This window comes from Phaethon aethereus, assembly GCF_964289735.1.
Source record: "Phaethon aethereus genome assembly, chromosome: 1".
In the NCBI taxonomy this organism is placed as follows: domain Eukaryota; kingdom Metazoa; phylum Chordata; class Aves; order Phaethontiformes; family Phaethontidae; genus Phaethon; species Phaethon aethereus.
Window position 1 is genome coordinate 13,668,147 of NC_138575.1, and position 72,089 is coordinate 13,740,235.

The window sequence follows — 72,089 nt, forward strand, 5'->3', positions numbered from 1 at the left end:
GAAAATAAAAAGGACAAATCTTTCTGCAGCATGACCTTATTTCCTACTCCAGATAATAAACTCATACAAACTTGTACCGGAAAAATCGAATCTGACCAGCAATCAGTGCTGTTTATTTTATCACAGGTCCTTGTGTCCATCCTGAAGGTTGTAGCTTCATCTCTAAAGAGCTAGAAAGGAAATGACAAGCTCTCTTATTTCTCTCTCCAGAGAATTCCGTTAGTGGTAGCAGGAGACATGGCATTGGTTACAGCCCAGAGAATTGGGTTTTTTTCATGAAACCCAATCTGCAGCAATTTCAGATTTCTGAAATTCTGTTTAAAGATGGCAAGTGTCAGCTCAAGTGTAAAATGACTAAGGAGTGGAAAAGAATAGGGAAGGAAAAGCTAAAAATATGATTTTTAAAAATTAGTTTAATATTATTTCGTAACACCACTTTGGGAGAGTTATTTTTAACACCTTGAGGTTACATACTGACTCTCCAACATTTAATCTAAACTAACACTACATGGTTATTTTACACGTGCATAATTAAGACATTCTACAAGGACGTGTACCACAGCTAACAGTGGGAAGCTCTCAAATGACGAGCTCATACCGGCAACCTGCCGGTTAATGCAGCCGGCATCAACCAAATGATTTTCTTTGCCCTTTCCCATCTATTCCTATTGCCCCACTGCAAACTTCCCCTGGTGAAACCAAGATGGGACTTAGATTCTGGCCTGAGCTTTTACATTAATATATGACAATGAAATTCCATGGTCTTATATACCTGCTTAGGTAAAACTCCATTGCGTCTTTGGTATGAGAGCGCTAAAGCAGGACCTTCTGACACCTCATTGCCAGAAAGTCCTATCTGCCTTAAACCTGGTATTATATCAGCTGAAGCGCAGAACAGCTGGCAAAGCGTGCAGGCTGCTGTGGTGGTGGCAGCGTGCTCCACCACCGGCCCCAAGCAGAGCCCTCTGCAAGGGGCTGGTCTCAGGCTGGAAAAGCAGATCCAACTACTGACACAGCCCGAAGAGGGCTGACAGATTTTCCTTCACATGGAACATCCCCTATCACACCGAACATCATGTTAAGCAATAGTCTACAGCATCCTCAAGATGACTGTAGCTGCCCACACCTATTGAAGTCTGTGGGGCACAGTATTCATGAGGATCAAAACGACCAAAGAGGACAAACACCCGGTGGCAGTAGCTGGCCAGCTTTAAGACAGGTTGCAGGATATGGGGACCTTTTACATTTAGAACCAGTCTCTCCACATGAGTTAGCCTCCCCAAGATGACTTGGGTAAGCCATAGTCTGAGGTAAGGCGGCAGCATTTGAGAGGAAATCCACAGTGCAAGTGAAGACCGTTGTGCTTTGGTTTCGTTTTTTTCTTAAACAAAACAAACAACATGGGCACCTTCTCAAGATTATTTCCTCTGCCACCTTGCAAGCAATGACATTAGGAGGAAAGACGACTGCTTTCCCCATACAGTTAGTCAGCTGGTATTTATGACTAAAAGGATTGCTTCCCCATCTCCCATACCAATACAGATATATTTTGTGCAGTCACGCAATAAAAATGAGATTGCTCTGTGAACTAACAAAAAAAAAAAAAAAAGTCATGCATTCCTTCTCCTCCAAAGTTCGTTCTTATGTTGCAGCAAATCCACTACTGAGAAACTGGTAAAAGTCTACCTAAGGCAGCAGCAGTGGGTATACCAGAAGTACCAATAGCCTTTTGCCTCCTTTTCCCTCCAACAGACAAGTTGAATGGCTTTGAATTTGAAGTATCCAGTAAAGAGAGCAGCAGCCCACACTCACCATCTGTAGAAAACAGAAATAAGTCCTTCTACTGTATACTGTTGGATGTCAAAAATGGATCTTTAAAATCTGAACCAGTAATATTCTTAAGCATTACCTGTAATGAATCATAAAATCATAGAACAGTTTGGGTTGGAAGGGGCCTTTAAAGGTCACCTAGTCCAACCCCCCTGCAGTGAGCAGGGACAACTTCAACTACATCAGGTTGCTCAGAGCCCTGTCCAACCTGACCTGGAATGTTGCCAGGGATGGGGCATCTACCACCTCTCTGGGCAACCTGTGCCAGGGTTTCACCACCCTCATTGTGAAAAATTCCTTCCTTATATCTAGTCTGAATCTACCCTCTTTTAGTTTAAAACCATTACCCCCGGTCCTATTTCAACAGGCCCAGCTAAAAAGTCTGTCCTCATCTTTCTTACAAGACCCCTTTAAGTACTGAAAGAGCTGGTTTGCTCTTCATTTGGCTTCAAATCATTCTGTCTTTCAAGAGTCAAAGTCCAGGACTGTGATTAGCTCCTAACTAGACCACTGAAATGAACATCTTCCAAATGCATGGATACGGGAAGTTAAGCAAGAGCCAGGCTTCCAGGATACGGTTTTGTCATTTCGATGCCTCTCCCAATTCTGCTCGCCTGTCTGTACATGAAGGCTGACACAGCTGTGCTCAAAGCACAATCGAGATGCAGGCGCCTCCATTACAACCTCACAGTTTTTAACTTGAAAAAGTCTTTTAGAGATTTGGAGAAATTCTTAGAAGTTATGTCAAAGGTGCTCACCTGTTTCTGTATCTGATTCCCATAGCTGTTGACATAGAATGAAATGTGTTCACAATCCAGGGAAGCTTTTGCAAGTTACTAAATTTTGTATCTACCAAAGGGCTTTAAAGGTCCCATGCATAGAAGATAATATGAAGGACTAATCAAACTATTAAAGTATCTTTCTGCATTTCATTTGTACTTTGTTTTAACTTGCGCTGTTACCAGGCTGAGGTAGCATTGTAACTTTGCAAGAAAAGGGTTGCAGAATTATTTTTTTATTTTTGCAATATATCTAATCTACACACTGGCTGGCTCACTGGAGCCTACCAGAGACAGGTTTACAGATAGGTTTGCAGTCATATATTAAGCAAGCAGCCCACAGATAAAACCTCTTAAAACTAATTTCTGTGGTTTCCTGAAAGGTCTTGCATCCCTTCAGATTCCAAATGTGGCACTCTGGAGGATACAGGTACATTCAGCTCCATGCTATGAACTGCAGAAATACACTCTCTCTTTAGGAGGTACCAGGATTTCCCAATCCTAACCACCAGTGTAAGACAGGACATACTCAGCATATGCTGAATTCATGCCCAACACCGACAGCTGCTCCAATTCCATGCCGGATTTGCTATCGGATGGGACGGTTTTAAGAAGGTCAGGGTTGACAGGACAGGACCTGAACCAAGCCAGTGAGCAACACTGCATCCATCAGTTCCTATCATCTTCAGCTCCGTAACTGTTTTGGAAGGTACTTAGACACAGATGGGGTCCGGACTAAGGGAACATGCGCTATGCACAACAATTTCTGGCAATATCTGAGAATTCTGGCACACTAAGGTGTCACCTAGAGATGGATGTTAAAAAGAATTGCTCTCAGAAGATGTTAATTTCTCAATATGTGTAGTGTCTTTCATGACCATCAAAAGACATTTTAAACTGTAAATAGCCTATGTTTGGAGTAAGTTTAGAAAGTGAGCAAGTGAACGCAAATGTGGAGTGTAACCTACTGCCCAGTAACCGGTGATCATGAGGATACCACCAGCAGAACGTGTTTAAAGTCCAAATACGAAGCTCTGGAAGAGCCAAAATGAAGCTAATAAAAATGGGTGTCTGAAAGCTGTTAATAGAACAGTTTTCTGTTAGAAAATATTTCACTAATCAGTAAACAATAAATAAAATACAGAAGTTATCACACATTAATTGTGTCCAAATATTCCATAACATCTTACTGAAACATTTCACTTTGATTTCAAGAAATACTTTAGTGACATAACTAAACAGTCAAAATGGTGATTGAAATTAATCCCTTAAACCCTGGTGAAATAGGACTGAATTCTGTTCCAGTATTTTACAATAGAATCCGTTATTTGAAGCTGCATGTCCACTAGTCTTAATAAAATTAAACTACATTGCATAACTAAAGTTTGCGTTCTTGCAATAAAGTGCAATTTTGACAACCATCATTTGCATTCCCTGTGCAGGATTTCTCTCTCAAATATGCTTCAATTTAAATAGAATATATGGATTTAAATCAAAACAGGCAGACTCAGAAATATGCTGGATATTACTAAAAGATATAGCTCACCACATTGTTTTTTTTCTTTTTTACCATCAACCATAGAAAGCTTTATTCCAAGCCTGATCACACTTTCAGTTACAAAACATGTGGCAAAAAATAACAGTTAACACGCAAGATCTGCCATATTTCTACTTGCCTCTATTCTCATACTGGATTTTCCATATCGAGGGATGGAGAATAAACCTCTCCCATTTTTAACATAATGAGTATGTCTAATGGTAGCAAATAAAGGTTTTTATTCTTTTAATTTCATTTCACAAATCTTTTACTCTCCCCAAGCCACCATTTGTTAGTGCAACAATCCAGCACAGTGCTAGTTGCTGAGGTATACATGGTTAACTAATTTCACCTTCAACCAAAACCGCAATGTTTTCCCTCCCTTTTTTTTTTTTAAATGTAATGAAAGCCGTATATTCATTTTACATTTCTAAAAATAATTCCAGAGTAAAGAATGGTTTTGTAATAGTGACAGGCTGTAAAAAACAATAGCCTTATCTTTTATCACCCATAGAACTCCTGCTGTACTTTTTTTTCTTAAAATATATTTTGTGCAAAATTAAGTTCTGTGTAGGTTTGTACCATAATTTGGAAAAAACTGTGTATAAAATGTACTTAATTTTTAAAAACAATCCCAACATCAAACAACAGAGAAAGAAGAAACAGATCAGATGCAGCTGAAGTTTTCACATGAGAAACTAAAATATAGTATGTTCTTAAAGCTCCAGTAATACATTCTTTCAAAAACCAGAATGCACTTTGGTCATTATTAAACATTAGTACAGAGGCAAATAAAATACAAAATGCTTGTTTGTGTTGCTTTATATATAAAAATATTTGTATACCACATAAGTTTAAGATACATTACTTCAATTTTTTTCAAGATTCTGAAGATTAGCAAACATAGTGCAATGTCCAGACTCTTGTCACCTACTTACTTGTCACTTTTGAAAATGAAGCCACTATTTTAGAAACATCAAACGTAGGAATACTTGCGCCTGGTGGTATTAATCCTCCCCAAATAATTTGTAGATGGGAAGTTGGTTCCAAGTAACTTAATTCTCCACAGATGAACATCTATTTTTGTCACACTGAAGAACCACCAGTCAGTACAACTGGTCCATGTGGGAGGCAGGGAGAGAAGGCAGAGGGAGAGGTGGGAAACCCGAGGCTGGGAAACCTCTGCCGGGAAAGCACTAGGCAATGACCCCTGCTGGGGAGGAGTAGGGGAAAGGAGGTTATTTGAAGACACAAATCTGCTGAATACCAGGCTTCATGAGCTCTGCTGCTCGCCAGAGGAACTTGTTTTCTATGTTTAATTGTTCTTAAACTTCAATGTGGTATGAATGGCATATACTATAGTGTACAAGAGGAGAGCATCTATCTATCTTACACTCAGTCATTCATAGCATTCCTTTCACCAGCAAATCTTTCGCTTGTTTAAATATTCAACTTCAACATATAATATATACTGCTCCACAGTTCACCATAATATATTCCAATTAATATACATTTATATGTATATATAAAGTTTCTCATTAAAAGTAACAATAAAAAGTGCACATATCGAGCATGCACAGTCAGAGCTGCGCAGAACAGCCCAGTATTTCAAATAAATACAATATTTAATTATATCAAAATATCATACAGCATGGTAACCATTTACAATTATTGCTCTAATAAAAGTGTTATCAAAGAGCACTTGTTGACTTGTTATATAATACCTTATTAATATCCCAGGATATTTAAACTGCAGCCTATATGAGTTTAGATCCTGGAATTACTCAAGACATTAAAAATTCCCACTTGCTTCTAATAGTAATAGAAAATATTTCTGCTACCTGTCATACTGTATTGTCAGTATTTTATTTTTTGTGTACGTCTCACTTCTCTACTGCAACCAAACATCTATTGATGTTCTGTTGTCCTCATAAATGATTGGTGCAAATGACATATTCTAAGCAATTTTACCACACTATCAAAAATCAAATTACTTGCATACAGTGTTACTGTAACTAAAAACGTTCAACATTGGCTTCAGCTTTAACAACATATATAGTAATTTAGTGTAATCAATTTCCAGGATTTCAAGTTCTCAGACACACAGCTTTTGACCTTTCCCAAATCTGACCTTTCCAAAACTAAACAAGTAAGTTTGAAAATAAAATATAAATGTCAACTAAAATGAACATAAAACAATGAGAAGATGAAATAAATACAAAGATTGCACAAGACAGTCAGATGTAAACACTTCAATTTTCCAAACGACATCCTTGAAGAGGTTGTAGCATCTGAAATACAAATTCAGTGGCTGCTTTGAGGCAGTTTTGTCAATCAATGAGTTTTTCTATAACACTGTGTTATCTCATCTTCTTTATATATTGTCAAGATTTGATCTTCCAGAGCTGTAAAAGTTAGAGCAGTAAATCATTATTTCTCATCTCAGTTTTCTGTTTACCAGAACTGCAATACCTCATTTTTTTTCTTATTGCATTTGCTGCATATTCTATGATACACAAAATAAATTTTACATTTGTTTACTTCTAACAGAAAAAAATATGAATAGACATAAGCAAACTCAATGGCCAGTGAAGGGCTTTGTGCTACAAGCTTGTGGAAAGTAACGTTGCCTCATAACTTGAATCTTGAAATAGTTTCCAGAGTTTGCAGCTCAGAAGGGGACAGAGAGTAGGACCTGACAAGATAGTCCTTCAGCCGTGACTAAATGACACTGAGTAAGATGGGTCATGGTAATACTGTATCCGCAGTGCAAGACAAGGATAGTTTGCATCTTTCTGCATCCCTTAAAGAGCTACAAAGTCAACAGTAAGGAATTCAAGAGAGAAATTAGATCTGGGATATGAAGAAAAGTTAAACAAGGTCTTGTACTTATGTGTATGAATATCTCCTAAGAATTCTTGGTAATTATGTGTCCTAAATCAAGTTAGAAAGCCACAAAAATGCAAAAAAAAAAAAGTTAAAAGTGCTGCTTTGACAAATACATCACTATTCTTCTGATAAAGGTTAAGTTTCATAATAATTTTCAAACAATAAATCTTTCAGTTAATACAGTTAAGAATTCGTTAGGCTACAATGTATGATCCATCTATCATAACATTCTGAACGCCATGGTGAAAAAAAAGATGCTTCTCAAGTCGTTACCTTTAGATTAAATCCAAGCAAGTCACTGATGACACCCGAAACAGCTGACAGGATGACAACCTGGGTGATATTATAAAGCAGTGGATTCATTGTAAGCCCATATAACCTAAAGGGACTGTCCAGTTCCTAGTAATGTAAAACAATGACATTGTTAAAAAGCAAAAATTACACAGAGGGGGTTTTTTCCACATATGTATTGAGCAATATTAGATAGTTTAGGAAGTCTTCAAGTAACAGTGGAGCAAAACGTTCTCCTATTCTTCTGCATACAAAAAACAATGTGCAAGAAAATACCCATCACATTAACTGACTGTTGACTGATGGTGCCTAAATAACCCTTCAAAAAATTGGACGCTACACATCTAGAGCATCTACCAATTTGCTCATGGAGTCAGGAAAACAGAGACCTAGTATTCCTGGCACCAAGGTGAAGTGCTTATCATTTTCCAGAAATCATCTTCATTGTTAAAATAGCTGACAGACAGCACAACCACAAAAAAACAAGAAAAGAGAGATTCTCCACAGTAACTGAAGGCTATCTCACTACCATGAAAAATTAACAAAAACATCCTTCCTAATGCAATTTCCTTCCTTTTCCATTAATTTTGAGAACAATTACTGATGAACATAGCCAGAAAAGGAAGATAAAGGAAAAAAAAAATACTAATAGCCATTTAACTGCCAGGATTTTACTTTTCTTTTTAAATTGGAAGGATCAAAAAATTAGCCAAAATTAATCTGCAACAGAACTTGAACAGAGGCTATTTCACCAATTTTCAGTTATTGGTGTGTGAATAAAGTCACTCAAACTTTTCTGGCCTAGAAATATGTCAAACAAAGGAAGAAAAAAAGTTTTAAAATATAATAGTGCATTATATGAAGTATAACAATTATCACAGCTTTGGTCATTTATCTCTTCTAGCTTTAAATTCATCTTCATCCCTCTCCTGCATTACATCCTGGGCCTTGAACAAAGAAAGCCTTTTTTAATAAAGAAGAATTTCAGAGCTCTGATTCTTCTTTAAAGAAGTGAAATAAGAATGAACAACATTTCATTTAGATGCAATGTGGTATAAAACTTTGCCGCAAATACAAAAAGATATGAAGGACATGATTCTGAGAAGAACAGCAGAGAAATCCTTCAAGGAGAAGGTTTTTAGATTTTGCATTCATCTTACCAATTCCGTGAGTAAGAAAAGAGTAAGAATAATCAACATAATACAGTCTTCAGTAAAAGCTTAAGGATCAAAAACATCCAAAACCAAATTTAAAAAAAAAAAAAACCCTAAAACCTCCATTTAGCTACTGGACATGAAATACGTGATTGCGTTGATCACTAACTACCAAGAATTCATATAAAGTTCATACTAGGTGGCTTGGAAATCCCATCTCACTTTTGGGCATGCTCTCACAGTAACTAAATGATGGCCTGGGTCTGGGATTTGTGCCACAAAAGCCAAGTCCCCTGCTGGAAAGGCCATGTCAGTTGATACCTTTCTGGAAAGAGTAAAACATGAACATTTTTTTGAAAACACTGAGAAAAGCATGAAAAAGACTGAAGTGAATCAGATCAAGCATTGATTGGCATCCTGCCACCAACAGTAGCTACTTCTCACAGCACACAAACATTTCAACTTGCGAGATACTCTGAATCTATTGTGCTTCGTCTAGTCTATTTGTCCAGTCTCTCCTTGAATCCAGAAGACCTTTCTGCATCCACAGTGTCCTTTGACCAACAGTTGCACATGCCTGCCACCTGATGCACAGAGAATACTTTCTTTGTTCTAAAACCAGGTCCCAAAAGCTTTGCGGTCCCTTATTCTTATACAAAGAGATACAGTCACAGTCAATAACTGACTTCGCCAGGCTCTCCATATTGCTCTACCATAACTCTCAAGTTGTTGCTTTGTCAACTTTCAGTCCTTGATGACTCCATCAGCCCTCTCATGGAACGTGCTGCGTAATTCTTTTGAGATGAAGGGACCACACACACTGTTAAAGGTGTGCTGGTGGGGAGAATTACTCAGCTGACTAGAAGAAATATTCCATCATCTCAGCTACTAGCTGGCTTGATTAAACAGAATTTAAACTTCATTTTAAGAACTGCTCCTTGGCACACAGGAATCAACAGGGTGGGTGACCAGAATTCAATATGTGCTAGAATGGAGGCACCAAGGTCTTAAAGCACCATTATATGCAAAAAAACCCAACTGTTTCTCTTAATAGGCTTTAATTTTCCTGACTGCAGAGGCATTGAAAGATATGGTTCAGGTTTACTGTATGATAATCCAGCCATTCCCTCTGCTGATGAGGATCTCTGCACATGGAATCAGTATCAGTTCTGCTATACTCAGACGCAGTGGGAGGGGTGTGTGGTTTGACGGAAATTTATCTGAGGGGGAGGAAAATACTTTTACATTTGCCAGTCATTCCTGGGAAACTGTTCTACATGACCACTCTATCTTGGACTAAATGAAGAAGTTGATTCCCTGAAGGAGAAATCACAATACTGTTGTTACTTTACTTCTGAACTGAAGAATAACAAAACTGGCAGCATCTCATTAACAACTTTACCATAACAGCAGAATGTATAACAAGATTCAAATACTGAAAGCTGCAGCTATTTTAAAAATGTTTACACAACAGTAGAAGTGATTAAGCACTGAAACACCATGGCGAGAGAGGTGGGGAGGCAAGCCATGAATTTGCTTTTTATAGTGTCAGGTCTGGCTTCCTCTCTGAAAGCCCACTTCAGTCAATTATAAGTTATATACTGTTAAGTTTAGTGTAAAAACACATAAGGAGTATTAGACCTAATTGATTGGTTTTGTTCATTAAAGACAAACCTAAAATAAAAAAAGTTTTTCAAGTGTTAAATTCATCACTTTTATTTGGCATTCAGGTAGACCTTTAAATAAGTTTTGGATTAGGGAAATGTTTAGTCTGAAAAAGAATGAGACATTTTTGGAGCAAGAATTAAGCTCCCAGACAAGTGAAAGAACAAAACAGCTTGCTTCCCAAATTATGAGAGATCTGAGAGTTTGAAAGAACTGAGGAACTCGGCAGAGGCAATGTAGGATCAAATGTGTCTTCCTGAGAACCTCAACCACTGCTTTGTTAAGAATAACAACATCAATACAAGTTTAAAAAAGCCCTAAGTGTGTCCATGCTCTAGCTCCATATGACTGAAAGATGTTTTTTCTTCTGCAGAATTCTAGAAATGGGAAGTAATAAAAAAATTCATGTTCTCTCATCATGAAGAAATATCTTCTACTCACAAAATATAGTTAGCTGGACAACAGGATAATATCGCATAATCAAAAGACTTTTCTACTAATCAGCAAAATTCCATGCAAAAAAAATTGCCAAATAGTTCAAGGGCACAGTTGACAAATATCTGAATTACCATCCATACCTTTAATTCACTTACAAATGGACCTATGTAACAATTTATCTCTGTCTTTCAAAAGGATTCTTCTATGGCAGTAAGTGAAGAAGACATCAAGTATAATCTAGTTTTAATTTGAAACGCTAACCACTGACAGTTGTTAAGAGGAATTATTTTTGTGGAAGAATACAAATCCTCCAGCAGCTTATGATTAGAAACAGATACTGACACTCAAAACAGACAACAAAATTGCAAAACTTATTTCCGAAGAGTTTATCATCCTGTCCATCCCAAAGCACCTCATCTCGCACTGCTCATGTACTGTGTTTAAGAATAAAACTTATTGTATATAATAATAATTTGTAATCCACAAAGATAGCAACATAACAGGACTATAGTGTATGAACAAGTAGCATCGCCATGAAAAAGTTACAGAGCAGATTTAAACCAAAGCATACTGTACTGCCTGCAGAAGTAACACCAGTGACTCATTAAGCAATCTGTTCTGCTTCTTAGTTATGTATAATACAGTAATACTATTTTAATTCTTACCTTCAATAACTTAGTAGCAAGTTTTAAAACATTGTTCACTAGTGTCAGTTCCTCCTTCTTATTAGGCTTTTTCTCCATTTTCAAGTACAAGTTTATCTGATTTAAATAAAATAAGAGTATCACTGCTTATTCAGTATTTAAAGGAATTCATTTGGAAATATTTAAAAATAAAATTAAGTGATTACTCATCAGCCATATGATACAACAGCAATGACATTTCTGCAAGCAAGCTAATTTTTTGGTTCCTTTTTAATGTTTAAGAACAAATACTGGCTCAGTACCAGGAAGATACAATGTTCTATGGTAACAAAATACATTTGACATTATTATAGCAACAACTTTAAAGTTTAGTGTAATTTACAATAATGCAAGGAAAAACACCACATCTGTAAGGTCTGCATGATTTCTTTTTCCTTCTTCAATAATTGCCTGAGGTTTGTCAATTAATTTCCAGAATGCTTTTATACTAGTATGCAGGCCTTACAAGGCTTAATATCCCCAAAAGTTATTGAATAGACTGAAATGCTAAAACATAATTCTGCTGAAGTGTCATTTCTTTTTAAAAGATTTTAGTATAACTGAGTACTTCATGAGCACCTTGAGTGCAGAAAATCAATCTTTCCAGTGCCTTGAAATATTTGAAAAAATATTAAACTCTTCATTGCTGTAGAAGAACACTATATTAATCATTTCAACACTTCTGTGATCCAGACTTTCTTAGGTCATTGTCTGAATCTAGGAAGGTTCAAATCTCTTTTGACAGCTACTATGATTTCATTAATTTATGAAAAAAAAAATCAACATTCAATAAAAAACTTTGAATCAGGAGGGCAGTTTGAATGCAGTTTGAATGCATTGCCACCTACCACACCTATTCTGAGACTTGAAACTGGCACGACGACAACTTTGATCAGAGCATGTGTTGTGTTTTACTCTAAAAGGAACTACTGAGGCACTTAATTTACAAGACCAATTAAAAACATTTTCAGGAGGACTTGAAAAATTACAGGCAAACAGCATACAGCCAAAAAATCCCTTGATGTAAGATGATTGATCTTTTAGTTTCCCATCATGACTCCTAATCATAAAATTCATAAGTTTAATATAAAGCACACAGAAGTGGCTGGAACTTTGCTGACAAAGTAGAATTTGCAATTTCATCCTATCCATGAAGAATTTAAATTGAAACTGGGGGTTGAGGCTTATTTGTCCTTTTTTTTTTTTTTTTGTAGTTTTTTGTTTGTTTTAAAGCTTCATTCTCTTCTCAGTAAGCCTAATAACACTAGTGTGCGATTGTCAAGGACAGTTCCGATGTGCTTTTTTAGATCAAGTGTCAGTCAATTGTTTGGACTTGACCTCTCATGAAAGGCTAAAATGTCAGACTTTCATGAGTCTTTCTCAAGAACACTGTAAATATGCTGTGGTATCCAGCTATTATCTGAAATCAGTCTAAAATGAGGGTGATGTTTATCCTTTTTATTTTCTGAGAAATAATTGTAAATTCTGCTTTGGTTTTCATTTCATAAAGCGCTCAGGCATTTCTGACTTAACAGGATAAGCTGGATTCAATAGAAAGCTAAGTGTCTGATGACACAGCACCTTCTGTATTTTTTTTTAAGTTCTTGGGACATAAGAGTGCTTCCTTCAATGTCCATGCTGGCTTAAAATGTTCAAACACTGACTGATGAAGAGCATAGTATAGAAACCTATGAAAGCAAAACAAAGGCTTGATATGGTCTGTCTCTCTCTCTCGCCTTGCGCTCTGCACTTTTTCCAAATCTTATTCCAAACATTCCCCTCCATTTTCATTCCAGAAATAGAGGACATAAACTTCACTGGCACATTAGGCTATTCGTACTCGGAGGATCAACAGAACAATGCAAAGCTCTCTGGTTCAGGAACGCTGAGAGGTTTCACACTGGTACAAAACACAGCAGTCAGGACAAGGTAAATTCTATCGTAAGCTTAACATACTGACTGGGAGACTCAGCTTGAAAGATTTTATTCTCCAACCTGAACACATTTCCCATAGGCAGCTTAAGATATCTTCACAGGTTTCCTCGTTACTTTATCCTGAATGCTGTGTTTTGCACCAGTGTGAAACCTCGTTGAGCAGATTACTTCTTACCTAACACTAACTGAACATGCTTAGGTCGGAAAACTATCAGCAGTACCAGGCAGAGCAGAGGGGAGTTTGCAATACAAACGCCGACTAGAATATTCCTGAGAAGAAAAGTGCGTAGACCCAAAGGCAAGCTTCACAGAAGACTGAAAGAAAAAGTTTCCAAAGAGTCTAGAGGAAACTGTATGTAATCCACACAACCTAGCAGTCAAAATTAGCAGCCCAGTGACCCACTTTGTAGAGGGTAAGTTTAATTTCAAATCTTTTACTCTCCCATCCAACACTTTGAGAGTTCAGGTTTCTTTTTCCTGTTTAAAAGCTACTTTTTATGTTTGTGTTCTGTTAGATCTTTAATTATATCAAATGATATATACTGATGTCTCTAAGCCCGCTCACTTAAAGAGAAATTGGGATGTGGCCATCTCAATGTTCCATACAACTTTTAAACAAAGTCACACACTGAGAGAAACTGAACTTCAGGTTGTAGAAGTGTTGTTTCACTACACCATAATTAACTCCCTAATCCAGACTATTTTAATTCATCTAAAATGCACCTGACACATACTAGGTGAATGACTTGTTTAGATATAAAAATGTAGGTCTATACAAATTCTCACCTGCTCAGTAAGTAATATTGAGGTATTGCTATACTTTTTGCTGGTCTCAGATCCAAGAGTAACAAATCTTAAGAGAAAAAGAGTTAGTGAAATGCACCAAATTACAAGTTCCCAGTTGTAGTGACAATCAAGGAAGATCTCATGCATGTGAAGCAGCTAGAAACAAAACAGAAAAAAATTAATTCAAAGTAATAATTACATTACAACATAAGAAAACAACTACCTATCTCCCCAACTCCAAAAAATATTTCCCAGTAATAAGTATATGGGGTTTTTTTAGGCATAAAAGATATTTGAATAATAATTCAAAATCAACACTGTGCCAAATATATGAGGTTTGAGAAAAGATAGGCTTTGAAAGGCTCAATGACAATTTAGACAAATCTTTTTTTCATGTCCCTAAAGCAAAAGAAAAAAAAAGAACACTCTAAGACAACTTTAAACTTGCGAAGACAGTATATGGGATAAAAACTAGAATATATTCTCAAATGTACTGAATTATATAGAAAATTGAATCCAAGCAGAGTTTATTAAAATATTTATAATTAGCTACCAGGAGAACACATTAGTGACAACTAGGGAAGAAAGTGGGGGGAAAAATACAACCATCAGCCATTCAGAAGCTTCCCTGTATTCTGAAACAGAAGCTCAAGGAAAAATAATCTTTAAAACACATATTTGCTTACTAAAAGATATTCCACTAGAGGGCAGGCTAATATAGCCAACAATCTTGTTTCTCACAAAAATCATCAATTAAGGTCAATCTCAGCATCTTTGCAAAAGTGTCTTTTAATGCAAAATGTTAGGAAAAAACCCACCACCTGTGTTCCATAATCCATGATGGAAAATGAAAGAGGACGCAGATTTAAAAAATAATAATATCATGTTAGGAATTACATCAATTATATAACTATCAATAAGTTTCTTTAGTTCTTACAGAATAATATTCTGAAGTAGATAAAATTAACAATACAAAATAGAGTTTAATCTTCTGACAAGCTACAACAGCTGTTACTGATTTTTCACTGATTTTAATAGGAACCACCATACAAAAGGCAATCAAAATTATTTTTAGAACTATTTAAATCATGATTGTTTCTATACAAGTAATATTTCCTCACCTGTGCACAACAGATAAACACAACTGAGATAGTTAGTAGGAAGGCAGATGAAACTATTACATCAACTGAACGTTGAGGACCACGACGCTGAAAATAAAGGATACACATATCTGAGTGAAAACCTACCCAACCAGCGTTGATATTTAGCAAATCCAGTTAGATTCACACCTTGAACCTACATTTCGTCATGGCTCACAATTTGGGAATCTACGTTCCCAACATCATATTAGATCCTAATAATACCACTATATTTGATACCCCGAAAGGCATATCCGAATTACTCTCACATAAGCATTTGAAGATAACTATGAGAAAAGAAAATTGTCACCACTTGTCCAGTCAGCTCATTCATGATGTGAAGTAACTTTCATTTAGGCAGCATTTCCCAACATAACGAATCTGATACGGCCCTGGGCTTTAACCCCAAGTATCAAACCAGTGCTAACAAAAGATTTTTGGACACAACAGGATATCAAGGTATGATTTCACATGGTTGGTATTTTCCATTACTTACCTCTTTTTGACACACAAAAATTGTAGCTGTAAATCACTGTCCCATTGTGGTAGATGCAATATCATCATTCTCTTCCCCAGAGCAAAAAGGAAAACTGGGGAACACACACACTTGTCTTGAAAGGTGCAACCTCACTGTTTTCAACCATGTTTTCCTTGCTTACTGGTACAATGAAATGTTTCTACCCACTGAGCTTTTTCCTCGGGTTTTTTTTTTGGTTTTTTTTCAATTAAAGAATTAAACATCCTGTGCTGCATTGAAACATGTACAAGTTATAACAGACACTATTTCTCAACTTTGTTCTCCAGACACACTACTAATTGTATAAACGTGGGAAGAATGGGAGGTGTACATATGCAAGCTATGACCCTGAAACTTTGAGGAAGAGATAGGAAGCTTAACTACTAAAAAAAAATGACGTGCAAATTACTACTGCAGGTATAGATACACTACTTCTAAAGAAGGCAGCCCTGCTCTGTAGCTGCTTGTCTCCATTCCTTTCCTTGTGCTAGCACAAGCATTACAGAGCTGCCCAGTGAACCAAGTAAAGCAACAGATGGAGGTGAAAATTACTGTTCTTGACTGGTTATTTTTCAGTTGGGTCAGTTCCTTATGCACCTGCCTCTAACCACTGATGGCTTTTTTCTTAGCCATATAATTATACAAATGGTTCTGGTGGCATAAGAAAAGGTGGAATATACAGATGTGGTTGTGAGGAAAGAACGCAAGACACTCCATAACAATGCTACCATCAAAACTACATTCTATTGTCCAAGTGATGTTATTCTCCTTTCCTCCCACCCAGCAACACATAACAGACTACAAGTAAAAAGACAGAAGTCTCACAAATGTAAAGTTTAACGGGTACCTCTTTTTTACAACCCCCCCAACAGATACTTCCATAACACAAGGGGTGTTGTAAATGAATCGCCTCAGTTCCTCTTAAAATGATGCACCTTTCAAATTTAAGATTGTGCTTTATGTTAAAAATTTTGCCTGCTTGTAGTTCCTGCTTTCCACACTCCTCAGCCTCCACACCATAACTTCTTTGTGTTTTCATAATCCTTTACATACTTCTAAATTGATAGCAGATTTCATCTAAACTTTCTTAATTGCTATTGCATATTGCTGAAGCATAGATAAAAGTAAGGGGATTACCACTACTAACAAGAGATTGTCAGTTGCTGTTCACCAAAAAACCGGTCCTACAGAAACCGAATAGGGAAAAACCTAGCTTCATCTGAGTCAAATTACCTAATGCAGAGAGAAAAATGGAAAAAAACTTGGGAGTGGGGGAGGAACCAACAAACCAAACCTGAGTTAGATAATATGGATCCTTTCACAAAGAATCGTCAAAATGCTCTGGCTTGAAAAGATCATTAGAGAGATATAAGGAGATTACTCAAGTATGAGCTGAACATACAATATAGGGATTGGAATGTCTTAGACATAATACTTGTGCATAATTTCTAGCTTCATCTGGCACATATACACTCACAGCACAAATACACACATAAATTCCATCTGCGTTAATGACACTAACTGGTGGGGCTCTTACAATAAGGTATTGTCTGTACTATACTACAAGTGGTCATTTTTAACCAACACATTTACCTGAGATACTTTTCTGCTAGCATTAGTAAGAAAAGACTCCAACTCTGAACACACTCCTACTTCACTCCAAGGTAAAAAATAGATATTTACTACTTTCTCACAATCTGTCTGCCTGCAGACACTGCTGGCCCAGAGTCACTAAAATGAAATGTATAAGGCACATGTGCACGAAGAAGGGTAAGTGCACAGGAGGAAAAATTCAGACGAGAATACCAACCTTCCATCAACAGAATATGAGATACTTTATATTAAAATGGTAGCAAAAAATATACATTATTTTACCTTCAGATAGGATCTGAGAGAAAGCCACATTTTTATATTCTGTACTTTCTTCAAGCGGAAGTGAGGAACCTCTGACTTTCTTGCCCTTCTGGCAGATGTTAGATGACCAAAAAGTTTGGCAAAAAGTAGCCTCTGCAGAGAAGGAAAAAAAAATAAATTAACTGTTCATTAATTTTTTCTAGAAAGAAAATGGAGAAAAGGCTTCATTTAATATGTCAAAGTAATGTACAATGTATCAGTGTAAATTAAAATATGTTAATATAGTGCAGAAATAAGAGTAGTATGTTACTAAAAAGAGGAGGTACACTAAAAAGTTTAGAAGTCTTTGTATTATAATGATAAAATTTAGCCACACTAAGTTCCTTTCTTCAAATTTCAGACAACAGATCTGCTATGCTCTTAGAATTTGGGAGAAAAATTAAACCTGCCAATCATTTGCATTAGAGGGTTCTTGTATCAAAGAAGTTCTTTCCAACAGAATTGATTATTAGAAGCAGGTTAATTCTATTCTACTGTATTAAATCACACATACTGGCTACAACTTAAGAGAGTAATTTTTTTTCTTCTGCAAACCAGTAAGTATCTATACTCTGCAGCTAGTAAGGGATATTGATACTCTCTTCAAAGTTTAAATTGCAATAACAAGCAACAAATTAACAGGTGTATTTACTTCAGACAGCAGCTTGCACAGTCTCCATCCATAGGACTGATCTACCAGCAAAGCAGGCAGGTCTCTTGGCTACGGTCTGGACTGAACTGTTTTGAATTAAACTGAAGGTTTTGAATGAAACACACTAGTAGAACAAACTGGAAAATTATGAAGTTCTTTTACTGAAACTCCTTCCCCTCGGGGAACACTGAGACATGACTAAAGAGCTGGGTTAATGCATTGAGCCAGAAATCTGAAATGAAAGATTAAAAAGTTTTCCCTCAGAAATGCTCTCCAGGAAAAAAGGTTTAGCTACAGAGACTGTACAGAGACTTCAGTCCATTGCAACTGAGTCATCTCCTAAACTCTAAGTCCACTGAAGTATTTGTCATCATTCATCTATGAATCATAGTGCACTGGAGAAAACAAGTTTAAAATAGCCACAAAGTCAAAAAAACACAAACATTAAACCTTGGTTTGCTTTGGATGCAGCCTCTTAGTTTGCTGTTCGTACCTGTTTATATGTCCTCTCTGCTACACACAGCAGAAAAAAGAAAATCCACACTAGAGACACACGAACCACAAAACTTATAATAACCATTGAGAGAACCAGAATGTCTCCATTTGACCCAAATGCAGTCATACAAAGTTCAGTGGCAGAATGTGTAGCTAGTTGTTCCAAATCTTTAGCTTGGGAAAGTCGAAAGACAAATGGCATTAAACCCAAGATTAAAGATATGACGTTTCCAAAAATCTGATAACCAATTCCTGGTATATAGCTGTTCACCTAAAAACAAAAGAAAACAAGGTATATTTTTAATTTTAGAATTAATTTATAATTAAGTCAATAAATATATTGTTAATGTTACTGTCATACTATCACAAAGAGCACTTTATAACCTAGTAAGTCATATGAAACCTTCAATCAAGCATCTTCACAATTTACTATTAAGAAAAAGGAAGTCCTCAAAGAGCACTTAATGCACAGGAACCAAATACAACAGATAATTTACAAACCCAACAACATAACATTGCAGTTAGAAGACTCCAGTGCATACTCTTATATTAAAAATTCATTCAACGGTGAATTAGCAAAGTGCACCAGTCAGATCACGTTGCGTACATCCTGTATGTTGCTCCTATTTGTGTTTTGCTTTTAGGTTGTATTTTTTTAAAAGGAATCAATGTGTTCACAGTGCAGACAGGACTGGAGCTCTATTGTGCTGGCTATGGCTTTGTTAAGTTTACTTCTACTGTGGACTGCACCCAAAACCGTATCATCTCTGAGTCAGGTACAGAGATCTGAACTAAATTTGTGAATACATTGCTTGTTAACAAGTTGGAGATTGTAAGTATCAGCTTGTCAGAATTAGTGAGAGTTTTCTTAAGCTATGGTAGCATTTTATGTTCAACTCTACAAAGTGCCTATGTTGCCTATATTGAAAAAAATTATGTTGTCAAATAAATGCTCTTCCAGCTGTTTCCTGACGATGACTACTAAGGAAAAACAAGGGAGGACTAGTGAAACATCCCACTCATCCTCTTAGATGTCTGTTTCCTAAAGACGAAAGCTTTCTTTTCCAATCTTAACTTAGCATCCAAATACTCAGATCTGTATATTCCTATACCTAACCCAACATATTAGTTATTTATGTCCTTCATTCCAATGAACAAGAACATTCACAGCATACTTCACTTTGGAACAGTAAAACAGAGGTTGGCTATGTTAGTATGCACTTAACAGTGCAAACACATTTTAGTGTCCCAATACTTAAGATTTGATAGCTCTTTTATCTGTTAGTAACAAGTAGATGAGAGTGATGTAAGCCATGGAACAACAATGTCAATAACAGATATTTAAAAAAAAAAAAACAAACAAAAAAGAAAAACCAAACACACCCCATCGTAAAACAAGCTTATTTTTGGTAGTACATAGATTCCTAAATACAATATTTGCATAAAGTAAAAAGTATACTCACTCTGTTCATTATCATACCACTGATTTCAAGTACAGACATATCTGCTTTCTTGCAGTCATTACCCTCCCATACAATTGCACTTATTTTTTCTAGTCCTGGATTCAAACTGTGGATCCAAGGCAAATGACTCTGGGGAAGACAAGGAATATATTCCATCAGAGATAATAATCTATTGTCATGTCAATAGGACTTTGTCAGCAATATACTGACAAAAAAACACTTTAGGCTGACACAAATATTGTTATATAGCATTTACTTCTAATATATGTTACTGTATGTTAACCACACTCCTCCAAATCATCCACTTCTTTTCCAAGGAACAGCTGTGAGTACAGAGATCTCTCCTTCCCTGTACTTCATTTTCTAATAGTGCTGCATTATTGTGATCGAGGATTCATTGGCTTAAAGCAGACAGAGTTATAAAAACAAAGGTCAACTTATAAGCAATCTTTAATTTTGCCACATGTTTAATGGAATATTTTATTTTTCTGATTATTATTTTTTCCCCTAACATTCTGAAAAATACTCTTCTCACATTGAGCCTAAGGCCAACAAGGTGTTTTTTTAATTTGCTTTTAACGATATTTGTGTACTGCACAATCCTTGCTATAGATAAAGGCACCCTTATGTTAACTGTATCTGGCAAGACTCAGAATCACAGCATCTTTGGGTTGGAAGGGACCTTTAAAGGTCATCTAGTCCAAGCCCCCTGCAGTGAGCAGGGACACCTTCAACTAGATCAGGTTGCTCAGAGCCCCGTCCAGCCTGACCTTGAGTGCTTCCAGGGATGGGGCATCTACCACCACTCTGGGCAACCTGGGCCAGGGTTTCACCACCCTCATTGTGAAAAACATCTTCCTTAAATCTAGCCTAAATCTGCCCTCTTTTAGTTTAAAACCATTACCTCTTGTCCTATGCAGCAAGCCCTGCTAAAAAGTCTGTCCCCATCTTTCTTACAAGCCCCCTTTACATAGTAGAAGGCTGCCATAAGGTCTCCCTGGAGCCTTCTCTTCTCCAGGCTGAACAACCCCAGCTCTCTCAGCCTGTTCGCAGAGGAGAGGTGCTCTATCCTTGTGAGCATTTCTGTGGCCCTCCTCCGGACCCCCTCCAACAGGTCCATGTCCTTCCTGTGCTAACGGAAGAGCTGGATGCAGGACTCCAGGTGGGCTCTCATCAGAGTGGAGTAGAGGGGCAGAATCACCTCCCTCGACCTGCTGGCCACGCTGCTTTGGGTGCAGGCCAGGATATGGTTGGCCTTGTGGGCTACGAGCACACGCTGCCAGCTCCTGTCCAGCTTTTCATCCACCAGTACCCCCAACTCCTTCTCAGCAGGGCTACTCCAAATTCCTTCATCCTCCAGCCTGTATTGGTATTGGGGGTTGCCTTGACCCAGGAGCAGGACCCTGCACTTGGCCTTGCTGAATCTCATGAGATTGCAGATGACACCAAATTGGGTGGGAGTGTTGATCTACTGGAGGGTAGGAGGGCTCTGCAAAGGGATCTGGACAGGCTGGATCAATGGGCCGAGGTCAACTGTATGAGCTTTAATAAGGCCAAGTTCCAGGTCCTGCACTTGGGTCACAACAACCCCATGCAATGCTACAGGCTTGGGGAGGAGTGGCTGGAGAGCTGCCCAGCAGAAAAGCACCTGAGGGTGCTGGTTGACAGCCAGCTGAGTATGAGCCAGCAGTGTATCCAGGTGGCCAAGAGGCCAACAGCATCCTGGCCTGTATCAGCAATAATGTGGCCAGCAGGAGTAGGGAAGTGATCGTGCCCCTGTACTTGGCACGGGTGAGGCCGCGCCTCGAATCCTGTGCTCAGTTTTGGGCCCCTCACTACAAGAAGGACATTGAGGTGCTGGAGCATGTCCAAAGAAGGGCAACAAAGCTGGTGAAGGGTCTGGAGAACAAGTCTAATGAGGATCAGCTGAGGGAACTGGGGTGGTTTAGTCTGGAGGAGATGAGCCTGAAGGGAGACGTTATTGCTCTCTACAACTACCTGAAAGGGGGTTGTGGTGATGTGGGTGTTGGTCTCTTCTCCCAAGTAACTAGCAACAGAATGAGAAGTGGCCTCCATTTGCACCAGGGCAGGTTTAGACTGGATATTATATATATTATTAATATATATATTATATTTGAACAGGCTGCCCAGGGAGGTGGTGGAGTTACCATCACTGGAAGTGTTCAAAAAACGCATAGATGTGGCATTTCAGGATATGGTTCAGTGGGCATGGTGGTGTTGGGTTAAGAGTTGGACTCGATGATCTTAAAAGGTCTTTTCCAACCTTAATGATTCTGTGAATCACACGGTCCCATTCCTGGAGCTTGTCCAGGTCCCTCCGGATGGCATCCCATTCCTCAGGCGTGTCAACTGCACCACTCAGCTTGGTGTCATCTGCAAACTTGCTGAAGTTGCACTCGAACCCACTATGCCACTGATGAAGATATTAAACAGCCCTGGTCCCAGTATGGACCCCTGAGGGACACCACTCATCTCCGATCTCCATCTGGACACTGAGCCGTTGACCACTACCCTCTGGATACAATCATGCAACCAATTCCTCGTCCACCAAACAGTCCACCCATCAAATCCATCTCTCCCCAATTTAGAGAGAAGGATGTTGTAGGAGTCTAATAAATACATGCTGCTCCAAGAGCCAAGCAATCCCAGTCTAGTCTCCTGAATGCACTTTTGGCTGAGGCACTTTTACTCTAAACAGAGAGCCAAGTGAGGAACTGAAGGATCTCTAAAAATGTTGAGGCAACAAGTTCTGCTACGGTCATTTCTTGACTTCCTTCAGCCCTGGCTCACTCCTCTCCCATTCATGTGATTAAAATTGCTCTGCCTGGTCACCTAGTACTATATGTATTAAACTACTGGAAGTGGTGATGGCGGGGGGGGCAGAGGGAGGGTGTGATATTATTTGTAAAATTTCATTTATCATTGATTAAAAGTAAAGCTTTTTATTTTTTTACTTGCCTTATTAGTATTTATCTGAAATCTTTGTATTCTGCTAAGTACTCAATTATCTCTCTTATTTCCATTGGATGAAAAAAATTAATTTATATTATTAAAACAATGCAAGTATTAGTTGCAGGACTTTCTTAATCACAGATTCCCAAGGTCTCCCTCTAGAGGGAGTATCAACACCAGAAACTGAAACTCAAAAATTCACAATCTACAATCAAACAGAAAATCATTAAACTGCAGAACAAAAAACTCAGAACCATCTACCACAGAGGAAACTTAAATCAATCAGTACTTGTCCTGAACTAGAACTAAGATTGAAACACTCAAATATTCTGTAGGCTATTTTGGTATATTGTCATATCCTCTTCATTTGACAAATTAATGACTGAGTAGCAGAAATCAAATTGTTTTAATTCTGTCAAATCACTTTGGCTTTGTCACTTTCATTTAATATAGAGTTCTTTCCCCCAGGCCTCCTGACATACGATAAAGTTGATAATACTGAATTTGCACATAGTATAAAAAAGAATCAAAACTGGTAGATATCAACCTGATGAAATGGGTCATCTCTATATTCTTTCTTCACACATGGATTCACTTGAGGGCTTTCTACATCTGTCTCACTGGTACAGGAAGAGTGGCACTCTGCACAGTGTAAGAGGTCCTCCCACAGCACATCTTCGGTTTCAGATTCCGGCCTCGCACTCTCAGAATCTTGTCTGGAGCTTGAACACCGAGAACTGCAGCTAGTACCTGATTTAGGTGTATCCTGAAATTAAAATATGCATTGGAATTAATGTAGATTTTTAATTGTACATTGTTTCCTAACAGAACAGTTACAAAGTTCAAATTAGTGAATCCGTGTTTATCTGTTTTTTATGTTCCAATCCATTAGCTTTCTCATCAGAAAGAATTACATGTTTATTGAAGGAGTGTCTAAGAGGTTGCACATTTTTAGACACGGTACAAACAAGTAACAGCCCATGGGGAGGGGGTCACATAATGAAGAATCAAATCATATTAACTATTAAAAGGAAATAACTATTTTACAGATTTTTAGAACTGATTAACTGACTGCAATAAAAGAGGAACTGACTCTCAAAGTCCCCTACAAATCACATTCCCCCATTGTTACTACTAACTACCTTCTCAAAGGCAGAGTGAGCTTGTTTAAGACAGTTATGCATCAGGTGTAGAGAGGAAAAATCACAGAATAATTAAGGTTGGAAAAGTACCTTCACTACCGGGTACCATTGAGTACTGAAGTTAATAAAGTAAGAGCATTAAAAAAGCTTGCTCAAGCAACAATTAAGCTGACAAGTAAACACGAAGATAAAAGAAAACACAGGACAGAAGTTGAGAGTATATCCACTGACTTCACTCATTTATTTTTTTTTTAAATACAAAGAAAGCTTTCACAGATTTGAAAACTATTGTTTCATTTCCTTTGTAATGATGTGGGGGAGGCGAGTTGGTAACAACAAAGAAAGGCTTCCTCTTTCATCACATCAGTCAGATAAGTAAACGGGAAACAAGTGTAAAATATTACTGCCAAAGCTACACATGGAGCAAATTTAGTCTCTTCAGTTTCTGAAGATATCTAAATAGTCTTCCCTAGCTCTGAAGCACCCTATGCAAGAGAAAATATATTTAAGCTAAAAGCACATTGACTGTAATCATGTCTTTCTGCTTCCTCTTGTCAAGCACCACCAGCTGCGCAAGCATAGAGTCAAGAGACATCTTCTGGAATATGAAACAAACAGTTCCAAGTATCGATCTGTTCAGTTATCCTAAACCAAAGGTTTAATGCGTAAGGCATTAAACACTCAAATCAATTAGCCTTCTGCATCTTTTTAAGCAAAGTCTGTGAGAAACAAATTAAAGAATAGAAGAGAAAATTATCTAATAATGGTTTTAGGCAAAGCATCAACTTCAAGGCTTTGCAATTGTTGTCAGAGAAAGCAGTATCTGAACCCTTCTAAGAAGACATTTCTTAAATGAAGTAGAAAGCTTACTTATGAGGCTCCGCCTATTAAACCCATCTGTAAGTGGTCAGAACTGAAATTACTCTTCACACTCTTTTCTTAGTCCTAGTGAAAAAAATGGCAATACAGCCTTAAAAAAAAAAAAAAAAAAAAAAAAAAAGAGTTCCATATATCTGCTAAGTTGCATAACATTAGGAAAAAAAAGAGCATAATGTCACTAAAATTATAAACAAATGCACAATAATATATCCCTTTCTCTTTCAATGTCTGAGTCCTTACAATTAAGGACCCTGCTAATATGGAATCTGTGAATTCCCCTCTTCTAAGCTACGATGTCATCAAGTCTCTTAAAATGTCAATATTTTTATTCATTAATATTTTTTTGAGTTTTCATGACAATAATTTAAATGATTCTTTCAATAAACATGAAGGAATAAAACCTCAGATGTAGATTCAATCAGACTTCTCCACAGGAAGGCTACTGAATCCGAAATACTAACTAAATGAAGAGAAACAGCAGCACTAGCATGATGAAAATTTGCATATCACCAATTACTACTGTTTCTCTAAAAAAACATGTTTCCAGAGAAGATAACTGGTGTCAAAAGAGGGCAACAGAGCTGGCCATAACCTGCTGCAAGATCTACAGAACATATTCTAGGCTCCTTACAACAAAGTGAAAAATAGAATGAAGCTCAAACCAATTACACAAAAACCTCTTAATTTCAAAACACTGTCACAAAAAAAAAATCTCTGCCCCCCACTCACATGACTTCCAATTAACAGACTTAAAAATCTTAAAACCCAATATAGGAGAAAAAAGGTTTGAGGAAAATGTATCTATTCAATAAGAAGCCAAGAGGTTTTAACAAATTACAGAAAAGAAGCAATGGAAAAGAACATACCTCTAGAGGATAGTGTTTCTTATAATGGTGAGATTTCCTGTTTCGAAGTGTGCAATCACTAGAAGTGCGTTCTACATTGCGACGTAAAGAATATCCAGTTTCAGGCCCTTCCTCACTAGAAACTTCATCTGATAAATTTGTCACAGTCCTGTGAATATCCTAGTGAAAGACATTAGTATTAGTAAGACATACACTCATACTTAATAGGTCTTGTTCTCAACTACTGAAATCAAATTTCTTTCTGCAACTTTATTATCTATGATCAGTTAAAGCAGATAATCACATATTAATGCATTTCCAATTGTCAAAATTAAGTGGTATAGCAGGAATTATAAAACAGAAATTGTATTATCAAAATAAATATTTCTCAGATGATGAAGGGCTCATTCATATTATACTAAAGAACAATTCTGACATTGTTATTTTAAATGTGATTTTATCTAAACTGAACCTACCAAGAAAGGTTTAGAGGCAATATATCCAGAAGATGGGGGGAGGAGGGACAGTGAGAAAAACACACCACCAAAATTGTGATAGCAGACACCATAACATTGAATTATCAACACATACAGTACAAAGTTAACACTTACCTCTTCTTCCAACAATAAAATGCAACAGATTGCATGCAGAATACTCAGATCATTAATTTATTCCTCTTTCCACTTCCCTGATTTTAAACTAAAAGTTAAAATAGCCATTACAGAACAGAAAGGAAAAAAGGCAGCAAAGGATCATTCAGCTGTTCAAAAACTTAATTTTGTGTATTTGTATTTATTACAAGATCACCAGATAGGACCCTGTAAAGTTTCCTTTGGAGTCTTCCTGTCATCAATGAAATGCTAAAAGGACAAAAATAGTGAAGCTATTCTCTATGAAGACAACAAATCTTTTTCCACTCCTGCAGCTCAGACACCATTCTCTATTCCATGATGAACTCTTGTTTTCTAAGGTGCTTCAAGGACAGGTTACTTCACTTTTTTAACAGCTGAGTTGCACAGAGAAAGGACAGACAGAACAATCCGGGGTGTCTTATCTACTACATTTTGCAGTGGCAACGAAATGTAATAATTGTCTTTGGAGGAAGAGATGAGAAGGAGACAACAGAGGAGCCTATTCTAGCCTTTGACAACTTCTCTTTAATGTGGATGCATACTCACCAAGCAAGTTAAACATAGACAACATCTCATCCATTCTATCAAAGAAACTTAAAACTCTTTAAAATTACTTTTTCTTAAAAATCCTTGATTTATTGAATTTCATCAAAAATGCAGAATGCTTGGAATTGATAAAGACAACTGAACCCCAGTTGCTATCACTGCTGAGAAAGCACCTCCTGCAGAGCAAGAGTGAAGTTTTTGCCCAGAGACGAACCTTCATCACCTTCATTCTGACTTAATTGTAAGAATCTTTAAGGGGTTGTTAAATAATTTGGCTATGAAATCCACAAAGAATGCCTTTCCTTCACAAAATGTGTACTTGTAGTCTTCCAGTAGAGTAACTTTTCCCTTTGATATCGTCATGGAAAAACCCTTGCTATGACCGATCATTGATGGTAAATACTAGTGAGACAGAGTCAAGTGTAAGAGCTGTAATGGCAGTCAATATATGCTCAAATGCCAATGATAAGAGAGCCAGGAAAAACATTTTGGAAAAGCCATTCCATAGAACAATAAGATGAAAATAGTATATTGAGGAGATAATCAGACCCAGGAAAACTACAAGTTCTGCTTTCTTTCATGACCACTTCCTACACTTCCATCTCGTTCCTACTCCTCAGTATAGAGAATCCTGCCTACTTCATTACAGAGGAATTGTGATTTCCTCATCTTCTACAGTGATCAATAAAAAAAAAAAAAACCAGAAATGAAAAGGAAGATTTTTCACAGGCAAATACTCAGAATTACCTCAAAATTACAAATTGTCAGTAATCCAAAATTTGTTCCATTTTGGCATACAGACATGTGCCCAGAGTATCAAAGAGGCAGGAAAAGGTACAGTGTGTTTAGCTGGTCTGAATAAACACACAGATAAAATACAGCACACAAATTTGTGCACTGAAATACAGAATGGCAAAGAATATTTCTGATGTCAGTAAGGATCCTCCTACAAGAAAAAGCAAAGGCTAGGAATATAAGGATAAAATAAGAAGACTTAACATAGTTTTTGGCCCCAGGACCGGAAGCCTACTTTCATTTAAAAAACATTTTTAAGGATAAAGTGGGTAGGAATGTATCAAAAGCATCATAAAAATACACGTCACATATCATTTGACAAATTAATAATCCTGCTTTGAAAGCAACAAAGAACACTTACTTTGTGATGACTGTGATTGTTGAAGGCATCTCTCACTGTTGCAGTGCTCCAGCCTGACTCTTCTGGCTTAATCACTTCACATCGACGTTCATGGGCCTGCATACATTCTTCACTGCTTTTACCCGTCTTTTTCCCATCAAGGGACACGTAGCCATTATCAGTCTCAGTGGATTTATCTATTGAGTTTTTCACTTTCTTAGATCTATATTTGAAACAAATATAAGTATTAAATCACTGATTCTCTCAATTGTTTTCCCAGCCTAAATCAACCCATGTTTTAGTTTTACTACTAAGATGACCACAAACTAATAATACTAACACTTGATGCAATACTTGTAAATATTTCATCTTGTAAATACCCATTATCCTTTCCTAAAATTGTTACAGAAGAAACCCTCAGTGTCTGAAAGAAAATTATATCATTAGCTACTGAAAGAAAAGAAAATCTATTTTCAAACAGAAACTTCACAGCAACTTTGGCAACAGAAGAACCACAAGCCTCAAACAAAACAAGAGGTATGCTGCAAGTTTCTTTGAGTACTATTAATTCAAAGCAAGTATGCCATTTCCTGAAGCTGCAAACAAACATGCTGTTTAGTACTCTGTACACAGATTTGTTGTTGTTTTAAATACACTCTGCTTATGGACAACTCTACTAAACTATGGACAACTCTACGTTATCTAGTAACACCGCTGGCAACATATTTCGATATGTCTTACAAATACACTAATTAAGCCTGTTTTCAAATCACAAAATAAGTTTATGAATTATGCTTCAGTATTATTATTAAGACTACTAATATTGATTAATAGTCTTCCATAACATTCTCTAGATGTCAAGGGCCTTATCTAGCAAGAAAAAGGCTTTCTCAAAGCAAACATTTGGACGGTTACACTTCCAAATTAGAAAGTGCAGTCGATGAAGGAATGAAAAGGAATAGCAGCTTGCTACCTTATCGATAGAGACTACTTTAAGTCTTTACTTAAACTTCTCTATTCTCAAAGTATATTACATGGAAAAAAAAAAATCAGAAGAGCAATTAATATCTTGTATTTATTGGATTTCATTTGTTAGATTCCCAGAACACTTGTGAAAAAACCCTAAAGTGTTATAAATCAAGTTTTCCAGATTTTTGTATTTTTATTAAAACACTGGACAGAGGTCATAAAACTATTAAGAATCTGTTCAACTGATCTTGTGCTCCTATGAGGGAATATGCATTGCCTTTCTCTTTAAGGAGTGTGGCATTCTGTGAGAGCTTGGATTACAGAGCAGAAGATTAAATTCCTCTCTAATACGTACATCAAATGAATTGGGAGAATTGGAATAGTGGCCTTCACATTCCTCCCAAGATAAGGTATTCCACATATACAAGAGAGACCTGAACACAAAAAATGGCTAGGGAGAGCTGGATAAAATGAAAAAAAAATTTTAAAAAGGAACAATTCATCTGTTGGAATGCAGACAAAATAATAAAGAGAAGAGACAATGTTACTGAGGCGTTCCATTCTCCTTTCCCATCTTTAATCTCATTCCACCTTCCCTCACCCCTTCCTGGAAAAAAGCTAACAGGATTTTTAATTTTTTTTAAACCAAAGCTAACTGCTGCTCCACTTCTCTTAGAGGAAGCTAGAGAACTCACCTACTATGCCCTGACCTACTCCCAAAATTCTTAGTCAACTTTATTTCTAAATGAGTACAAAACCAGCAGAAACACTTTCTGTAGTTATTAAGTATTCACATGGATTAATTTTTATTATAAACTTAGAAAAGTAAAGAGACAGCAAGATGCTTTAGCATGTGTTTTGTGGTAGAGAAGCAGTTAGTAAGCCTCCTGTTCGCAGATTACCAGTGTGCTAGCTCACACACAGAGTTTTAATTTTCTAGGCCCATTAGGAAGATCATCTAAAATATTATTGAGGCTTTTAACAAAGAGGTCAAACTATCAACAGTGAACATGTCAGAAAATTATTTCTGTGCCGTTCCATAATGTCACTGTTTAGCTAAGTTAATGAAGATAAGACAACTGATGAAAGAGAAAGCTTAGCTTATTATTTAATAGGAAAAATTGCTGTTCCATATCTGGAATAAAGCAAGTATCAGCCTTTCAGTGGCAAGTCATTGTAAAACAGTAAGTTTCAGTAAGCTCAGTTGTGAGCACTAAAGGAAGTACCACTAATACTAAATTATCTGCAATAAGCAGCAACCCAGAGAGGCTAATTTTTAATGCATTAAATATACTTTTGGCACTTTTAAAAAATTTCTTTTTAACAGTGCAAAAGGGAATGCAGTTCTCATCACAGTCAGAAAGACTTACTCCACAAGTTACTAAGCTGTATCGGTGGAGTAACAGGACAACTCTTCCATGATTGACTTGAGAAGTTTTTACACATTTCACATCAAACTTGAAAGCTACTAGGAAGAAGTAGCCTCAAACAGTTGAGTAGGAATAGATAAGAGAAAAAGAGTATGTATGTATGTATAATTTGACAGGACTCCACTACTCAAGCAATGTTTAAGTGCTAAAACTGCACACAAATACTAGTCTGATATCAACTAAGGCTCATTTTGAAAAACAGACAACTTGACTGAGTCCTTCATTTGTTTCTAATGTAGAAATCAAAGTTATTTTTTGTAAGAATCCCTAAATTTAAGTGTAAGCCTCCAGCCAGAAAAGGGTACATTTGGGCTTAAAGTTAGGCTTTGATGCACTATACTGTGATAAAAGAAAAAACAACAATAACGAACACGCACAATACTTCCCTAGCTGATAGAAATGTATCATTTCCTAGAATTGATAGAGATAGATGTACATCATATATACTTTTAATTCTAGCACGAAATTTTAAAAGTTGATTACAGAGCAAAACAGGACACCACCATGAATAAATCCAAGGCCTTAAAAAGCTTGAACATATGCAAAAGCTAAGTCAAGAATGACTTTGAGTCTCAGTCATGCATTAGCTAGAGAAAATATTAAAAAAGATTTAAACCAAGTTTCTGGAAGACTGTAGATTTTTTTTTACTGTCAAGTATTCTATTCCCACATATTTTCACTGAGGTTGGTCAAAAAAAACCTCTCCTCCCTGTTCACACTGCGAAACTTTTAAATAAGGTACAATTCTAAGATTTCCATAATTGGAGTAAGGACACACACACAGAGAGCAAAGTCCCAAATCAGTACTACATTCTGAATAAATTACCTATATGAATATTGCCCTCCTTTCCAGTGAAACTAATAATTAGCATTTTCTAAATTGCCCCTGTGCTGGATTAAAGTTTAGAAATATAATTTATTAGTCAGACTGAGTTCTGCCATTTATTGAGTATACAGTTCCAGATCGCCAATGACCTGAGTGCAGGCAAATGGTCTAGCTACACAGGGTCCTGCCCTAAAGAACATAATTCCTGAGATTAATTTTGAAAACATGTGTTTAAGACCTATATTTAAAACCCCAGAAAATGGTATCTCAAAGTTTAATATATTTAAAAGCTGCTGTAAATAAACACTAATGAGACATTCTAATGTGCTTATCTAAAGAGCTTCAAAATATGTCTTAAGAAACAGGAGAGGGGTCACTGTACAGCTCCTTTGCATTGAGGTTTCCTAAGATTTTCTTCAGCAACAGTAGATTTTCTTCACCAAGTAGTCAATGTACTCAACGCTGCACTCCTGCTTACTCATTCCTAGCCCCGTTCTGCCTTCCCATTGTGATAGCAAAACTGTTTGCATTACCACAAAAAAAATTACATGAGGAAACTGATCTGCGTGATCTCCTGGGAAAAAAGGTTACTTTTCAGCTGGATGAGTTCCTGATAGGGTTTATATGGCTCCAGACATACAAACAACTGTGCTTCTGCAATTGAAGAGATAACAAATGACTAAGGGCTACTTACAGCATTCTCAGTAACTCTGTGCTCTTTATCCTTTGAAGATACTGTATATACTATGTAGTCATCATTGAGCATTAACATCTATATATATACACTACCTCTCATTAAATGGTTTAAACAAGTCCTTAGAGTAAGTCCCACACAGCATTTCTCAACTGAAAACACTGAGCCCAGTACGAGGGAAGGGAAGGGAAAAAATGAATCTTCCAACACTTGTTATTGCAGATCAGTATCTTCAATGAATAGAAAACATTCAAAAGTTTACAAGATTACACTCCAAACATACCAGAAAGTAATGCATACAGACCCAAGGAATAGCAGTGTCTATTACCATGACTCACAGTTTGTCAAAGCTAGCTTAATCTACACAGGAAAAAGTCACATGAACTCTCCTCTTGCATATTTTTAAACGTTTTTAAAACTGCTCCAGAGTTTCAACTAAATATTCCCAGAATGTAACATAAGACAAGCTTTACCAGTGGTTAAGAGCACACATCACAAGTATGACAGACATGTTAGTGTTGCCATATTTAAGATGCAGCATGCACAACAACACATAAATGTAATAACTTGCAGTATCCCTTTTCTCAATTTCATACTATTTTACAAGCATATTTTCTCTTGTTAATAGATGCTGATACGTAGCACTCACAATGCTGTGTGTATAGCATATCTTTAACCCAGACTGCTTCAGAATGTTTTTTTAAAAAACTTTTTAATTGCACAGAGCACTGCATTAGCAGATGGATCATTTGCAAAACACCTCTGGAATGTAACAGGCTTAGATATTTCTTCCAATCATTAGAAAATGCATCTTCAATGTTGATTTATAAACTAAACGCTGTGCCTATTTGAATCCTGAAGGCTTCTCCTTCAGAAAAACTGTGTGATTTGATGACAGTGATAAAGTTCAATAAGCATTCTCTTGGAGTAATAAGCAGCTAATGTAATAAAGTTAGAGTTTAATTTTCTCACTGGATCAAAACCGAGAAACTGAGTTGGTTCGTTCCTGAAAGCCCACAAAGAGCACTCCTACATCAAAATATAATTTAACTAAATGTTAATTCAGTATCTTTTCAAAATTATTGCATTAGTATTTGCAAGTCAAGAAACAACACATTAGTACATGTTCAAATACTGAGGTGAGTTTACTATTAAGAACAAAAACTAGATCAACAAAAGTTTAATGATTACATCAATGTTTACCTATTTAGAAAAGGGATAGTGCATCTCTAACACATACATAGCCTTGAATAAATACAAACCCTGATAAAAAGAAAGCAGCATGCCAGATATCTCTGAAGACAGCGCCAATACTGCAAGAGGTGCTTGTACCGTAGCTCTGCACTGTTCCCTCCTGTGTGTTATCTGTGGTACTAGAGCCATCTCCTTCCCTATGTACTTCCAAATGTGCTGCTTTCCTTAATTTCCTTCATCAGAAGAGATTAAAATTGGAAGGTAGCTTTATAAGTGCAATCTACTACTTCTATAACGTGTTCAGCAGTTTATGCATGCACAAACAAGCAAGATTTCAAAATATTTTGCTAAAGCTTTACCATGTCAATTTAATAAACTCCATTTAATAAAATTAAGTATAACACTCGTTATAACACTTAAACCCAAAATACATTTCATTTCATCATCAGAGGCTTAGACCTGGAAACTTCACTACTACTCCCATTTTAATGGGACAATTCACTGTAGAATACCATACACTGGTATTCTATGAAGTGCTGGAAGGCTTAAGTTCCACATTTTCAGTAGCATCTCCTTTAATGTATGTTTCCCACAGAGATCATCAGTCAGTATTGCACAGAGTTCTAAAACAAAATTTTCAGTAATATATACTGTCACTCCACCACTATTCAGGTACACACTGTTTTGAGGCAAAATATCATTCAGTGCACTAACATTCAAATAAAATAATGCATAAATTAGTCAATGCATAAAAGTTAAAGAGCACTGCTTAGGCACCCATTTTTGAAGTTTCAGATAAAAAAAGCACGAATTACTCATCTCTTGCAAAGCAGAGACTGTAAACCCCTACATTTTTTCATGCATGTTCTTAAGAATAGTTTAACAATCCTAAATGATAAGTACTTTAACATAGACTATACCTTCTTCTTTTACCCCCTGTGCTGGGAGGTGGCTTAGGAGTTCGTGTTGAAACAATCTGACAATGCACAGTTCCAAGTAGCAACATTAGCCATATTGGCCCAATTACTTCAGTCAGAGGTATATTATGTGGGCTTTGGGCTGTATAGAATAACACTACAGCAGCAACTGGAAAAGAAGTGAAATGAAGTTGAGTTCAATATTTGAAATGTCTGAGATGGCCAACTCGTTTATAAGGCTTTTGTTAAAAAGAGCAGCAGTCAGATGTAGTCCTTTACCTGCATTTTAAACCAACCCATGTAATTCTGAGAGGAAGGAATAATTGCAATGAAATAGACAGTAACAAAGACTTAAACAGTTGCCTACTGTCTTAATATCCTTCTCTTCTTTTACACTTGTGGTATTATAGCTATTCCTCAAACAAAAAAAGGCAGAATGAAGTAAGGGAGGGGAAAAAAGCATTCGGAAAGCAAGATCTGTCATGAAACAACTTTAAATTAAGGTGAAACTTCAGTAGGAGACAAACAAAATGCAAATGTCATCCTTAAAGAAGCGCAAATAACTTTAATTCTCTATCACCTATAATGATGCAGCACAATCCAACAAGCTAGGTGAGAGTAGGACTCATCAAACCAGGAGCAGGTTATCCAGACAGGTTGAAGTCTCTCCATCCTTGAAGATATTCAAACCCTGACTGGACATGGTCCTGATCAACCTGTTCTAGTTGACCTCCTGCTTCAAGCAAGGTTTCAGACTAGACAGTCTCTAGAGGTCCCTGCCAACCTCAACTAGCCTGTGATTCTGTGGAACCATACATCTATTTCAAAACTGTAAGGACCAACAGACTTCAGACTGGAAACTTTATATTCTCTAGCAGAATGCATTTTGAACTCCATCTTCTAGTCTAAGGACAAAATTGCCCATATGGATAGACAAACATAAGTGCAACCCTGTCTACATTTCATATATACTTGTGTGTCTATTTTCCAGTAACGAGGAAAGATCAAGACTAACCATGTAACCTGTGAGGTAGTCCAGCTGAAGCGACCAGGACTCCAACTAGCACTTGGGGCTGGAAAAGGGGCAGTTTCCAATTCCATAGTTGACTTTTGTAACCCTATAACCAGCTTTTCATATAGCCAACACCCACGCAGCTCTCCTTGCTCCTGTACCCAGAGCCCAACCACTTCTACAACTTAGAAATGTCTTTACAGGCTTCAGGTAAATATAAACACATTCAACAGGCATGGGGCCAACAGAAGAGGCAATCCCTCTCTTTTTCTCTGCTTATTGTATGTTCTTGTTGCTCTGCCTCTATGGCTTAAAGTGCTGTGTTCTGTAACTCAGCTGAGGGAAGCTATCAAAGGAAAAAAAACAGGAACTCCAATAAACAATTCAGAAACAGAACCGGGGAATAATTCTCTGTACCTAACATCCACACATCCCATGAGAACTTGGTTTTGTTCTTGTACTACCAAGAAGTGAAAATCCCATAATGTAGACCTACTCCTAGCACAAGAAATACATAGTACACATTCAACAGCTTTCACCAGTTCTCTACTAAAATTAATTGAAAACAGTACAGCCACATATAAATTTAATGTGATGCATTCAAACACCTAAAATATACCACATGAAGCCATGCTCAACACAGCAGATACTTAGATGCAATGTCTTCCACTGAAAAGAGATTAGACATGTTTTTCACAAAATAATCTTTAGCAAGGTAACCAGTATTAGAAACATGATGAATGTACAAAACAATGGAATCATTTTTGATTGTGATAATCTATTTCTAATTTCCCATCAGTCTTTTTCCTAAATTAAAGCACAGAACGTTATGTAAAACACATAGGGTGTCTTTTATTACTATGTGTGGACTAAGTTTTTGCCATACGAGGTTTCTCAGAAAGACAGTATGCAATCAGAAACCTAACTTATTAAAAAACAAACAAAAAAGGTACAGATAGTAAAAGGCACAGATAATACTACCTCTTTGTAAATGAGCTTATCCAAGTTTCTCACATATACGATTACTTTCATAAGGTATAAAGTGTAAATAAGTTGCCAATTTTGACTGCTACCATACAATTTGGATAAACAGGTACTTCTGAGAACACACAGCTCCACAGATCCATGTGAAATGATTTGTAGGAGTAGGCTTCCACAAAATAATTCAAACTTCACTACAAGATTTCTTCTGCTACTTAAAAAACATTTAACAAAGCAGACTAATCTAGAAGAAATCATCTTCTCCCAGAAGATACAAATCTGTAGACTGCAGACTCCCACCGTGAAGTCTCACACAGATTTAAGAAAATGTTACCAATCTCCTGATCTTTTCAGTAGGATGGGAGGGAAATCCAAGAATTTCTTTCTGCATAGTGTGTCCATATGCTGTAGTGCAGATGATCCTAGAACTGCTCCTACCAACAGCTAGGTCTTGGAACAGAATTTCTCACACCACTTTTAACTATTTCTTTACTTATAGTTATTTGGACTTGTACTTTCCTTAATTACAATGGTTTATTTTGTGAAACAGACACAAACAATTTAATATCACATAAACCAAAAAGCTGTATCAAAGAAAGCAACTATACATTTCAAAGACCAACAAGCATTTATTTTTATAGCAGTTAAAGCTTTGAAATATCGAGTTTAAAAACACATACATACATATATATATCTCACCACAATAAACAATCATTATATAACTATTAAAGTTTCTTGTTTCATACTTAAGAAATACACAATAGACATACACACTATAATTTCACACTTCATTTTCCTATTAGAATATAGAAACATTTTTAAAGTAAAAAATGAGGTAATGCTATATACAAAATGGATAAGGAGTCAAAAGAAAAAGGTTTTACTTCTACCTTAATTCATCGGTCTGTTCCATGACCTTGGACAAAAAACATTTCTCTATAGTTCTCTTATCACTCATTTTGCTAATCATACTTTATACTAAAGGAAACCAATGCAAATAAAATCTGGAGTTTAAATCTACAGCCAAGCAAAGAATTCTTTTCTGTAGACTTACATAAATTCTAGCAAGTATCCTGCTAAAGCTAATCAATTTCAGAGTAATAATTCCAAGTAATGCAGTCCATAAATCTAAAGAAAATACTTCATAATTAAATAAAATCATTTAGCTAAACATTTATAAAGAAAATAGAGTCAGACCATTTTAAAGCAGTGACAGTGAGAATATGTCATAATGACAGAAAGTCCAAGCCACAATACAAAATTCAGATTCAGGGCAGAAATATGGCCACTGGAGTTGAAGTGTTTTGTTGTTAAGTTTTCCTAATAGATTTTTGACTTTTTGTTGCTGCCTTACTGATTTTGTACAAAACAAATAACCCAGCACACCTTCTGAGTAGAATATAAGCAAAATTTATACAGAAGCACTAGATGGAGAGGCTTGAGAGGGCTTGTTTTAAATGGTTTCCAATAAAAAAGTCGATTTAATTTCACTTACATGTCCATTATAATCTCTATTTCAAAAACCATCAAAAACTCTGCAGTTAATTCAGCACATTTTAAATGATAAGCATTTCATATAGTTGGATTATAGCATAATATGGAATACTATTAAGTCTTTTCCAGCATTTGTTAATTCACAGCCTCAGAAATATCACAAATATTTTGTCACATTACAGACTATATGGATTAAGGAAATTATGCATTCCAACCATAACTTTAGCAAATCATAGATCCCAAGAAATCTGATGGGGGAAAAAAGTTAATTACAAGATAGGTCTGTAATTAATGTCCTAAAAAACTTGCTTGCATTCAGAATTTGCATTGTCTTACTATTTTGCTGCTTTCAGAGTCTTATGAAGGCTCCACAAATTAAGTGTGGGTATATTTTTTAACATAAATTTAAGAATGGGAACAGAAAAAACTGCTATAATGGTATTTCTCAGAATAAGCCATCTATGAACAAATGAACTATAACTTATGTATTCTACTACCTATCAGCAGACTGACTAAAGCATAAGCTAGAAGTTCACTGCCTCTAATGTGACAAAATAACATATGGAAGGACAACTGGAAACTGGTCAAAGAGATCATCCTACCAGGCTGCACAATCTGCACACACCTTGGCAAGTTTGGCCTTGCTTGCTTCTTGATCAGAGCTCTTGATCTGCATGAGTACCAGAAAGACCAAAAGGCAAAGACAAAATACACTGCCTAAGCCAAAGGTTTCTTTGATATTACTCAGTCCTGAACTAAATTAGATAGTTCTGGAAACCTAAATTATATACAGAGATGACAAACTAACATATATGCTAAATAAAGAAAGCCTGTAAGGAAATCCTCCAATTTTCAGCATGCCTCCTTTATATATGTAAAAGAAATACTAACCGAAATGTGACTGTGCCATTCCAGTATTTCAGAAAACACTGGAATGATCCTTAACAGCATAAAGTGAACCAAGTAACATACAGCAGTTTCCATATGGTTAAAATAAGACATTCAGTTGAAGCTGATCCTGTAATCCAACTCTACCTTGAAGAAGGTAAAGAACAAGCAGCCAGAAAAAGATGACCCTCGATGTCACTTGTAGCCACCACCTGTAGAAGAATGGAAAGAAAACAACTCTCACGATTCCTTTGCGGGTCAGAGATGTCCAAGGACTTTCAGGTTTTGCTTTAGCAAAAGCAGATCCTTTAAAAAAAGAAAAGAAATTTTGATATATTTCATTGTTATGGCTAATAATAACTTAGTTGTTCATCAGCAAAGTAGTTAAGATATTTATTTAAATGAGCAATTACTAAACATAATTATTTGAATAAATCTAGTATTTCCACCATCTCACTATCTCCTCAATCCAAAATCTGCATAAATTGTTGGTGCCATCTTGACTGACATCTTTAGGAACTTCTACAAAAACCTAGATTTTGGAATATATGAATAACAAAACATTGCCATTTCCTACTACGTAAAAATGATTTTAAAATTAATGATTAAAAATTATTCTGTTTCACTGAGGTATCAGAAACTTGATATGCAGCAACAGGAAGCCATATGAAAACTCCACATGCCTGTGCAGGCGCAGCAGAGCCCTTTCCCAATGCGGCAAAGGAATCTAAACATCAACATCTGTAAATTGCTCCAGTCATGTCATTCAGGAAAACACAATAAGGTTGAGAAGTCTAGAGGAGTTATCTATCCAACTGAGGACTAGCCCCAGGAGCAGGGAAGCCACCCAAAGAATAATTTATCTTTGTTTCTCCTTCTACACCATTTTTCATCTCACTCATTCAAACATCCTCTCTCATATCCCTCCATTTCTTTTTCTTCCTGCAAACTCCCACTTCTCTGGCAGCTAGAAAACTGTGTAACATTTACTTTATGGGGGTATGACTTAAATTATGCCAAGGTTACTGCTTGCAAAGGGCAACTATTGTGTGCTGCTACGCCATCTCCACCTTGTTTACAAGCAAAACTGACATCAGTGAGCTCTGTGCTGGCACAGGTAAAACATCGCCAATACTGGAACTATTTTAATGCCAACTTAGACATCCATGCAGAGCAGTCAATTAAATGCTATTCATGTATATCACTATATTGAAGTGGTCTACTGCTGTTCCTTAATTCCTGCAAACATTCAGTTTTCCGTTCTGTTTCTTTAAAGTTCAAATGTTATTTGATTTTGTTTCTTTCTCTCACATTCCCATTTTTTAAGTGTTACACTGTTAGGTGATGTGATAAAAGCTCGTCTGCACACCCACAAAGGAGCTCACAGAGACAATGCAGGAGGGGGAGCCCAAATAATACCCAGCCCGGGTTCTTCTAGACCCACCACTGGAGCCGTCAGCCCATCGAAGGCCCATCTCCACAAGCCCGGGGAAGGACAGAGGCACGAGGGCAGGCGGGAATCCAAATCAAGGAAGGAGCACCTTGAGCACGCCCCTCCCAGGGCTGTCCCAGCAGAGCCATCAGCCCCTTCCAGGGGTGAAGCTGTTACCAGGAGCCATGGGGCGCAGCCACCCCAGACCCCTGCCCAGGGTGCGGGACGCACTGTGGGGCACGGGGAAAAGGAGCCCAGACTGCACAGGACTTACTATCGGATATTCAGAGAAAAAACAAGCGTGGGAGAAAGGTGGGGTTTAGGCGATTTGGGGAAGAACAAGAGCGGGGAGCTTGAGGGGTAAGGGGATAAAAAGGACTGGTCACGCGTAAATAGCTGCCGCTCGGTACGCTGCTTGTCTGGCCATGCCACGCGCCTGATCAGCGCAGTCTGTACCGTCTTTTACCAAATGCCCCTAACCCTCTGCAGGGCGAGGGGCAGTCTGCAGCCTGCTCTGCGTGGGTGCACGCGTGCAGCGGGCTGACAGCCCGCACCGGGTGGCAGAGGCTAGGGCACGAGCGGCGGGCGGCGAGCCCGTGGCGCCAGCGCCCTGAGTGAGCGCGGCTGGGCGGGCGCTAGCGGGGACGGAGGCAGACCCGCTGGTGAAGGGCTGAGGCGGCCTGGGAGCACGGGGCTGAGCGGGTCTCCAAAGGTCAGCGCCGGGCGCGAGGGTGCCTCTGTGTCTCTAAGGGCGAGGGCACAGTGGGGTGCGTCGGTTAACTCGAGGCTGAATCCGGCCAGCACGACCTGGAACCGACTCAGGAGACCGCGCTGGCTGGGCTCATGGAAAAAAAAAAAAAAAGCTGAATAATATTTTCCCTAGCCTTCACAGGGCATGAGGGAAATTAAATAATGATAAAAATAAATTAAGACCAAATAAAGACTTTTTGAAAAGTCTCGTATCATCTGACCTTCTGTTGCTGTTTTGTTATTTAAAACAGGCAAGAAATATGCAAGGCCTATACAGTTTTTGCTCTCCAGAAACTTCAACATAACCTTTTCTCTAGATGCCAGGAGATTTGGAAGAAGTCTGAATGCATGGCAATAGGAGATTTCTGAATTAACTAACAAAACTTTGGTCCATGACAACCCAAGTGTTTCGTTTTTTCAAAAATCTAAATCTATACAACAAAATTTAAATCAAGCTTTTAAGCCTCCAGTTTAATCTAGAGGTCACCTTTTAACAATATTTCCCATCCATCGTCTTTAGACAGGAGATACATGGGGTTGGTTGTTTTCTGGGTTTTTTGGGGGTTGTTTTTGGGGTTTTTTTAATACTTACAAACACACTCTTGTTACAAGACACAGGATGGCAGTTATTTTTATACTGAGAAATTTAGCTTTTTCTAGCTCAGGACCTACCTCTTACAAGATCAACATCTATGAGGTCTGGTTTCACATGTCCTGTTTTCTTTGGTTTGTTTCTCAAACCCTGCAATAGGCAAACACTATCAAAATACATTCATGCAGATGACAGACATTATGAAAGAAGAAATATCGATGTGGTCAGTAATTGTATTTAAGCTATAGCGCTATTGAAAATTCAGACAAATGTCAACTTCATAGATTTGAAGTACTATAAAATAAACATTCCAAGGAACAAGGCACAATAAATGCCTTTTACACACTTTACAGTCTAAACAAAACCCAACCAATTACTGACCCATTAAGTAATTTTTCAAACATAGTTAAGCACTGAGCACTTATGTCCCATGGCTTGGGATTATGCAGACAACATACGTACACACTTGCAAGAATTAGTAATACATTTCTATTAGGTTTTCAGAACTTCTGCAACAAATTACTTTCCTGAATCTCTTTTCTCCTTAAATGTCTAATTAAACCTCACAAAAGCTTACACTGCAACTCCTTAATTCCAAATCTAGATAGCAAATCATGTTGTAATGCAAGAGCCACTAATCAGCAAGTTCCACTGTCAGAAATCCAAATTCTAGAAAATTATTTTCTTAATAGTGGATATAGATTAGCCTATTTAAAAGAGGAGGGAAAAAAACCACCACACAATAGGAAAGCAGCAGGAAAAAAAGCAAGCTTATTTTCTTTTAGAAACAGCACCTTCCTTCACTGAAGAGCCAAACTATCTTGCAAAACTTTTGAGTTTGTTTTTAATGCTAAAATGTGATGCTGTACTCTCAAGCCTTAGAGACAGCTGTGAGTTTATTCTGATCCCTTTAGGTTAGGCTCCTGGTGACATTAGCCAATAATGATTCCACAGAGTACAATTCATATAAAGTAAAATATAATCTTTAAAAAAATATATCAGATACAAACGGAACAATGATGGAAGTGAACAGTTTTAATTAAAAAAGCACTTAAATTAGCTGGTGAACAGTAGATTTCCACCATTGTCATATTTCATCCACATGTAAAAACATTTATTACTTAAATATAAACATTAAATTCAGATGAAAGTACAAAAATGAAATTATTATCAATGAGAGAAAGACGAGTGCAATCTTGTAATGTTAATCTTCATAAGACCAATATCAAGCACGTTTTTCCAACAGGTAGAGTGCAGCTCAAAATATTTCTCACATCTAAATTCAACTGGATTTATTTTTAATGCTGAAATAAAAATTAAAAAAGAAAAATCAAACTGTTCACAAGGAAATAGTCATCATCCGATGTGTCTATTAGAAAAATGAGAGTTTGCTTGAAACAAAAAAAACATAATGCATAGAACTTAAACACTGCAGAGAGCTTAACGTGCAAGATTTTTAAAGAACAACAGTCTTAAAACCGCAGTAATTTTATGTGGAATGACGAAGCAAGCCCAAATTAGAATTGGAAATTATTACAATTCTAGAACTAGCTACAGATTCTTGTGAAATCTTGCATAAGTGAGCCACTCTTTCATAAAAAGATCTAAAGATTAAAAATAAAATGCTGGATGATATAATAATTTTCAAATGTATTACTGCTTATGAGCCATAAAACTTTTATTGAAAGCCTAAAGAATGATGTATGTACCCCTCAGAAGAAATAAGCCCCGGAAACACATGAACATTCCTAGGAAAAATTTACCAACGTCACTAAAATTATTTTTTCATTTTAAAGAAAGAATTCTGCAAAAAATAAGTCAACAGTATAATTTGATGCACGTTTCATAGGAAAAGAAGTGGGGACATATTCTTTAAAAATTCCTTTGGTGAAATCTCAAAGCTTTCAGTGTCCATGGACCACATTGAATTGGTTCTTCTACTTTTTGCCACATGTCGTAAAAGAACTCCATTTATTAAGATGCAATTAATAAATTAATAAAGAATCCAGTCTCTTAATGCATCACAAGTATTTGTAATATACGTGAAAAATAGCAGCGTTTCAAACTAAGGTTAATTTAAAAAAAAATAAATTCATAGTGTTTCATAGTGTTCAGGCCCATCCAGTTAGTTCATATAATTTCTACTCAGCATCAAACACATTTCAGCTAACTAATAGAAAAACTAAAGTTTAAATAAAAATGCTTAAAAATAGATGGTATTATTGTAAAAAGTCTTTTGCACAAATTTTAGAATTAATCTTAGTAGATTCTATTATAGTTCTAACTACACTATAAATTTATAGTATCAGAAACAGATTTTCTAATAAAAATAATATTGTTTTAGATTTCTAAGAAAGTTCATTTATAAACAGGACTGCAGTAGCTTTGAGATTAAAAGGCTAATGTGCAATACTTGAACTTAGTAGTCTGTTTCAGTGTTACTGTTATTACACTAAACTCAGTCAACACAAATTTCATACAGTCATCATTAATTTGTTAGTTATTGGACTCCTGAGCCAGACGAGATGCATTTCGAATACGCACAAAGCATTATTTGCAATAAATCATTTTAACAATGTCCTATTGTACAGTAATTACTTCTGTCATAAAGGCGATTGGTTTTCATGCTTGTGGAAAGGTCCCTGAAAACAAGAAACACGCTAGGGTCTCGGGTTGAAGTCAGTTGCTCCGATTATCAAGACCGTTTCCGAAAGCGGCACCGCAAGCCGGAGGGACGCGCTGCGCGGGCAGCGAGACGGGGATTTACAGCATCGCAAAGATTCAGGCATCGGGTTTGGAAGCACGTCTATAAATACCACCAGCTCCAGCTTAAATGTTAACTCACAGATTTCTGTACCGGAATCGGGGAGCTCTGGACTTCAGGTCAGTAACAGTTTCCATGTAATGCAAACACATTGTGTTTAGCTCTTTAAGTACTGGGGAGGAAAAAAAGCCCACCCACAGGGAAACTGAAGCAATGTACATTTTGCCAATGTTAAGAATTAGCAATGCCTTAAAAGTCATGCAGTAACAGCATACTTCTTGTGGGCTGTATTTGAAGAAAAAAGGTTAATTGCAAGAAAATGTTAATTAAATTAAACTTTAACATCATGAAGTATGACATAATACACAATCCATAAAACTATTACATAGAGGATTGATTTCTTTTTCTCCAAAGCAATTCAGCAATGTAGCAGACACTTATGGCACTGTTAGTTAAACCAAAATGCAAAGAACGCTGTTAAATCACTTGTTCAGGGAAACAAAGCCTGAAGTACTTACCAGTCTAATAAACTGTACAAAACAATGACAGCATCATAAAGGAGGAAAAGTAAACTGCAGGTGTAAGGTAACTAACTGAAAGCAAAGAGAGCTCAGATAACTGACATTAGAATTCATCACAAAGAAAAATGAAAGACAGAGGGACTAAAACAACTAAGTCGTGGCTTAAGATAACTGAAAAGAAAAAAAAAAACACAACATACTGAGATACAGAAAGACGCAGCACTTTAAATGCTGCAGTTATTAATATGTAAAATAAATAGAGCGTAATATGCTGGTTACATTTGGTTACACTCCAGAAGTCTGGTTTTACTTTAACAGTATTAAATACCACCGCATACACTGTAAATTACATCAGTGTACACAACCACAGACAGCACCACTGATAACTGGGGGGAAAAAAAAAAAATATGTTGAAATGCGGTATTATTACCTTTATTTCTCTTTGCTCTACTGATTTTTCCCATATTTGTTGATCATACGCCCCAATCTGAAAAGAACACAAAAAACCTCTACATTAGGTTTAAAAGACATTGATCAAACAAAATCAATCTTCAACAAGACAGCAGGTTTTTTCCCTGGGGAGACTTATTTACAAAGAAATCTTTACCTTCTCCTTCCCATCTTGGCTGGACTGGATCTAGCTAACCTGTGAGTTGCGACAGGGGGGAGAGGCAAGCAGAGAGTCTCAGCCCCCCGGCGTGGCTCCTGCAAGTGAGAGGACGGGGAACGCCAGCCTCCCTGCTGACAGAGCAGACCTACGGCAGCAACACTGGCACAGTCATTCCGTTAACTTCAGAGAAAATGCCATGCACATCTAGTTGAACCCATACCTTCAATTAACTTACTATTTTTTGAATCATCTCCCCTTCTATTCCCAGTTCCATTCCACACACTTTTACAGATACGTTGTCTTTAGCTGTCTCTCTCAAGATTGCACAGCAACAGAACACGTGGTGAGGCTGGTAATCAACTAGATTACAGGCCAGGGAAAAGTCAAAGAAGATCAGGAAACAGCACTTTTCCCACTGAAGCCCTGGTGAAATAACGTTCCTAGTTGACCTACTCCAAAATTTCTTCACTCCTGTTAAGCTGCTAGTCTACTTATTCATGAAACTCTTCTAAATACCTTAGTTTTGTCTAAATGTGGACAAGTTTTTAATTAAAAAATAAATAAATGAAAATTAATTGGTTTTTTCCTAGGCTCTAACCTCACCAGAGCACTGTAGAAAACTTTGTGGATTTGTAACAATAGAGCCACAGAAAGACTAAAGGTTGATCCTGTGAGCACTTCTTAAAATCCTAGCACTAAGGTCAGTTTTGATGAGTTCTGTCATTTTAAATAACCATCAATACAGGTAGCCACTGTTAGTTTTAAGACATTGCTGTGCACTTTTTTGTACTAGAAAGCTGCTCTATGACTGTCAGATATTTTGAAGAAGGGCAACCTTAAACTTCAGGAAATTCACATGTAAGATAAAGTGACAAGAACAAGTCACTACATGAGACAATATATCCAAGTTTTGCAAGAAGTTATCAAAGATCATCAGATTGCTTTGACCTCTACACAAATAGTGTTTCTACATAATATTCAGTAATGGTCTCTTTTACTACGTCCATTTTAAAACCTCTCCATCCCAGCAGTTCTATCTAGACATACAGACACACGTACGCACACACTGCTAGGTATCTGGAGATTGATTCATGTCACAAACTCTGAGCAGTTAAGTGCAAGATCACTTTTGGGTCACGAGGGAGACGGATGCACTTCCCAAGATGCTAAGTCCCTTTACTGACTGTGCAGAGAGCTGATACAAGCAGCTTACTCCAGACATCCAACAGAGAGGCAGGAGGAAACCCCTGTCATTTGAGCAATTGCTTCAATTCAGTCTTATTGCAAAAGTAGGACTTCTCATTCCAGTTCTGCATGACATAAAAGGCCAGAGCACGAGCATATACCTTACACCAGAAAACATTCTTTTGATGTGTCTTTTACTATTTCAGTCTTCAGTGGTAAATTAGAAGACATTAATTAAAAAAACAGGTCATTCTTGGTTAAAAAGTATCTCTTAACCAAGGATCCAACATAAATGCCAAAAGATATCCAGGGAAGCCAATAGGCAAACACACTCATAAACAAAAAAAAAAATCTAGAGGCAGCTTCTGTGCCTCTAAACCTGACTCATCAGGTGAAAAAAAAAAAAAATCTAATTTATAGCAGTAAAAACCAAAGCATATCTAAAATTGAATGTGGGAACAATGAACTGAATTACTGAATTACCCATTCTTAAATTTAAATACCTCCCATTCACAACAGCTGAGTACCCAAACAACTTCTAGTTTGTTACCTTAAAACTCTGGGGGAAAAAAAAAAAATCTACTGGCTTTTTGGTAATAATAAATACTTTGCACCTCTCATTTGGAAAAAAAAAAGTAGAATGTGGAAAACAATCAGGGAGTTGGACACAGTACTGGGCAGAATTAAGCACTCGCTACAATTAAAGTAATTAAACCAAAGGAAGTTTAAGACCTAACTCCACCTGGATAACAGCCAGCAATTAAAAAGTCAGTATCTTGAATAACCACTCCACCCAGACATTTATCTCTAATTGTTCTGGCTTTTTCTCTGAATACATTTTAAATGAAATTTCAGGCCTTCCTGTTTTTCATGAAATTTACTGAGAAGAGCCCCGAGGGGGGGGGGTGCTGCATAATATTGTGTCCTCTCCTCTTTCACTTCTAAAAAAGATTTCTTTCTACAAAGACAGAAAAGGGGATGCAAGTCTGACTCCCTTTCGATTACGCAAGAAACAAATGTGGAAGCGTTTGTGCCAATAAAGCTGTAAAGCAAACCCAGTATTCCTAATTCCATTCATAGCTGAAACTGGTTTAGAGCTGAAAGAGTCTTTAGAAGAGCAATCTTCTTTTAGCCAAATAGCAGACCATTTGTTTAAAAAAAAAACTCTAGGGAACAGACCCCTGAAGACATCTGAGGCAAGGAAGTTGACTGATTTAAAATTTAACTTGGTTATATTTTCCTACAAACATTTCTTCTCCCTCAAGGCTAGGTAGCAGCTTCTCTCTCCACAAAAAGACAAGAAGTAGGGATTTTAACACACACGTTTTTCTTTTAACAGAGCCCCACAAAGCTAATTCTTCCAGCAGGAGGTAAAATGAGAAAGCCAAAACAACTTTAAAGGAGATGCTCTTTTACAACTGCTTTATTAGACTAGTGGATCTGGCCAATCACCTCTGGTCAGCTTTAATTATTAAAATCTGAGCACAGGGCTATTAAGTAAAGGCATACTATTGCAAACCGAAGAGTTAAAGGCATAATTACAGACAGCAAATATCATTACAATCTCTCACAACATTTTTTTTTTTAAGCTACCTAATTTCAGCTCCTTGTGTTTTAAAAAAGTTTTAGAAGCACTGTAGGGAGCAGGCATACGTGCTCAGTACTTCAAATTTAGACCCGATACTCAATTTCCCTTCTCTCCATCTACACAAGCATCCCTCCATACTTCTCTTACAAGCGTATCAAAAGGAAGCACATGCAAACAAGGGCATAATTCTAAAGTAGCATACTGGCAGACTTCATTTCCCACATTAAACAAAATTAGGTAGAACTAGTGTTTCAGTAACAAGGCAAGTAAAAAACATAGGCAATAATTTTTTTTCTTCTCTACCTTATGTCAGGAAAACACATTTATGGTTTGCAAAACATACCTTGCAGAATTCATTTGGTCTGGTTTTGGCTGGGATAGAATTAATTTTCTTCCTAGTAGCTGGTATAGTTCTGTGTTTTAGATTTGTGCTGAAAACACTGCTGATAACACAGGGATGTTTTCTTTATTGCTGAGCAGTGCTTACACACAGGCAAGGCCTTTTCTGCTCCTCACACCACCCCACCAGGGAGGAGGCTGGGGGTGCACCGGGAGCTGGGAGGGGACACAGCTGGGACAGCTGACCCCAGCTGACCAAAGGGATATCCCATACCATACAACGACATGCTCAGCATATAAAGCTGGGGGAATTATTTTTCATTGACAACAAGCTAAATTATAACATATAATGATTACCAGAATCACAGAATCACTAGGTTGGAAAGGACCTTTAAGATCATCAAGTCCAACCATTAATCCAGCGATGCTAGACACCTGTATGAATTAAATTCAATAGTGTAATTCCTGAATGAATTCAAGAATGTAAGTAATCCTAGCAAACCTTCCAAGTTCTAAATTATTGACAGCACCAGTCAATTCCATCTTCAAAGAGTTCTGATTTACAAGTATTTGCATCTAAATTATTTTTCATGTTAAATCTAAATATTAAATTGTCAAGTGGTTGCATGTAGGCTCCAGCTCATGACTATTCATGCAATTCTTTAAAATTGTACATACCCGCAGGACACTGAAAAGAAATCTAGCATTGGCAAAGAAATAAAGCACTAAAAGCAAAAAAAATGAAGGAAGCCTGCTAGGGATAAGATCATTCATGCTTCCAACCTGAAGAATTTAAATATACACAAAACTTGATCAAAGCAAGCCTTCCCTCAATATGCAACTCTCCCCAGGGCTCCTCCGCAGGTGTTCAGGCTTCCTGTGCCTGGAACTGTTGGGCCAACATGAAGGCCCCAATCAACCCAGATATCTATACATTCCAGAACCCACCAACCCTGCCTGGAGTCTCATCCACTACAGCTGCAAGTTTTGCAGTATCCTTCAAAGCAAATTTAAATTACAAGATACAAGGGTACAAAAATTGTCCAATTTCTAAGTATACAACAATATACTTATAAAAAGCATTACTATGCTTTTAAAATCTGTTCAAGACTTAGCGCAAGACTGTTTGGATAACAGCTTGTCACTGGTATTTTCAATCCATCAGTCCAGCCTAGAGTTGGCAATAGGCTTTTATTAGCAAACTATACAACACTATCCCAATTTTAATCTAATTCATCACAGAAATTTATTCTAGTTTAATTTATAAGATATCTAAATAAAAAGAATCTGAAATTTGTATTCTATAGCATGTATTTATTTATTAAGATTTGGCAGAAAATAAATTAACAAAGAAAGTCTGTCTTGATCTTTTTAAAATTATTTGTTAATTCAAGTTAGATAATGAGCCTATCTTATAATATTTAAGTGTAACTTTCTTCACCAAGCATCTAACAGCAACACAATCCTGTTGTAGGGAACCTGTCAGTAATATGTTACTGATATAAAAAACTGCGGTATAATCTACCTGCAGCAGAGATAGATAAACTAGCAGATGTTATTTTATACACATATAGTTTAAATCATGCATCGCAGGCTACCTCAATGCCAACATTCTATCCAGACCAGTTACCTCTAAAATGTTCAGTTCTCAAGACACCATGCCTCAATAAATTCGAAGTAAAGAAGATGAAAGGAATTCTGTTCCTTTAGGTATTTGCAGAATTAAAAACTATTCTTCAAGCAGCTGTTAAAATTTTCAGCATATAAGGGATTACATGTAGAGACTGAAAACTCTGCTAGTCTTATCTCACAATGGAAAAGTGGGGCTTTAGCATCCTAAATTGACTAAGCATAATAAACTTTCAAATAGATTGGGGGGTGTGTGTCCTCAAAAGTAATTAATTGTCAAAAAAAGTATTAATTTGTATGTGACTGGGCATGGGATATAAAGCTACACAATTATACATTTGACAAAATGAAACTAAACTCACCTGATAAAGCCAGCTCTTTAATGAAATATTAAATAAATATGAGATCCTTTTTAAGTGCTGACTCCTCATAACATTTTCTGTTTTTAAGAGATATGTGCATCTCTTGAAATTACCTAAAATAATTGCACTTATTCTTTCTCAAATATCTCAGAAAGCATTTGATCACAATTCTTTATATATCTAAAATTTGTTTGGCACCTGTGCAGTTTGGTTTTATAACATTAACAGCAACTACACTAAGTAAAAAGTTCAGCTACTGAAAACACAGCTAATTTTTACTTCAAATAAAGATCAGTGTGAAGGGTTTCTGCACTGCATAATATTTCTTCCCAGTGTCTTTCTCATACCAAGCCATATGTGCATCAAGATTGAATTTGAGCTTTGTGAATGACACCGATATTCACTTTAAGCTAATGTAGTGATGGTATCAATGTGTAGCCCAATACTCACAAGGCCTTCTGATTCTAATGGAATCGATCAATATTTCAGGAGACATTTATAATTTATGGCCAAGCAGACTAGAAAGATTATAATCCTAAGAATACATAGTATTTCCTGCTGGATCTTAAAACTTTAATGTTTATCAATAATGAAACCTGCATGCTAAGCTTTGCTCTTTAAAACCTCTAAACACTTTTACAAGCAACATCACAATAGTATTACAAATCCAAAAGATACAAGATACAGAGCATGGTAAATAAAAAAACAGGTTGCTTCCTTGGACTGTCTACCAAGGAAATTAAGAGCTTAAGACCTTATTAAAATATTTAGTGTTAACATATTAGCTAATACGCTTTATTAACTTTTACAGTCCAACATTCTTCCAAAAACGGTATGATTTTATGTATCAAATTTAATATTAAGATATCAATGTATAAATAATTTCTACACATGTAATATTAATTTTCAAAATATCTTTTAAAATGCTTCATATTTAGTTTATGTTGAAGTATACATTTTCAGATATTAGACAAGGAATTTCTAATTTTTGCAAATCTTGTAAAAGAATTATTAAAAGTTATTTTAAACACCATTTTATTTCTTACATAAACTGATCCCCATTGCAGCAAAGGCAATAATCTAGTAGCTCAGCAGTATAATTCTCTCTCTTGGATTAGATTTCTCCTGTTAAGATGATTTTTTTCCCAGGATGTTTTTCATTTTCAAGGGTGGTGAGGTTTTTTCAATTTTGTTTATGATGGATATGTGGACCAGACAAACTAAGACAAACTTAGCTAATAAACCAGACATGGAAATCACTATGTAAGAGTTGTACACTGTCTGCTAATAGCAGAGAGTTTAGTAACTTTTAGTCAAATGGAGGACAATGAAGGGAATAAAACTGTATACCCTAAGCTTCGGATTTATGACTACTCAATTGTTACCTCTGATTACTAAAAGGTTCTGGGATTCAAGGGGAATCCCTCCTCCCTTTTCAGCCACAGAGGGAGAGCTGAAACCAGCTATCTGGAGTAAAATGAAGCAATTCAAACTTTGAAGAGTTACTTCTTCGTAACTGTTTGAATTACAAAGTATTGACCGGCTTAAATTCTGGCAATAACTGCAACAGCACTGGACTTGCAGCCATTTCACTGAACAGTACTTTTACCAAAGCTTACTTCAAAGATACTGTCCCTTTCAGAGTACAATAATACATAATTAAACATTTATCAACTATGTATTAATAGTTTTTCGGTATCATTCATTACAGATTAATTCCTGGTAACGTCAATCAGCCCTACTTATTGCCCTGAGTAATGGTTTACAGATTTTAGCGTGTATACTAAAAACACGAAACATCTTTTTTCATGACAAAATTAAATATAAAGGAAAATTATATACATAAGAATAGTTAGAAACAGTTTGCAGGTTAAACTAGAGTACAGGGATAACCAACACCTACTCCAGGCCACTTCCTAGTGACATGAACACTAGGGGTAACTTCAGGTACCATTTCTTTGGCTTAAGTGCACTATAGAGCAAAACTTAGAAAGAAGCACAAACTGAATGAGATTCCATCTCTGCCATTAATCACAATTAAGCATAATCCCCTATGACAATATTTACTCATCCTGTCTCAATGCTTGGCAAAACTCACATTAAACATTTTTATCTTTATATCTAACCAGAATTTCCCACATTTTAACTTGTGTTCATTGCCACTCATAAAATCTCTGCAAACCTCTGAGAAGAGCCTGGCAACATCCTCTCCACAGCCTCCAAAGCAGTAGCTGTGATAGCAGTAAGCTCTCCCCTCTGCCCTCTCCTCTTGAGGCTGAGCAAACCAAAATCTCTGACTCCTCGTACACCACATGCTTCAGCCCCATAACAATCTTGGTGGCCCTCTGCTGTGCTTGCCAAGGAATGCCAATGCCTTTCTTGTACTGGACAGCCCAAAGCTGGACACAGCACCCTAGATGCTGTCACACACAAGCTGAACAGAGGGGAATAAACCCATCCCTTGACCCGCTGGCTACACTATTGCTAATATAGCCCTGTTATTCTCCAAGTGTTAAGGATTTAAGACCTCTGCAATACTTTTTGCACAAAACAAAGCAGCCTCAAAACATAACTGGGAAAAGAAAACCACTCTGACAGCTTCATTATTCAGTATAATTCCCTGAAGACCATTGAAAATCCAGCAATTTTACCAGTATTGCAACTAGGATTTTAAAACAGTTCTGCCCTCGCATCCCTGACCATTTCCACTTCCCACGGCAAACTTTCCTTGTGCCAGCGCATTCCGGGTGGCCAAAAGATCAATTGGATCCCTCAGGCAGAGAAAATAAAATGTTAGGTTATGGTTTCACAAGGCATACTGAAACAATTCAAGAATCAGTATTACACACAGAGGGATCTCAGCTCTTCGCTCTCCACACCTCACATCCCCCCCATTAGATAGGTTCAGCTCCTTATTGATTCACAGTCTTAGTTTTAACTGGATTAGTCCCCTAACCAAATTCACCAGATAACTGCATGAAAGTCCTGTGGGAAGGCAAAGCAGGCATGGGAGCCAACAGCCAGGCAAAACACAAGCCTGCTTTCGTTCAGCCACTGTGCCAGTTTTTGAGTGATCTTTTGCGCAAGATTCAGAAACTTGGGGTTTGCCTCTCTGAAACAAGGTGCAGAAGGCAATCCCCGCTGTTTGGTCAGATGACAACTTGAGTACCCAATCCCTGCCCTATGTGGAAGGAAAAAGCTCTTCTAAATATACTTTTTCCTCAGTGCTTTCAAAAATAGCCAGCTCCAACACTTGTCAAGTTTTGGCACTTGAAGGCAGACCTTTCTGAACTGATGCAATTCCAGCACACAAACTTTTACGTGATATAGCCCTATAGCCTGACCATTTGGCAAAAACTGGCTTTGGTGCCAGGGTCACCAACACATCACATGAATTCAGTGCCAAGAAGGAAATTGGGTGATTTCAGGGAATGACATAATTTTTTGTTTCTTTCCTCCTTTATTAACTTGGCAAGTATGATCTTGGACTAATGAGCTGTAAAACACTGAATAATACAGATCTTAAAGCAATGCAATTAGAACTCTAATTTTGCCTTTCAAAGTCATGAGAGAGAAAACATCTCATTTGTTTTATTGCGCCCTTTAACAGCCGTTCCCAAGAGACACCCAAAACAGCGTAAAGCTGCATTGGCAAAGTTAACTGATATGCAATCAGGTGCAGCATTCAGGTTCAATTCATTAAGTTCCATTCTGCCTTCCTCTACAACGATCCCCAAGAGAAGGAATATTTCTCTCCTGCAATATTATTACTGAATTTGTATTAAGTTCCCCATTTTATCAGCAAAGCTTCCGTGAGGACCGAAAATCAGAAAGCTGTTAAGGTAAATTTACACATAGTCTCCCAACTGCAAACCAGACCAAAAGTTTCATATCTACTATTATCTGTAAAACTTGAAAGTGTAAGAAATCAATGCAAAAAGCTTAAGTTACAAGCAATACGAGGAATATTTGAGATTATTACCAATTTTATTATTTTTAACATCAGTTACTGAGGCAATACTTCAAGTACGCATGAAGTATCGGTATCAGAAAGGTGCGCCATCAGATACTGAAATTCTTTAAAATAACTGTGGAGGTGTCAGATTTTTTCAGAGGAAACATTATGATGGTTTTCTCTATAAAATTCCACAATTACAAATCTGAAGCAAGTCCAGTATTCTGGTAAACACACATAATCCTAAGGACATTAACTAAAAAAGTGTGTATATGTGAATAGTAGCTCGGTAGCTGTCTGGGACCAAGAGAATGAGCCACTCCAGAGAGCAATGCAGACACACCTGCCACACCCTTTTATTGCAAGAACCAGTGCAGCCGAAAGCGCTGAAAACAAGCCAGACAAACCCCGTCTGACACACAAGCATCTCAGCTTTGCACTCCCCAGTGCACCCAGCAACACAGCAGAGCTTTAATTTCTTTTGCTTTCTACAGAGTCAGCCTGCATCTAGTGGGATCTATCTGTTCAGATTTCACGCCTTCCAAAAGTATTCATACCAGCTGGGAAATGCAAGCTATCGCTAGAAGCAGTAAAGCTATGTCCATGCAGTCCTACATCTCAAATAACAAGCTGGTATAATACGCTTTCTGAGATCTTACCATCCAACTTAAAATAACTAAGAATTGATTACTGTTTATTTGTAAGACAGTAATCAAGAGCTCGGATGCACTAAAAGCAGAGTACATCTATTGCAACAACAAAACCCAAGTTTACGTAATAAAAGGTCTGACCTTTTAAACGATTAAGCACATTACTAAATCATCCTCTTGTGAGGAGCTCAATTTCAGACAATAGTATGAGTCATATGAGTAAACTTGGTGTTTGGAAAACTTGCCTAAAGTAGGGTTAGAAGAGCTCAATTGCTTAACTCTTTCCATTAAAGAAACATAAAAATGCCTTACTTTTGAGAAACCAACAGACCTTTGAAACTCAGTAGAGACACACATAAAATAAATACATTAAAAAATACATCCAAAAAATACACTAAACTTGAAAACAAAGAAACACAAGGAGCAAGTTATCTGTTCAATATTTCTCACCCAGCCTCTACCTGCTCAAATGTATTTTTCTTCTTTATGTATAACTATAATTACCAGAAGTTATTCATGTTCTTTTTTAAGCCATTCATACACCAATTCATTAATCTGAAAATAATTCCCCAAAATAACATTTTATTTTTTTGCATTTTATCATATAAGCAAGTCATATCAATTTGATCAATACTGACTGCAACTCTGGTTCTGTCTTGCCCCAGAAACAACATTTTACTTCCAGAATGTGCTAAATTTTGATCCCTCCCCACTTTCAATTTCAGTTATTGCTGTGAGGACTCAGCAGATATAATGAGCAAGGTAAGTGGGACAACTTTGAGAACCCTGAAATAAAAATTTAAAACTGAACGCAACCACCAGTTCAAAGTTCAGTATTTTTCCATCATAAGCAATCACATAATGGAAACGCATCAGAAAGGACAAAAAAAAAAGTCTGTTACCCGCTAAACACTAGCACAGCTCTTCCTCTTCCCTAACTTGAAATCTCTGGTGCAAAACCATGGGGAAAAAAAAACACTGTGCCATGTAAGAGACTTGGATAAATAAAGTAAAATCAAGGACACGGGTGAAAGATCCTAGATGCTCCTGGGAAAGGATCACACACCGCACTACAAACTTAAAAAAAACACTGGGGTTATCAGTTTGATCCCGGAGAATCTTCAGTAAATGGAGCCTAGGAAGTAACAATCTAATTAGCAGGAACATTAGCATGAGATGCAACGGTCTTCAGTGCAGCCATTTGTCCCAAAATAAAACTCCACTTCCTCATACTAAAAGAAACAAAGCGTGCTCATTTGGCAGACCCCAGTCCACATGTGGATTGCAATTCAATTTTATTCACACCATGGAAAACACTGCATCTGGCTTATGCAAGATTTGATCCCTCCTGAAGACAGCCTAATCTTTCATGAAGTAACAGGACTCACCTCATCACAACTCCTTGCCATAAAGGCAGCATGCAATTTCTGGCATTTAACAAAGGTTAAAAGAATGACCTGTACTGATAATGAGTAATCCTGTTAGGAGCAGTGTCCCGGGAAAAAAAAAAATTGAGGAATGGGTTGTTTGTATCAAGGCCAGAAGGCCTGCCCTCTGTAAGATCACAGCACAGTGACTCATCAGCAGAAGATCCTGCCTTTCTAACATCAGGAGGATGGAACGTTGGTGCATATCACATAGGGCGTTCCTTTTTCTGTATGACCAATGGGAAAACAGACATGTAAAAAATGGGAAAAAACAGATATCAAGCATGAACTTCACTTAAAATTTCTGGAGACTTCAGACTCTTTCTTGCATCAAAGGACCATTTACATATAAAGCTTAATACCCTAAAAGATCTGTCCAAAGACTAGTTCATCATCACCAATGAAAAAACCTCAGAGACATGATGGGGATCTGACAGCCAACATCTCTTGCACTGTATGAGAGATACTGGGCAGATCAAATATGCACAAAACTTTGTGCTTTTAAGCATTATCAGTATGACACTACAAGTGAATGAAATTTATGAGAGAATGAGTGGAAGCGGGTGAAAATCAACATCACTTTTCCCTTCCATAAGATCCTGCACTGAATTTTGTTACACTAAATCTTCCACAAGTAATCCTCCAAATCTTTAAAAAATGGGATTGGACCTGCAATCAAGAAAAGGTTCAAAACCAGAGTGTAATTTCACTGAAACTTTTACAAAAAAGTTTGAATAAGAGACGGGAGAGAGTACACAGTACAAAAACAAACAAAAAATCCTCATTAGATTCATAATTATTTTCAAATTTTTAATACCTAATTGAATGCTTGGTATAAATTAAATCAGCAAAATTAATTTTTCTGCTTTTCCAACTGTATCATTAATTCACTGTTGTAAAGATCTCAGCAAACCATACCCGTATTTGTCTTATTCTAGAAATTAACTGTTGCTCAGCTAGAAGTTAACCAGAATTTCTGTTTTGAAGACCATTGCCATCATTCTCCTAAGGATAAGATGCATCCTCTGAAAAAGACAGCCATAGGCCCAAGGAAAACAGTAACTTACAGAAACCTATTAAATCATGGAGAGCCAAGGGAAGAAAAAAAAATCATCATCTTATTGACATATTAATAAAGAAGCACATCTCAAAATTTAGCAACTTTTTCAGCTTTTTAAAAGCAATTTAACTGAATAAGCCAACTGGCATACTGATGTCAAGAGCATATGATGATGTGAAGTTGTCAAAATAATACATTACAAAGAGACATCAACATTTGTATATGCACACATGAATCAAAAGATACAATATCACCTGATACTGTAACTATTTACCTGCAAATGAGATCTTCCCCCCTCCTTTTTTCTAGTTAACTTCTAAAAAGCCCTAGCCTATCTCTTTTGGGTATGGATTACACAGTTCCTTGTTACTGATAGAAAATATGTTTCAATTCTTGCTTTCTGCTTACATACAAGGATTCATTTGCATGCTACAGAAACAACATTCTCCTGTACATTACTCAACATTCTACCAAGAACAAAAATTTTCTTTCCTTTTTTTCCATAGCACAAGTAGCCACGAGAGTCAGGAGTTGTCAACATAGACCAAAAGCTATTCCATTTCATTAGATACAGTCACTCAGTATTTCTTTACTTTTGGAAGAAAAGTTTCAAGCTACTCACTCTAATACAATGCTAGCCAATAATGCAATAGTATGTTATATTTATTATTCTTTACACATAAAACACAATAAGCCAACTTTTTTTTTTAAAGCTACCGTAAAAACAAATAGAAAGCTTACCTTCTTCTGGTACCAAACTATAGCATCAGTTACTTTGGACGCCATTTATTCCACCAAATTCATACAGTCATTTTAGGCTGTTAACAGAAAAAACAAACAAAACCAGAAGTTTATTTCCACCTTCCCTATGAAGGCCAACATAGGGAATGCAGAAACACTCCCAATACCTGCAAAGCACTGAACAGCTGTATTTATTTACACCTTGCATCATTAATATTTGAGCCAGAGTTTGGGTTTTCTCCTGTAAGTAAACAAAAACCCTATAAATCTGCTGCTACAGGACACGAGAAGCCTCAGTTTTCTCCATCCTTCCCAGTAAAACATAGCTAGCACAGAGATGATCTGTTACAGTCTCATGGGAACCTCACAAGAGTTATATTACAGGCAGCATTTTTTTTTTTTCTCATCAATTAAGTGACCTATAGTTATTACCACAGCACAGTGTTCTGGAGTTCAGGAATAACTGTGTTATAAAATGCATGAAAATTTCATACAGACTATTAGATATTTTTGGAGAAAAAAAAAAATCCGTGCTAGAACTCTACTAATCATAAAGTTAACAGACTCATGAAAACAGCAGACTAAAACTAAGTCAAAAGGAGAAAAACAAGGAAAAGTGGTATGTTCTTTCAGATATGAATGTATTAACATTAAAACCAAATCCAAATATTTCACAAATAGATGACTTCAGATTTTAACAGATTAGTAACAGTTAAATTAGTTTAGTATCTACATTTCAAACTGTTAATTAAGGCAGGAAGTGGCCAGTGGAAGAAAAGAAGGAATTAAAAAAACCGCTAAAATATTTGCCAAAAAATCTGAATACTTCTGTGTTTAGTAATCTTTCATCTCACTGATTCCCTTTAAAAATATATGTATGTGAACAAATATGCCCAGTTTAAAAAAAAAAGTCAATGGGGCACACTATACAACACGTGACCTTTTAACATCAGTTGGTAAAAGCTTACGTTCGGCCCCACTCAGCATCCTTCCTATGTTCATAAAAAGTTTAAGAACATTATTTTTAAATAACTGCACCAAGTATTTAACATGCAAGCAAATTCCTATTGTACTCAGTAAGGCTATAAATTCCTAACAAATTATGCAAAAGGCTTTGAAAAAGTTAGTGTAACGTCAACATATTAAACAAGTTTTCCAAAAGTACTATCTGAACGATTCCAGGATCAAGCATAATTGGTAGAAATCAACACAAGAAGATCTCTTAAAAAACTTCACACACGCAGTTTCACAGAATCACAGATGGTTGAGGTTGGAATGGACCTCTGGAGGTTGCCTGGTGTCCCCCCGCTGCTCAAGCGGGGAAACCTGGAGCAGGTTGCCCAGGACCATGTCCAGACGGCTTCTGAATACCTCCAAGGATGGAGACCACAACCTCTCTGGGCAACCTGTGCCAGTGCTTGGTCACCCTCACAGTGAAAAAGTGTTTCCTGATGTTCAGAGGGAACCTCCTGTGTTTCAGCTTGTGCCCGTTGCCTCTGGTCCTGTCACTGGGCACCACTGGAAAGAGCCTGGCTCCGTCCTCTTCGAACCCTCCCCTCAGGTATTTATGTACATTGATGAGATCCCCTCAGCCAGCTCTTCTCCAGGCTGAACAGTCCCAGCTCACTCAGCCTTCCCACGTAAGAGATGCTCCAGTCCATTCAATCATCTCTGTGGCCCTTTGTTGGACTCTCTCCAGCATGCCAGTGTCTCTCTTGTACTGGAGAGTCCACAACTGGTCCCAGCACCCCAGGCACGGCCTCACCAGTGGCCAGGAGGAAGAGTGGTAGTTTAGGCCCCAAACACCAAATATGCATCAAGCATTCTGCCAAGATCAGTCTCTCTCAGCAAAACAACTTGATTAAGGGTATATTTCTGATAAAAATATCACACATCATAACATTGTCAATGTCAGCAACAATATTGTACCTTATATTTCTTCATTAAAAGGAAAGAAGAATTATTAATCTGCAGGCCGTTTTTATAGTGAAAGGTAAAGATTATCTTTATCTTTCTCTTTATTTTAAAGACAAGACATTTGTTTACAGCATTTGCACAGATGAGAAAAATATAACATCCAACCGATGGGATGGAAAGTGTAAGTGTGCAACAGATAAAACAGAAGTGTCTTCATGAAATGCCTAAACATTAGAATAATCTGTGACACTTCATTATCACAGAACCATTAAGGTTGGAAAAGACCCTGAAGATCACCAAGTCCAACCATCAACCCAACACCACCATGCCCACTAAACCATGTCCCAAACTGCCATGTCTACACGTTTTTTGAACATGTCCAGTGATGGTGACTCCACCACCTCCCTGGGCAGCCTGTTCCAATGCCTGACCACTCTCTCAGTAAAGAAATTTTTCCTAATATCCAGTCTAAACCTCCCTTGGTGCAACTTGAGGCCATTTCCTCTCTTTCTATTGCTAGTGACTTGGGAGAAGAGACCAACACCCACCTTGCCACAACTCCCTTTCAGGAAGTTGTAGAGAGCGATAAGGTCTCCCCTCAGCCCCCTCTTCTCCAGACTGAACAACCCCAGTTCCCTCAGCCGCTCCTCGTAAGACTTGTACTCCAGACCCCTCACCAGCTTCATTGCCCTTCTCCGGACACGTTCCAGCACCTCAGCATCCTTCTTGTAGTGAGGGGCCCAAAACTGCACACAGTATTCAAGGTGCGGCCTCACCAGTGCCAAGTACAGGGGCACAATCACTTCCCTACTCCTGCTGGCCACACTATTGCTGATACAGGCCAGGATGCTGTTGGCCTTTTTGGCCACCTGGGCACACTGCCGGCTCATATTCAGCCGGTTGTCAACCAGCATCCCCTGGTCCTTTTCTGCTGGGCAGCTCTCCAGCCACTCCTCCCCAAGCCTGTAGCGTTGCATGGGATTGTTGTGACCCAAGTGCAGGACCTGGCACTTGGCCTTGTTAAACCTCATACAGTTGACCTCGGCCCATTGATCCAGCCTGTCCAGATCTCTCCGCAGAGCCCTCATATCCTTGAGCAGATCAACACTCCCACCCAACTTGCTGCCATCTGCAAACTTGCTGAGGGAGCACTCGACTCCTCATCCAGGTCATCGATAAAGATATTGAACAAGAGTGGCCCCAGAACCAAGCCCCGGAGAAATTCATTATACATTGTTCATCACAAAAAATTTCATATTTTTTTTTTAAAAAGCAGAGATTAGATTACCTGATCAGAACAGCTATTTGTAGGAAAAATCACAAATACTCCCTCTACATAAGCCCTATCATCACTGTCATCTTCCAAGACATTTTTCAGAAAGAAAAGATGACCCTCCAAAAGACTCAGTTCTGCACTGATACCAGTCTTCCCTGATCCATGTATGGACGTACTCATATTTTACACAGTGCATTACTTTAAATACACTGTATTTAGTAAGTGTGGATATGTATCATATACACTATAGTACAAACCTTCAACAAACAGATTCACTTTATACCAGTTCTTGAGGATTTCTAAGTAATGCCATACGTTTTCATGCTTCACAAGGGTTTTTCAAGAAAGAGAAATCAAATACCCAAAAGGAACTATATTTAAGTTTTCTAACAGTGTAACTCCAATATCCTTTATACAACTTCAGAAAAAATTACAACACAATAGAAAGAAATATCTCAGAGAGCTTAGACAGTCATTAACAAATTTCAGAAATATCAGGACACTGGCTTTTGGTGCAAATGAGCAAACAAACACTGCAATTTTTCCACTGTTGACAATATCACCATGTAAGTCACATCAAGTCAGTTAAAGCTGGCAGCCATGACTGTGTCAACATCTGTAATTGTTTCTGACCTATTTGTTTCTGATAATGGTAGCAGTTTTTCTAAGAGCAACTATCAGTTATTAAGAATCCACTGGCACAATAAATACAAAAATATTTCTATCACACAAAGCATGGAGCCCAACAGAGACGTTGATATAACTTGGCATACTACATAGACTGGTTACTCTTCTTTCTCACCCATACAAAGCTTAAAATAGGATTTGCTTTCTTGTTTGAAAACCTGTTTAAGTAAACTTAAATTTGAACTCATTTGCTACACTGCACTACAGACTCAAAGCGACATAAAACCCTTAGCCATACATAGCCTCCACACATAGCATGACCTACATCGCAGAGTCATAGCGAAAGCAGCTCCACTGCTCACAGAGGTGCCAATGTAGGAAGGATGCCATACAGATTTTGATCACACTTGCACCCCTTGCCTTCCCCTCCTTTGTGAACTCATCTTGGAGAATCTTTAACTCCTCATTTCTCTTGAATCAAACACACAATATACCCTGCATCCTATCACCATAATTACAGGATGAGAAAAAGGTTGGAGAAACTCATTATCGGCAGTAAAGAACTAACTGTTGAACCTGCAGAGAAACCTTTCTCTCAACAGCTACATTACCTCTCTCTCTCTCTCCAAGGTCAATAATTTTTCAGGAAACCAATGCTAGCTTATGAATCTAAGACTTCCAACTATATTAAATTAGGCTAAAATTGGACAGGCCATTTTAAAGGCAGCAACCTTTTTTTGCAGTAGTTCTCCAATTCACTCAAAAACCCTTTGCCTCAAGAAACAATTACATGACAAAACTATAAACCATGCATAAAGAAGTAGTTTTATTATTAATTTATTTGATTTCTATCAACAAACCTGTTATTTAGATTACCCACGGTTTTTGCCTTTTTAAGAAACTCTCTACATTAAATCCTCCATAGTCTATTTTGGTGGTGTTTAAAGCATATTTGTACACATATCTGCATACAGAAATACAAAGATTAAGTTTACAAAAGTAAATATGACAAAATCAAGGGATGGATGTCTCAAAGGACCTCAGCACAGTTTGGTATGCTAAGTAAAAATACCTCTACATGGAAATATCACATGCTTTCTTCCAGACATATACAACAATTTCTGAGACAGCACCAAAAATGAAAGGTGGAAGGTTTTGTTTAATTATTTCTGGACAGTGTTTCTGCTTGCAGGGGCTGAGGTTTGTTTGTGGTTTGTTTTTTGTTTTTTTGTCTTTCGGGGTTTTTCTGGAGACCATACAACGCGTTTGATACGCTTGGCCTAAAGCTAACTTACCTGGATGAGAAATGGATGGTAACAATTCAAGGCACTTAAGTTGCAGCCCTGGCTCTGACTCTGCATCTGCCCACAGCTCACTGAACACCTGGATAGGAGACTAAGTATTGTGACAATTTCAGAACTCTGCATATTCATTACAAGTTAATATGTTATTCAGCTGACAATTAGTATTGATACTGATCCTGAAGTCCAACTCTAAAAGCCAGGCTCTGAGGCACATCAGTACTGAATGGGTAAAGTGAACAAATCAAAACAGCTGATACACATCCACAAGCACAGCTGAGAACTGCCTGTTCTCCCATCCTCCTCCAAACCTAACCATTTGTTTCATGTTCTGTGAAGAACACCTGCATCTAGGACAGGGACCAGCTTTTTCACACAGTTAGACAATGTCCTGCGCAGAGTAACTACAGCAAGATTAACTTCATCTTAACTAGTTGGGACACTTAAGAGCAACACAAAAAATACTCCCAACTTCAGAGATTAGACAGAATGTCCAAATATAAAAGCTTGACCACAATATCTCTGTGACATTCAACAGAGCCGTTCATTACATTTCCATCAAACTCACAGTTAATCCAAACTCACAGTTAATACTATGAATAAAAAGCAAAATTTTTTGATCAAAACTTCATTACTTCCTCAAAACTAGAAATACATTACTACTTGGATTCGGTGATCCCTATTCAGAAGTGGGGTTTCTCAGCTATTTCTTAGCTATTTCTCTGAACCTCATGAGGTTCAACAAGGCCAAGTGCCGGGTCCTGCTCCTGGGTCAAGGCAACCCCCAGTACCAGTACAGGCTGGGGGATGAAGGGATCGAGAGCAGCCCTGCCGAGAAGGACTTGGGGGTACTGGTGGATGAAAAGCCGGACATGAGCCATCAATAGATGCTCACAGCCCAGAAGGCCAACTGTATCCTGGGCTGCATCCAAAGCAGCGTGGCCAGCATATCAAGGGAGGGGATTCTGCCCCTCTACTCTGCTCTGATGAGACCCCACCTGAAGTCCTGCATCCAGCTCTGGAGCCCTCAGCACAGAGACATAGACCTGTTGGAGCAGGTTCAGAGGACGCCATAAAAATGATCAGAGGGATGGAACACCTCTCCTGTGAGGACAGACTACGCCCACTCTCCTATGAGTTGGTGTTGCTCAGCCTGGAGAAGACAAGGCTCCAGGGAGACCCTGCTGCAGCCTTCCAGTACTTTAAGGGGGCTTATAAGAAGGATGGGGACAGACTTTTTAGCAGGGTCTGTAGCGACAGAACAAGGGGTAATACTTTTAAACTGAAAGAGGGCAGATTTAGACTAGACATAAGGAAGACATTTTCCACCATGAGGTTGGTGAGAGACTGGCCCAGGTTGCCCAGAGAGGTGGTAGATGCCCCATCCCTGGCAACATTCCAGGTCAGGTTGGACGGGGCTCTGAGCAACCTGATCTAGTTGCAGATGTCCCTGCTCATTGCAGAGGGGTTGGATTAGATGACCTTTAACGGTCCCTTCTAACCCAAACTATTCTGTGATTCTTTTCCATTTTGGAGCGTAATCATATTCCATTTTAAGAAAGTACAACCTCCACCTTGCAATCAAATGAACAGTTTTTCAAAAGCCACAAAAATCTGTATTTAGATGTCTTCAGGTAGTTAAATGCTCATTCAAACAGTGCAGTGCTTATTGTGTAAGACAGGATTAGATACTATGGTACAGATTTAAATAAACTCAAAGTAAGTATATTTCAAAATTTTACTCATACCCACAGAGTTTTCAAGACCCAAGTCAGGCATAAATACATGCATTTCTAAATGACAGTCTACAGAAAGTAAAATCTATTCTGAACTCTGACAGAAGTTCAGAATAAAACTGTGCTCCTCATAGTGACAAAGGCAAAAAATGACAATTTTTGAAAGAATATACAAGTCTAAGTAGTGTCAACTAGCAAAAGGACATAACTAAAAATACAACACAAGCAGGGAAGCAATACAACACAAGCAAGGAAGCACAGGCAAATAGTTGCTTTCCTTGCCTGTAAACACTGTGAATCACTAAGTATTTCAAGGAACCTGTTTCCTTTATAACAATCCTAACCTGAATGGTCAGGATACCATCCAGCTGTTGAGTCAAGACTTGAATGTCCTTCTCAACGCATTATCATCACGGAATGATGAAGTTAGCATGTTCATTAGACAACGTTACGAGTAAAATTGCAGAGCTATGGCATTTGTCTCAATTTTTTTTTTAAAACGCCATTGGTTTTTATTACCTTCAGAAGAAGAATTTCTCTTAGCAGCAAATTAAAGGCATTTTTTAAAAAGTTACTGCATAAAGCCGTGAGAATACTAGAACTTGCTTTCAACTGCTTTCCACAACAGAACCGTTTTACCATTATGTTAGATCCTCCATATTACAGCTTCACAATCACAGGCGTACTATTACTAAGACTTCCTGGTATGAAGAGCAAGAAGACACAGTGAATGAGAAGAGTAAAGCCTATGGCCTAAAATCCTAATTCTGTAGCAACATTTGTATCACAAAAACTCACTTAAAAGTAAAAAATTATACCTGCTGATGCACAGCTAGAAAATAACTTTAATGAGGAAAAACCCCTAATTTTCCAGGTTCACCATCAAAATAGAAGTTAACATTATCATCAAATTGTTGACATTATTGTGCTTACTTAAAATTACCTTAAACCATCAAATAAATAGTTTAGTCATATTAGGCATCTGTTGTTCACTGAAAAATTGCTTCTGCCATGACAAAACAAGCCAACACAGGTCTGCATGTAATGCAGACACAACACTAAAGCTTACCAGGAGTCATCCTTCCTACACTCAAATCCATGAGAGTTCTGCCACTGCAACAAGAACAGGATTAAACCCTTGAAGCGGTGTTTCAAATCACACACTCTTTTCACATGCATTACAAACAAACCATTAAACCTACATTTCCTTTTTTAACAGGAACATCAAATACTGTATGATGCACTCAGTGTTCTGTTTAAGTACTTTATCAATGCATCGCTGTTCTCAAAACAGCATTTCAGAATTGCAAATTGTATACAAGCAAATGAGGAACTTGTCACTCCCAGGTTCACACCTTTCAGTGGAAGTTTTATCATGATCCTTTCAGCTAGCCTTAAGAAAATCTGAAGCAGCCAAAGGGAAGGAAAAAAATTAAATTAAATTTTAAAAAAATCACAGACTGCTAACCTAAGGACCATATCCAACAGCCAGCATGAAAAGTACTCTTGCTGCCATGCCAGCCAAGCCCCCCACCCTACCCCCCCCCCCCCGCCCCAGTCGTTGCCTTGCTATCCAAGGTCATGATAGTTTGTAAATATAAAGGAATTAACATACTTGTTTTCCCCTAAGAACACCAACAACTCTACTAAATGTGGATGCCAGCACTCCTAAGATGCTGCTCAGGACAGAGAATGAATTTTCAAATTTTGTTCTTCACTCTATCTCAAAAAAAAAAAACAAACCCCAAAAAACACCCCCAAAAAACAATCACCTCCAAACAACTGGTGAAAAAAACATTGAACATACCTAGATACCTGTTTGGGGACTGTTGTTGTTTGTTTGAGGAGTTTATCAGGTCAATAACAGCAACAATAAAACATGAATCAGACCCCATACCAGATGCTGTGTATCAAGCCCTGTTCTGTATAAACACAGGCGTACCAGACGTGATATATCATGACACATACAGACATTTGGCAGCATGTCTATGCCTGCCTGTGCCTCCAGTAAGATGTCAGTTACTGAAAAACAGATACTTTTTCAGGCCCCTGTATTTTGCCCACAAACCACAGTATCTGATCCCATTTCTGCCATTGCATATTTATTCTTCCTTATAAGCTCATGCCCTTTATCACTTACCGTCCCAAGCAGGAAGCTCTCACAGTTGCAGCTACAGCGCCGAGCATGCAGCGAGAATCAGTTTTCTAATTCTGATGGGAAGTAGGTTTGACCTAACCCTCTTCACTTCCACAGTAAACACACCAATATTTGAAGGACAAACTAGCATGCAAGTACCACAGAAAATAATTGTCTCAAGGAATACTTGTTTTGCCAGTGAATTACACAACTGTCTGAAATAGTAGCAAAATGTTGAGTAGCAGGATTTCTGAGATTTATTTCAGGTTCTGGGAAAAGAACATTGCGTGCAGTTGTTGCAACTGCTGTAGCCATTTCTGGAATCTGTGCCCTAAGCCTTAAGGTCTGTGCAAATTTCCTAATTTTGTTATGTAACTGGTTTCTGTTCATGGCTCCATTTGAAGTGGCATGACACAATTTCATAGCTACATTACTTGTAAAAATAAGGGGAAAGGAGTCTGTACTGAGAAGTCCAGGATTCTACACCTCTTATAATTTACTCCTGAGCCTGATGCAGTGTTTATTAATTAGTAAAAAGCTCCTAATATTTAAACATATTCTACTGTTTAATGAAGTGGAAAAAATTCAAGCCCTTAAAGGGGGCTATAATCAAATTAATTTTGCCTCTTATCTTCTATAAGAGATGTTAGTTACAAAACTCCCATTAATCCAAACACAGTAATTGCTGCCACCATGCTAGATCTACAAGCCAAGACATTTCTGAAAATGCTGCATCTTAATAAATAAATAAAACACAGTATCTGGTCAATCTCAAGTTCTGCTCTTTTTAATACCTGTTTTTTGTACCGAATACTACACAAATATCCCATTAAACGTATTTACGATGTTATAATGAGAAATTCCTGAAATATTGCTTGTATACATCTGCCCTTAGAACTGTGACAGCTTTATTAAGGAACAGAATTTCTACAAATAATATGTTTTTCATTTATATACACATTCTTCTTAACAAGCACTCAAAAAAAACCCCAAAATAGAGAGGCCACCTTGAAATAAAATGCTATGCTCCTTTTCTCCCCCTTGGGATTCTAAACACAACAGTAATTTAGTGCAACAATAAATCTTGCTCACTGAAAATACTGACTTGGTGTTTAGGAAGACGTGTTTATCTGTCACCAGGCAATGCGCAGCAGAGCCGTGGCTTCTCGATGAGTACAGTCAGGAAGTGGAAAACCACTCCTAACTGACCAAGTTTGCATCATGTTCTACAAATAGTTATCCAGCAAGTTTTTGAAGCAGCTGAGGCACGAAGGGGCTGAGCTGTCAGAAAAAGCTGCATCTCTTATAACAGCCACTATTCTGTAAGACCATAGTAGCAAATGCTGAGCCTATATTTTTTAAAAAGTCTCTGGAGTGATCCAAGCAAGGAATTGCAGTGTAACAAGCCTTACATGTGTATCTGGCAAGCTCCTCAAAACAATCATTAAAAATAGAACACCATTATACCTGAAACACTATCTGATAGGGTCTAATCAGCAGCTTCGGCAAAGGAAGATCATGTCTTAGTCTATCAGTATTTCTGAACATGTCAAAGTAACTGATAAACAACAGCAAGTGATAAAACACGTGGACTTTCAAAGAGCCTTTGGAAGGATGTCAAAGAGTTCTAAATAGACTGCTGTTTGTGAAAAGCAAACATTGCCACAGATCAAAAAACAGCCAGGAAATTGAACAAAATTTTGAGGTCAACATTCTTCATTGCAATAGGCTAATTGGATAATAAAGATTAATAGCAGCATCCAGTCTGAATGAAACAGCCTATGTATTGCCTGTTCAGGTTCCTAGAAGCTCCTTGGATCACACATGGCTGGTCAGCTACCTCTTCCATTCAGCCCAAGGCAAAGTGCACACAAGTCCTAGGGAGCTCATCTGGGCCCTCCACTCTCCTTCACATAGAAGCATTGTAATCCCAAAACTAAACTTGGACTAAATCTTCCTTTTGCTTTCTTTATATGTGTCTAGCCTTCACACACCTGAACACACTCTCATGACAGAGGTAGGCATTTGGGATCTCATTCAGTGAGATCATTCACAAGTGCCCTGGTGGCTAGCTCCTTGCAGAGGTTTCATGTTAAAGTCAGTCAGGATGAGTGCACCCAGAAATTGTGACTTCCAATTTAAGTACACTAACCATTAGACTTTTACAGAAAGACAAACAGAGACAAATTTCACACCACTGCTTCATCAGGCACTGACAACTAATGTTAGCCTACAAACAGTGGTAGTAGTGGCCAACGGCTCAATGTCCAGACAGAGAGCAGTGACGAGTGGTGTCCCTCAGGAGGCCATACTGGAACCAGGACTGTTTAATATCTTCATCAATGGGATAATGGGACAGTGGGATCGAGTGCACCCTCAGCAAGTTTGCAGATCACACCAAGCTGAGTGTTGCAGCTGACATGCCTGAGGGATGAGATGCCATCCAGAGGGACCTGGACAAGGTCAAGGAATGGGCCCCTGTGAACCTCATGAGGTTCAACAAGGCCAAGTGCAGGGTCCAGCACCTGGACTGGGGCAACCCCCAGTATCAGTACAGGCTGGGGGATGAAGGGGTTGAGAGCAGCCCTGCCGAGAAGCACATGGGGGTACTGGTGGATGAAAAGCTGGACACGAGCTGGCAATGTATGCTCACAGCCCAGAAGGCCAACCATATCTTGGTCAGCATGTCAAGGGAGGTGATTCTGCCCCTCTACTCTGCTCTGATGAGACCTCACCTGCATCCAGCTCTGGAGCCCTCAGCACAGAAACCCTCCCTGTGTTGGAGAGGGTCCAGAGGAGGGCCACAAAAATGATCAGAGGGATGGAACACCTCTCCTGTGAGGACAGACTACGCCCACTCTCCTATGAGTAGGGGTTGCTCAGCCTGGAGAAGACAAGGCTCCAGGGAGACCCTACTGCAGCCTTCCAGTACTTAAAGGGGGCTTATAAGAAGGATGGGGACAGACTTTTTAGCAGGGTCTGTAGCGACAGAACAAGGGGTAATACTTTTAAACTGAAAGAGGGCAGATTTAGACTAGACATAAGGAAGACATTTTCCACCATGAGGTTGGTGAGAGACTGGCCCAGGTTGCCCAGAGAGGTGGTAGATGCCCCATCCCTGGCAACATTCCAGGTCAGGTTGGACGGGGCTCTGAGCAACCTGATCTAGTTGCAGATGGGGATTGGACTAGGTGACCTTTAAAGGCCCCTTCCAACTCAAACTGTTCTCTGATTCTAAATAGAGATGCCCCATATTCCTGCTCGTTCCTGGAGCTCTTAAGAGGGAACTTTCAGCAGAAGTCTACACAGAGCTGATAGAGAAGGTCAGGGTGGCCGAGCAAGGCTTCACAACTGTTTTTAACCACTCTAAACCAGTATTGCCACAGTCCACCCTCCTCCTCAGTCACCAGCTTCCACCCTTCTTTTTACCAGCATTGGAGCCCATGGCACAGGAGACAGCTTCAAGGATCTGACTACCATTACTAAGTAAATGAGCAGGTTTTGCCTGAATTAGCTCTACACATCTGTGGACTGCAGAATAAGATGAGCAGCAAGCACCATTGCCGGTAGTGAGGCAGCTCTGACCAAAGCCAGCTTGAACACTCTGGATCTCCACCCACAAGTCTTCAGAAGTACCATTATCAGAGTTAATCTGGACTAATTAAAATTGTTTCCCCTTTCCTCCTCCCCCTACTTAGACCAGTAGCCTAGAGTTTTTTATCAAGTACTGCCTAAGTTAAGTCCTTAAATGGTGTGAACTGAGCCCTGCCCTATTGTTCCAGACCTCAAGCTTCTGTAAACAGGTCCAGCAGTGCTCACTATATTTATTTTTTTATACATCAGAGAAAAAAAGAAATCCTGAAGTAGTAACATTTCCAGGTGACAATTAATTTTACATTAGCAAAGCTTAAGAAGATGTATCAACTTCAACAACGAAAAGGCAACATAAACAGAATTTAGAATCAATAATGCAAACGATATCTATACGGGCCGGGGAGAGGGGCGGCAGACGGGGAAGAGGGCGGCAAGTGAACGACGTACACCTTAAAATCAGGTATCTCAAATGCAGAAGGGAAATTTGGCAGCTCAGGGAGGTCTTCCATTCAATATCCTATAGTCAGAAGAGCACAGAGACACCTGAATAAAAGAGGAATTACAAGGAAAACACTGCAGTACAGTTCTGTTGATGAGCTGTCCAATCTGACCCAAAACGCATGTATTTTATTTGAAGAAGAATATTAAAATACTGGGGGAGGGGGAGGTGTTCTGAGAAAGGCTATAAATTATCAACCACTTGAAAGACTCTCCTGTTGAGACAGGCAAGTAGGAACAGAAAAATAAGGAATCATAAATTAAATGAGGTGTTAAGAAATATACAGAAAATATCATCAAGAAAACAACAGCTTCCAATAATACAGGGAACGTCATTCATTAACCAAGCTTAGAGGATAGCAAAGCCAAACTTTTAACAGAGAAATATTATATTACAACACATAATTAGACTGTTAAACTCAGTACCACAGGAAGTCACTGAAGCCAAGATTTTACTCGGATTCAAAAAGAAAGCAGCTATTTAAACACACAATAATAAGAAAAAAATAAACACTCAGCTGAGGGAATCTGGGGCTTCATGACTCAGGATGCAAGGAAACGTCCAAAGAGATCGCCAGGCTGTATTTGGCCATACAAACTCTCTACCTAACCCGACCCCATAATGGCCAGTAGCAAACAGCAAGGAAAGCATATGAGCGACACGGGGAGCATAGAACAAACTGGCCCTTAAGACA

General features: G+C 37.8%; 1 protein-coding gene across 6 annotated transcripts; it reads right to left on the minus strand.

The window, feature by feature from the left end:
• Window positions 1–6,530: 6,530 nt before the first annotated feature.
• Window positions 6,531–58,458, minus strand: PHTF2 (putative homeodomain transcription factor 2; the record flags this gene model as incomplete). Of its 6 annotated transcripts, XM_082008733.1 has the most annotated exons (18): window positions 58,309–58,458; window positions 45,193–45,249; window positions 44,760–44,771; window positions 41,558–41,627; window positions 38,851–39,009; window positions 34,332–34,497; window positions 33,480–33,644; window positions 28,320–28,521; window positions 26,007–26,165; window positions 23,667–23,885; window positions 20,147–20,275; window positions 18,682–18,954; window positions 17,519–17,650; window positions 15,109–15,195; window positions 13,988–14,143; window positions 11,249–11,344; window positions 7,309–7,434; window positions 6,531–6,551 (listed from the first exon to the last, which is right to left on the minus strand). In XM_082008733.1, the coding sequence occupies exons 1-18, from the start codon at window positions 58,351–58,353 to the stop codon at window positions 6,531–6,533; spliced, it is 2,274 nt and encodes a 757-aa protein (XP_081864859.1). In that variant the 5' UTR covers window positions 58,354–58,458. The 6 variants fall into 6 exon arrangements, with proteins under 6 accessions (XP_081864859.1, XP_081864858.1, XP_081864861.1 ...); XM_082008732.1 differs by lacking the exon at window positions 44,760–44,771; XM_082008735.1 differs by lacking the exon at window positions 20,147–20,275.
• Window positions 58,459–72,089: the final 13,631 nt, after the last annotated feature.